Genomic DNA, 72089 nt, shown 5'->3' with positions numbered 1-72089 from the left:
CTTAAAGTAAAATTATTTTTAAAAAAATTATCAAATTAAATTTATTAATTTAAATTTTTTTTAAATATTTAAAAAAAAATTAATTAAATTATTTTTTTTATTTTTGCAAAAAAATATTTTTTTAATAAATATTTTAAAATTTAATAAAAGGAAATTTAAATAAAAATATTTTTTTTAAATTGAATTAATTAAAAAATAAAATTAAATTATTAAAATTTTTTTTCTAAAATTAAATTAAATTATTAAAAATTTATTTTTTTTTACAAAATAAAATTGATTTTTTTAAATTAAAAATAAAAAAAATAATTTAATTAAAAAAAAATAATTTAAAAAAATTAAATAAAAAAAAAAATTAAATTTATTGAAAAAAAAATTATAAAATCTCGCAATTTTTCTACAATTCTCCTAAAACCTTGAATTTCACAAAAAAAAAAAGAAAAAAACTGATAATAATTTATTGATATTCGAATAGTGAACAACACAAATATTAATCACTTGGACCAATCTTCGTCTATCTTTTCTCTCTTTTTTTTCAGTTCAACACCCGTCTCGAGCGCCTGCAACGAATAAAAATGAGTGTTTGTGTCAAAAAAATTAATCCTTCATCAATCATTTTATCGATATAGACCAACATCGATACATTCTCTTTCCTTTTTTTCCCGTATTTCGAAATTTTATTCTCTCTTGCACAAAAGCAAGTGTTAAACTGTTCCGACACAAAAGGGCGCCGATGCCGCCTGCAGGATAATTAATAGTTTGTGATGTCCATATTTTTTGTTGTCTGAAAAGAAGAGAAAAAAAATAATTATCAAAAAAAAAAGATTATTAATTATCTTCACGGCACGCGAAGAGAACAATTAAAGGGTTTAATGATTTTTCGTCGAAAATGACTTTACAGTTTTATTATTTTTTTTTTTCAAAAAGTGTCATTGCGTGACGACAACACCCTTCAGTCACCCGTTGTACGATAAAAATAAAAAAAAAAGTTTTTTGTATGCGAAAGCCAATTAAAAAAAGTTTCTTCATTTTTCTCGACGTCGTCCTTTGTGTCTTTTTATATCAATTTGTCTGAGATTAAAAATTTAATGTATGCAGAAAGTTTTGTCATTCATTTTTATTTTTATAATTTTGCAGTATTTTTTATGATTTTCTGCCAGAAAAAAAAATTAAAATAGAAAGGAAAGGAGAGACAAGAGTGTCGTTAATAAAAAGTGAGTTTGCCGAAAAAAAAAATAATTATTTAAAACTTTTTGCTCTGTCACTAATGGACTTTGCAGGTAAAGTGCCGCGCTACCGTCAACCGCGAGTAGAAACAAATTAATTGCTAAAAAGGAAAGAAATCTCTCAAAATCAATTAAAATCTTTGCGAAAAAGCTTTCTTTTCCGAATCCATTAAAAGTCATCATCTTCCATCGCTTTTCATTAAAATTCAACCGAAAATTCGTGATTCAATAAATTTTGTGCGAATTTTAATGAGTTTAGAAAGCAATTTCCAATAAAATGCCTTAAGTGAAGTCAAAATTGCGTCATCGCGTAATCCATTCGCATTTGACGTCCATACGCGTAATTTAATAACAAAATATCAAATTTCTGTCCAATTATTTCGCTCACTCTCTCCGCACGTCAATTGTTAATAAATTGCGCTGCAGCGACGAACGATGTTTTTCATGTAATTTTCCGCTGCTAGTTGCCGCAGTAATTGATGCAAACATGTCACACACACTCAGCGGAATTCATAATCGATATCGATACAACAACAAACAATGTCAATTAAAACGAATTTAGCGGAGGAATTATTCGATTAAAGGTAATTTTTTTTTTGTTAAAAAAATAATTTTATTTTTTTTTTTTTAAATATTTTTTTACTATTTTTTGTTAAAAAAAAATATTTTTTAATTAAATTAATTTTAAATTTTAATTCAATTTTAAAAAATGTTTTTTTTATTATTAAATTTAATTAAAAATTTTTAAAAAATATTTTTTAAAATTTAAAATAAATCAATAATAATAAAAAATAATATTTATTTTAATTAATTAATTAAAAAAATAAATATTTAATAAAATAAAAATTTTTTTAATATTGAAAAATTTAGATTAATTTTAATTTTAATCAATAATTTAATATAAATTTTCAATTAAATCAAACTTTAAAAAATATTTTTTTTATTGAATTTAAACAAAAATTTTTAACAAATAATTTTTTAATTTAAAAAAATTCAATAATAATTTTAAAAAATATTCATTTTAAAATTTAATAAAAAAAAAAATATTTTTTTTAATATTTAAAAAATTTATTTAAATTTTAATTATATTTTTTTTTGTTTATTTTTTAATTCATGTTAAAATATTTTTATATTCAAATATTTAAAAACATATTTCTTAAAAAAATTAATCAAAAAATTGTAAATATAATTTCAAATTATTTTCAATTTTTTTTTAATTGAAGATAAAAATAAAAAAATTCACAAATCTCATGAAAAATCGTGTAAGAAAAATCGAAAATGCGAAGGATAAGAAAATTTTCAATCAACAATTACTTACGGGTCAGTGCGTTCACATATCGAATTTTGTAAGCAGAGAGAGAGCGAATGAGGAGAGAGACGAAATATGTGTGCCAAGCATGCAGGCATAAGAGTAATGGTATTAATATTAAGTTCATGATGAAATTGATTAAATATATGAATTTTGCATATGAATGTATTTCTGCTGAAATTGCTCCAGATCTGGAGTATTTTGCGAGTATAAGATGGAGGTAGTAGAGGAATATTTTAATAATAATGATGTGTGGGTGAGGATTGAGGAAGGTTTGTGAGCTGAAGAAAATATTTTTGAATTTTAATATTTTTTTATTGATTTTTGTTCAAGTTTTTTATTTAAATTTTAAAAAAATAAATATTTTTTTTTGTATTGAATTTAATTAAAATTTTTTTAATTTTTTTAATATTTAAAAAAAAATAGGAAATATTTATTAAAAAAATTAAATAAAAAAAAAATCATTTATATTTTGAAATTTTTTAAATATAAAAATTTTAAATATTTAAATAATAAATTTTTAAAAATGACGAAAACAATGAAGCTTGAAGAAAAAAAAAAATAATAAAAATTAAAATTTATTTCATTTAATCCAAACCAAGCAAAAAAAAAACTTTAAGAATCTACAAAATTATTTATTTTCTATTTAATTAATTTTTCAATTAATTAATTTTAAAGGAGTCAAAAAAAATTCTTATAGTTTCGGTCGAAAAAAAATTAATATTTTGTAAAAAAAAATTTCAATAAATTTAATAAAAAAATTTTTTTTTAATTTTGCTCTAAAATTATTTTTTTGAATTAAATTTTTTGAAAAATTAGATTTTAATTTTTTTCTTGAATTTTTGTCAAAAATTTATATTTTACATTTTTTTTTTTGAATTTATAATCATAATAAATAAAAAAATAAATTTGATTGAAATTATTTTATTTTATTTTAATGTAAAAAAAATAAATAATTTTTTATAATTTCGCAAAAATTTTATTTTAATTTTTTTATTAAATTTAATTTAAATCCTAAACGACAGAAAATTTTACACATATTTTAAGCAATGACTCGTAAATTCAAATTTTAACGTATCATTGTTCTTTTCTCCCTTTTCTTCACTCAAAAAAAATGCTCAGAATTTATTCCAAGTAGTTGTAACACAAATAATTGAATTATATCTTTTTGACAGTTGTGGTAATCGAAAAAGTTTTAATCTTATGACAAATACAGAGAGATTATTTATATAAATAAATATTTTCCCCGTTTGTTGTTTGTGCACATCATTTTTCAACAACAACAGCAAAAAAAGCATAAACTTTCAACTTTCGCAAAGCATCTTCGTGGCGCAAAAATCTTCCTTCGCAACGTAATGTGCTCTAATTACCGTCAACGCAATTATTCAATGATGACATAAACTTTCCTCCATAAACTTGCGAGCGAGCGCGGCAAACAAGGTAAGGATTTTATATATAAATTAAAATTAACAAGGCGTAACATGATGACGCCCGCACTATGGAGGATGTGTGCAAAAGTTTTTTTTTATGATTATTGTTGTTGAAGTAGCAAAAGTACTTGAGACATGAATTTACATGAGAAATAACAAAATGGGAGAAAAATGTCAAGGTGAGTGACGAGAAATTAAATCAGTGAGTTTTTTTTTGTTTTTTTTTTTAAGTACTTCAGACTTTTTGTAAAGTAATTGCGGTGTCGTCTTCTTAATAAAATCATCAAAGTTTTATTAGGTGAAAATTACTCGAGAGATTTCCCGCGATGATGTTAAGTTTGAGCAGTAAACAGGACGAAAAAAAAAGTTTCCCCTCTTTTTGTGTTTACCTAAAAATAATAAAAAAAAATATATTAATAAAAAACTTTGCAATAAAGTTTAAAAAAAAATTCACCGACAAGAAAAAAAAGAAAGCAAAAAATGATTTAATAATGTCTGACCATTATAAACATTTTAACTTCCTTTTTACAAAACATTATCTATTCATTTTTTTTATTTTTGTATTTTTACATGTTCCGTATTTTTATTTTTTTTGCGTTCCATGTTCCATATTTTGGACATGTTACAGAGCAGTTTTTAATATTTTTTTTTTAATTTTAACTAAAATTTAATTTTATTTATTTAAATTTAATTATTTTTATCTATTTTTTATTTTTTACAATATTTAAATTTTATTTAAATTATTATTAATTAAAAATTTAAAAAAAAAATCAAAAATGTAAAATTAATTAATAAATAAATAATAAAATTATTCAATAATATAAATTTTTATTTAAAATAAATTTACAATTTTTTTTAAAAAATTGATTTGGAATTTTTTTTTTTTATAAAATAATTATTTTAAATTTAAAAATTTTTTAATTTAAATTAATCAAAAATTATTTATAATTTTTTTAAATTATTTTTTAATGTTTTAAAATAATTAAATTTTAATTTTTTTTTAAATAAAAAAATTTAAAATTAATAAAATTATTAAATTTAAAAATAATAAAAAAATCTTTTAATTATTTTTTTGTTAATTTTAAAATTTAATATTTTAAATTAAATTTAATTTTTTCTATAAAATTATTTTAAAAGAAAATTTAATTAATAATTTAATTTAATTAAATTTTTTTATATATTTTTTTTTAATTTTAATAAAAAAAAAATTAATTTTTTAAAACTCACTGTACAAAAAATCCCGCACATTATTTTATGTACAAAATAAAAATGCTGTGCAAGCCCGTAATAATAATGTAACAACTCTATTTATGAGATCTAGACAATTTCCGGAACTATGCTCAAGCTTCTATGGCATGAAATTCATATAATGATGATGATGATCATGATGTTTTTCTTTCCTCTTTTGTTTGTTTGTATTTATTATGATAATAATAATCATCATAATGCAAAATCCGAACAAAGTATATGATAATAATGGGAAATGTTATACTAACAAATAACAAAGAAAAACAATTCAGGGGATCAAAATTGGATGAAAATAAATGAATTAATTGACAAATTACGGTTACATCGCATGAAAAGGTTTTTGAGTTGTTTTTGATGAATAAAATTTAAAGTTTTATTATTTTTTTTTATTTTACTTTTTTATTTATTTTTTTAAATTTTTTTTTATTTTAAAATTTAATTTTTTTATTATTTTTTTTTTAAATATTTTAAACTTTTAATTAAATTATTTTTTTAATTTTAAAACTAATATTTTTAATAATTTAAATTTTCTCTAAAATTATTTTTTAATTTTAAATATATTTTTTAAAATTAATTAATATTTTTAAAATAATTTCTTTATTTTCAATAATTTATTTAAAATTTTTAAAAATATATTTTTTAATAGTTTTTATTTAAAATAATTTTGATTAAAAATAAAAAAGGTTACTTACTTCATATTTGTAAATTTTTTCCCCAACAAAACTTTTCCTATATAACCCTCATGAAAAATGAGAACATAAAACTCGTACAGCAACATTTCCTTGTCAAGTCAAGTAAACAATGATATCCTTGTTTAATTTTTTAAAACAAGCAGATTCCAAGTCACAAGGGCATATGCAGCTAAAAATATAATAATAATAAAAAAAAACAAAAAAATATTCAAATGGGAAAAATGTACAGGATGAAAAGTGCTCCCTTTATGTTATAATCCGTTGTCTCAACATCCAGAACCAGAAACGGGCGAGTGCTAATTTTTCCTTGAACTAAAATTTCATCTCTTAAAACATTTGGCGGGAGAAATAATAATAGCAAACAATATCATAAAATTTGTAGAAAAAAAAATGAAATAAAAAAATTATTGAAGTAATATGCGCGATCGTTGCTTTTTTATCATATTTTTGTATTTTTTTTTGTTATTACAGGAAATATGTGTGTTGTGTACTTAGTGTTTATTACGGAATTGCCGCCTTTCGAAATTTTATTGTTCAATATTTGACACGAGTAAACATCCGACGAATATAATTTTGTATATTTTTTTTTGTTAGCAAATATTGTTATTTTATGTATCTTTTACAAGAAAATGAAAATATGAGATTGTTTATTGGCAATATTAAACTTGTTTCCGTTTTTTTTTGCTTACATGCCAGCGGGAAAATTTACTTAATTAATGTTAGTTCAGGATAAACATGACCTTGAATAATGAATTTTTTACAATCTTTATATTAAAAAAAATATATATAAAATAAAAATTAATTATTTCAAAAATAATTTTTTTAAAAATAAAATAAATTTTAAAAACAATTATTGATGAAATTAAAATTAAATTAATTAAATTAAATTAAATTATTAATTAAATTAAATTAATTTAATTATTATTTAAAAAATAAAAAAATTAATAAAAATTAATTTTACAAAAAATAATTATTAATTAAAAAATTGATTTAAAAATTCTATTTTTTACACAAATAAATTTTTTAAGTTATTTAATTTTTTTTATTATTATTTATTTATTTTTAATTTAATCATTTATTTTATTATTTAATATTTTTTAAATTATTATTTTTAAATTGAATTAAAATTTTTTTTTTTTTGATTTTTAACAATAATCATAAAATTTTAATTTAAAAAAAAATTAAAATAATTTAATTCTGCAAAAATTAATAGATTTTAAAATTATAAAAATTAAAATTTTGGAAATAAAACGTTTTTAAAGTAAAATAAAAATGTAATTAAAAAAATTATAAAATCGTAAAAAATAATTAAAAAAAATAAATAATTAAAATAAATTATTAAATGATTTTTTGTTAATTTTAATTTTTTTTAATTTAATTTAAAAAAATAATAATTAGTAATTAAAATTTAAAAAAATAATAATAAAAATAATAATTATTAAAATAATGATAAAAAATAATTTCTCCAATAAATTTTTAAATATTTTATTTTATTTTATTTGAACATTACTTTGTTGACAAACTAATAATAATAAAACTTTCCCTCCATTTTTGTTAGTTCAGGATTTCGCCGCCAGAGGCCCTTTTCAAGTAGATCTTTAATAAACATAACCTTAAATAAAATGTTGGATTTTCTCGTTTTCATGCAATAAAAAGCGTATTAAAAGCTAAAATGCGGTGAAAATCGTTTCGCATTACTTTTCATTCCAAAGTTTGTTATTCCAAGCAGCAGCAACGATGGCGTCGGAAACGATAATGACGATAATGCATGCAAAATAATTACAAAAGCCGCCACTTTTGCACCGCATTTCTGTGTGTTTAAGTTGAAAATTAAGTGTATAACTTTCGGTAACTCTTCCTGCATGAAAGTCTTCGCAGCAAAAAATAATCATCTCATTTGCTGGGAAAAACGTTGACAAAAGACAAGCGAATGGGATATAAACAAAAATATTATTATTATTATGGCCCAACACTTTTCTCATTCTCTCACACTCAGGCAAACGGGGAAAAAGTTGAGGGTACAAAAAAGTCACAAAATTAAAATAAATATCATTTCCATTATAAACCAAAGTAAAGAAACATGTTTTTCTGATATGGATTACTAATGTCGTGTCGGGTCGTGTTTGTTGTTCTTTTCGTTTCGTTTTTTGTCACTCACTCACTCACTCGACATTTTTCAACATATATGCGAACATGATGATGTCGTGTGTGTGTGCGTGATGTTGTTAGGGTAATGGTGAGGCAAATTAGATTGATGCTCACTTTGTGGGATTTATGTTTCAAGGAATCCGTTTACGCTTCAAAATTTCGTGTGAAAGTCGGGCTGTGACGCTCGCTTGTCTTGTCTTGCCAAACGAATGTTAATTAATGGTTTTCGTCTAAATGACAAATTGAACAAAAGCCCGATAATTAATTTAATTTCAAGTGATTATTAATACCGTCAAGTATCTATCAATCAAAATAATAATGCGCGGACAATTTATGTTTGATTTTAACTAAAAAAAAAATTTTTTGACTTGAGCGCATTTAACAGTTAAAATATTTTTATTTTTAAAATTTTATTATTTTTTTTTAATTTTTTTTTTAATTTTTATTTAATAAATATTTCAAAAATATAAAAATTTACTAAAAATAAAAAAAAAATAAAATTAAAAAAATTTAATTTTAAATTTTTCAATTTTTATAATTAAATTAATTTTTAATTATTTCTAAAATTTATTATTCTTAAATATTATAAAAAATTATTTTTTTAATTTAGTAAAAACAAAGTAGGTACTTACAAAATTATTTTTAAAAAATAAATAAATAAAATAAAATAATTAATTAAAATATAAATAAATTAAAAAATTTAAAACAATTTATTTTTTTAAGATTTTTAAATAAATTTAATTTAATATAAAATTAATTTTTAAAGAATTTATGATTTGAAATTTATTGAAAATTAAGACGAATTTTTTAAATTTTTTTAAATAAAATTAATTTTCAAAAAAAATAATTTTCAAAAAACAAAAAAAAATAATAATAAATTAAATTAAATTAAAAAAAAAATTTTCTAAAAATAAAAATAAATTAAATTTTTTATTAAAAAAATTCCATAAAAATTTTAGAATTTTTAAAATTTAATTTTTTCGGATTTTTTTCTAATTTGAAAATTAAATATATTTTTATAAAATAAATTTTAAAAAATAAAAATTAAATTAATTAAAAAATTAAATTTTTAAATAATTCAAAAAATATATTTTTAGCTTACAAAAAATGTAAAAAAAAATTTTATATTAAAATTTAATTTAATTTTATTTTTAATATAATTTTTTTTTTCAATTTAATGTCTAATGTCAAATTAAAAAAAAATTAATAAAAATTATTTAAAAATTTTTTTTAATAAAAATTATTTAAAAAAAATTTTTTTTTTCTTTTTTCAGACACAAAAGACACAAATTTTTATTTTTTCCTTCGAAATGCATTTCGAAAAAAAAAATGTTAAGAAAACATCATTAAAAGCCCTCTTTAAGAAAACAACCCAAACAAACACAACTTCCCATCAGTTTCTCCCCTCACAACGCGCGAACCAGTCATGAAAGTGACCAAAGTGAAGCCATTCGTTCGCCTAATCGACAAAGACAAGGAACGTTTTGCACGTGAACTCGAATCGACCATCAAGTCTTTCATCTTTTTCTGTCAAATTTTCTGCACGGCGCCTCCGCGTTTGAATTTCACACGAAAAATCTTCCAAATTTGCGACGAAAATCGCTTGTCATGTCGCGAACGAGTCTTCTCGGGACTTCACAACGCTTGGAGTGTCTTTGTCACTGTCGCCATTTGTCTCGCTACTTATTACCAAAACACGCAATTTGACGTCAGCATGGGATTTTTGACGAAAACTTTGTACATTGGCGAATATGTCTTCGCTGCATTCAATGTCGTGCTAATTATCGTCGGTTGTAACTACCAAAGAAAGTGTTATTTTTACTTTTTCGAGCAATTAATTCAAATTGACATGGAGTTGTTGAAATGTGGCGTCAAAACGAAGTACGAGAAGCATCGGAAGCATTTTAATCAAATGATGGCGGGATTTTTTGTCTTTTTTACGCTCGTTCTGTTAGTTGACTTTTTTTACAATAAGATGGAGGCGCCCGGTTTTTTCAGAAGTTCAACAGTTTACACAATTCCGAATATTATTTGGGTTCTCAGTTTGAGCCAATTTTCAACTTTGATGCTTTTTGTGAGGCTAAAGCTCAAAACTATCAACGAAATTTTGTTGGGAATTTGTAAAGATTTGCCTTACGCCGAAGATTCAAAGGCAAGAGAGAAAATTCTCTTGTCTGTCGTCATAAAGTTGGAAAATAATCAACCTCAAAAAAATATTTTGGCGAAAATTGTGGAAATGTTGAGGAAATTACATGCCAAAGTTTGTGCTGTGGGTCATCAAGCAACGAAATGCTTTGGAATTTTGCTGAGTGTGACAATTTTGGCGGGATTTGTCGTCTTAAATATTCAATTTTTTCAATTATATAAGACTTCGGAGAGTTTGGAGGAGTACGATTTGTTCCTTTTTCTCTATACGTTGCTTTGGATCGTCTTGTATGGCGGAAAAGTCGTTGCAATTTTACTTGTAGGACATTTAGTGAGCAGAGAAGTAAGAAAATTTTCATTTTTTGATCATTTCCTGATTTTTATTTTTTTTTATTTTTTTTTAAATTTTTTAAATTTTATTTTTTTTTTTAATTTATTTTATTAATTAAAAAATTTTTTAAAACTTATTTTTAAATATTTCGAATTTTTTTTAAATTTTTTTTTTAATTAATAATATTTTTCAAATTAAATTAAATTAAAAATAATTAAAAAAAATTTTAATTCCGAAATTTTAAATTTTTAAAATTTTTTGGAAATAATTTTATTTTTTTTTAAAAAAAATTTTTTTAAATAATTTTAATTAAAATAAATTTTTTAATTTTTTTTAAAAATGATTTTTAGAATTTAATAATTTAAAAAAAATTAAATTTGAAAATTAAAAATTTAAAATTAATTTTTTTTTAATTTTAATTTTATAATTTTTGAAATTTTATTAATTCTCAAAATAATAAAAATATTACATTTTTAATTTTTGAAAAACAAAAACAAAAATAAAAATAATTTAATAAAGTCTAAATCAAATTAAAATTTATGTTAATTTTTTTTTTCATAGAAACAACGCACTGGCCTAATTTTGTACGATTTGGAGTCTGGTTTCGATGAAAAGCCTGACGAATATTTTCGGAGTGCCGTAAAAATTTAATTTTTTTTTTATTAAATTAACAATTTAAATATTTTTTTTTACTTATAGATCCAAAAATTTTCCATGCAGTTACTGCACGAAGACTCAAGTCACACAGCTTGCGGCGTTGTGAAGCTCGAATTGTCAATCTTGAGTTCCGTAAGTAGATTTTGTGATGAAATTCTGTCTTTTAATGTGATTTTTTTGCAGCTTTTGAACACTTTGACGACATATCTTGTCATTTTGATTCAATTTGATACAGCAAGTCGTTCGAGTAATGTTGCAATTTGCAGGAATTTTACCAACGATGTTCCGAGAAAGCCGTCAGTTGTGTAAAAAATGATGAGAAATTGAAGTTGAAAGGATGTTGGTTGCTGAAATTGAAGAGAAAAGTGCATTTAGGAATATAAGGTTTAAAGAAAAAAAATATTTTAAAGAAATTTACTGAATTTAATTAATATTATTAACTATTTTTTTTTTTAATTATTTAATTATGGTTAAAGATTTAATTTAAATTAATTTATTTTTTTGAAAAAAACTTAAATTTTAATCAAAAATATTTTTTTTAATCAATTTACATAAAATATAAAAAATTTAATTTGAGTTTTAAAATTATTTTTAAAAAATATTAAAATATTAATATTCATAAAATTGAGGTGAAAATAAATAATTTTAAGAAAAAATAAATTTTATATTTAATAAAATTTGGTAAAAAAAATTATTTAAGTTTCAAAAATAAAAAAAAAATTATTATTAAAAAAGTTAAAAAAATAAAAGCTAAATAACAAAAAATTAAAAAAAAACAAAAAATTGATAAAAAATTATTAATTAATAAAAAAAATATTTTTCTTTCGCAAATATTTGCCTGTACCTCAAAACACCCCAAAAACTGACCTTTGCCAACATCAATTTGACTTTTCCTTCCGCATCACTTGACATTTGCCTTTCCAAACCGGCCATTGACCTTCTCTTCTGCATCGCCGCTCAAATCAACTTTTTTTTTTCGAATTTATTGCCGCCTTTGTTTCTCTTTTTCAAGCAAAATACCCATCACGGCATTCATCAACATATTTTTTTCTATGACAAACGATTGAAATTTATTGAAAAATCATCTGAATGCTGCTTACTCGAGTGTCAATTTCCAGTATTTGCTTACATTTCTTATTTCCTCTTATTTTTTTCTCTCATCGGCAAGTCCTGTGAGACAAACGGCATTTATTGCTTTTTTTCGTTCAATTCCTCGTTTCTCGTAGCATGGCGCAATATTGACGCAATAAGTTTAAATATTCCGAATGTAATGCAAGTAAATCAATTTATTGAATCAAATGGAAAATAAATTCTTTTGATGATCAATCATGTGTGTCAGAAATTACGCTAGAAAGCTGTTTTCATGCGTTTTTTGTACGTTTTGCAGGCATTTAAATTACGTTATTTCTGTTCTCTTTCGTTTCCTCATCGTCGTCGCAGGCGTTGTTGTTGTTGATCGAATGACTTGTCTCGACGAGGGAAATTACCTTTAATTGATCATTGATTCAATTAATCCTTCTCTCAGCGTGTTTTGAAGAATTTTTATTTTTTATATTTTGCTTGGTTTGAATTAATTGAAATAATTTTTTTTATATATTAATTTTTATATTTAAAAATTTATTTATAAATTTTTTAATTAAAAATTTTAATAATTATTTAAAATTATTTTTAATTATTTTTTTTTTTATTTAAAAATTTTATTTTTTAAAAAATAATTAAAAAAAAATTGTTAATAAAAATAATAAATTGAAAATAAAATCATTTTTTGATTTTTAATAATTTTTTTTCAATTTTTATTTATTAAAAAAATTATTTTATTTAATTAATTTTTAATAAAATTTTTAAATTTATTTTTTTTTTTAAAAATTCAAATTTTTTTTATTAAAAATTATAAAAAAAATTTTTAATTAATTTTAAATTTTTTTAAAAATAATAAATAAAAAATTTTTTTTTAACCAAGCAAAATTTTTTTAAAAATTTTTTAAAAAATGATTTTAATTGATATTAATCAATTAAAGGTAATTTTGAAAATTAAGTCATTCGATCAACAACAACAATTTGCGACTATTTAGGAAATTTTTTAAAGAAATTAATTTAAATTGCAAAATTTATTATTTTTAAAAATTATGATTGATCATCAAAATTTTTATTTTTTTGATTCAAAAAATTATTTACTTTATTACATTCGGAATATTAAACTTATTTCAATATTGCGCCATTTTTGATTAGAAAAAGCAATAAATGCCGTTTTTACAGGACTTGCCGATGAGAGAAAAAAATAAGAGGAAATAAGAAATGTAAGTAAATACTGGATTTTTGACACTCGAGTAAGCAGCATTAGATGTTTTTTTTTCTTTAAATTATTAATCGTTTGTCATTAGAAAAAAATATGTTGATGACACCGTGATGGGTATTTTGCTTCTACTATAGAGAAACAAACAGACTAATAAAATTTGATTTATGTTTCTTTTTTTTCACAACTCAGAAGAGAAGGTCAATGGCCGGTTTTAAGGCAAAAAAGTGATGACGGAGGAAAAGTGTAATGATGTTGGCAAAGGTCAGTTTATGGGGTGTTTTGAGGTACTGCAAATAAAAAGAAAAATAGATGTTTTTTATTAATTAATAAATTTATTGAAAAATTATTTTTTTTTTTTAATAATATTTTATTAAAAAAATTAATTAAATAAAAGCAGCAATATTACAAATTTAAGCATATTGAACAGCGAAAAATATTTCAAAATAAATTATGATTAGGGTTTCTAAAAAATTATTTATTAATAAAATTTAAAAAAAAATATTTTTTTTATTCGTTTAATTTTTTTATCAATTATGAGAATTTGTTTTTTTGAGAGAATTATATTTTGTTATTAAGTAATTTATTTTGTTTTATTTTTTTTAATTTTTAAAAACATTTTTGAGATTTATTATTTGAAACTTAAATAATTTTTTTACCAAATTTTATTAAATATTTAATGTGAAATTTATTTTTTCTAAAAATTTTTTTCATCTCATTTTAATAAATATTAATATTTTATTTTTTTTTTCAATAATTTTAAATTTAAATAATTTTTTTGTCTATTATTTTTATGTCTATTTAAATTTATTAAAATATAAAAAAAACAAAAATTGCTAAAAATCAGAATTTAATGCGATCACAAAAAATAAATTCAATTAATTAAATGTTTAAAAATAAATATTTTATTGAAGACACATTTTTTTTAGTTAATAAACTTTTTAATTAAATAAATAATTTTTTTTTTCATATTTTGATGTAACAAAAATGTTGATGATTTAAGCAAAAATATATTATTGACGAATTTTATTAATTTATTTATTTTCTTTTAATTTAAATTTATTCATTTTATTTTATTTTTATTTAAATATAAATTTATAATTTTTTTTAAAATATTTTTTTAGCATTTTTTACCTGATTTTTAATTTTTTTTTTATTTTAAATTTTATATCTAAAATATTTAAAAAAAAATATTTCATCAAAATAAAAAAATTGAAAATTGCTAAAAATCAGAATTTAATGCGACGAAAAAAATAAAAAAAAATAAATACTTAAAACGTCTGCAACTTTTTACCATTTCATTGCCGTAAAAACATCATTTTACGAGACAACGAAGACAAAAATAATAATAATAGGATCATTTACTGATGTCTGCATCATCGTTTGTTCGTTCGTTATTACGGAATAAAATTGAAAAATATTGTGCAAATAAAACATATTTTCTACCTTTGTTTTTCGCTCAGTCAAAAAAAAAAAAATGAGGAAAAATGAAAAGTGACTTCTTCAATAATAATATTCTCCTCATCATCATCGTCGTCGTCGTCGTCGAGGCACGCAATATTTCGCCTGTACCTCGCATAAATATGAAAAATTATTTGCAAAATGCATTTTCAGTGTTGTCTTTATAGCAAAAATAATAATAATGCACATCCAGCAGCGGCAAAAGAGTATCATGGAACGAAAGTTCATAAATATGCGAAAATACCTGCCTTTCTAAACTAAATTTGCATATAAATAAATATTTTACCTTTTTCGCAACTCCGCATGCAAAATGCATCTCCGTACGACGACGACTGGAGTTTTAATATTTTTTTTGCAGCTCTTTGTGCAAAAGTTGTTAGAAATGCAGCATTTTATCTCCCAACTGAAACAAACACATCGGAGGCGATATTAGCGATCGTTTTTTACGGAGGCACAAAAAAATAAATAAATATAAAAGCAAATATTAACATAAAAAAGTAAACTCCGATGATGGGTACAGATGTCACGACATCACATTCATATCTCGCCGCACGCTTCATTTGGCGCAAAAATATTGTGACAGAAGGTGTCGCAAAAGTGAACTCAGTTCTGATTAACAGTCCCAACGAGAGAAAAACGAGAGAAATGAGATAAAAACTTGCATTATTGCATAAAATAAGCAAACCGCACAAAGACATGACCAACCAACCCCCCGAAGCACGAAGGCAGCAAAAAAAATAATATCGAACATTACAAAAATGTTGTCGGAACAAGAATATATTGATCCTTTGGCAGAAATTCTGATGCAGCAACGGCAGCAAAAAGAATTTTCTCATTAATCTTACATGTCCATGTTCAACTTTTATGTTGCTCTTCGTCTCGAATCAGGTGCACTGCTCCATAATGTCAGATGGGGAAGTATTTACTGCAAAAATGTCGTTTTTAAAATGAATAATGATAGTTTATCTTGAGGTTCTTTTTGTTTGTCTACGGAATAAAGCTCTCTTTCTCTGTCTGTCGCTGCATTTTTTTCCAAAGTACTGTTTGTTTAAGAAGGTAAAGTGCTTCTTTGAAAGTTATGGCAAGTTTTTGATGGAAGAGAATTTAATAGATGGAAAAATTTATTTTTTTTTTTGAGACGAAATTAGATATTTTTTTGAAAGGAGTTTAAAAAATTATTTTATTATTTTAATTTATTTGAATTATTTTAAATATTTTAATAAAAATAATTTTTAAATTATTATAAAATAAATAATTAATTAAAAATTTAATTTTAAAAAATTGTCAAAATAAAAAATAATTTTTTTTTATAATTTTTGTTTTTTATTAATTATTTTTTTTTTAATTAATTAAAAAAAATATTAAAATATTTTAAACATTTTGTTTTTTTTTTGAATTGTTTATAAATAAATATTTCAATAAATAAAATAAAAAAAATAAAAAATAATAAAAAAAAAAAAAAATAAAAATTAAATTTTAAAAATAATCAAAATTAAAAAAATATTTTTTTATAATTTTTGTTATTTTAATTTAATTATTCAAATATTTTTTTTTAATATTTAAAATAAAATTAATTTAAAAAAATATTTACAGAATTTTTTTTTAATAATTTTTTTTTGTAAATTAATTTATTTAATTTTTCAAATAATTTTTATGTTAATTAAAAAAATTATTTTTAACTAAAATTTATTTTTTTATTTAATTTTTTTGACGAATTGAATAATTTTAATTAAACCAAAATTTAGTTTCCTATTTAATTTAATTATTTTTTTTATAAATCAAAAAAATAAACTAAATTTTGGAATAATTAAAATTATTCAATTCGTTAAAAAAATATTAAATAAAAAAAAATAAATTTCAGTTAAAAATTAATTTATTTAATTCAATAAAAAATTCTTAAATAAAAAAATAAATTAAAATTAATATTTAATTAAATATAAATTTATTTAATTTGATAAGTATATCTATTATAAAATAAAAAAGTGAATTTGTAAATTTAAATTTAAAAAAAAAAATTATTTTATTAAAAAATTAATTTATTAAAAATATTGGAAAGAAATATTTATTAAATAAACTTATTTATTTTTTTTTCATAAAATTCGTTCAAAAAAACTAATATTTTATTATTTATTTTTTTTCTTTTTTCAAAGAGTTTTTCATTAATTTTAAAAAATTAGATTGAATTTTTACAAAAATTGAAAGGAAAATTATTTTGTCTCCAAAAATATCCAAACAAAAGAAAAAAATCATTTCCAAATAATGAGGTGCGAAAGAAACGAAATAAACAGACAAACTTTTAAGAGGCTCAACGATTATTTCCATTTAAGCATAGCACGAAGGTGAAAGTGATAATCGCGCGGGTCGAAATAACACACGAAAAAAAAAACGAAATATTCTCAACAAAGCCAGATTACAATCATTACACGATTATTTTTCCAACTTATTGTTCATTTTCTTTTCTGCTCTTCTACAATTTTTTTTGTGTTGTTGTTCTCCCATCAAACGAGTCTTTTTCTCATTTTCGCCTCAAGTACGTCTCCAGCTGCTGCTCTTGCCATAAATACGCACTAATAACAATAATAATCATTTTATTAACATCACTTTTTTTTTGTCATGATTACTTTGGATAATCGTTCCGTGCGTAAGTGTTCGAAAGCGACGAAAAAAAGAGAAACACAAGAGGAATTAAAGAGACGAGGGATAATCAGCTTTTCACGAAAAAAGTTTTTTTTTTGTATGAAGACAAAGGGAGATTATTACAGGTAATCGAAAGTAATTCCGTTTAAGTGCGCCCACTAAATAATAATTTGCGTAAATGCCTATTAACTGTTCAGAACAAAAAAAAAATGGAAACAATGGAAGCGCCTGATATTTTTTAACATTTTAGCATAATTCCAATTTTTTTTTGTTCGTGCGTAAATTGGACACTTTCGTTTTTTTTTGTTCGCTTCCGTTGCGTTGCTTCGGGTTGCTTCGCTTTCAGGTTTGTTTCCCCCTTATTTATATTTATGAGCTCATCAAATATTTATACGTAATTGATGCGTTTTCATCGAACGAGCCTCGTTCCGAGAAAAGGCAAAAAAAATTCAGTCAATATCAAAAAAGAAGTTGAGAGAAAAAAAAGAAAGGAACAATCAATAAAAGTTTGAGACTAACTCCTGACTGGCAATAAAAAAGAATTATTAGAGGTGACATGAATGAATGAATAATAAAAAAGAGACCACGCTGTTTTATTTTTAATAAAAAAAAAAAAACGGAAAAAAATGTCACCTTCGACCTTTTGACGAGAGAAGAGATTTCATGGAGAGTTTATGACAAGAATTTTTATTATCCCGAATTGAAAGACGACATTAACGAAATTTATGGCGAACAAACAATCAACATCATTAATCAAGTGATTTCTTGCTTGTGGCTATGTTGATTGCGGACAATGAGGATCAAGTACATTCACCTTCCCAAGAAGTAATTATCTGACACAAATAACGTCTTATTTGTCTAAAATCGCTCATAAATGTAGTTGCGCTCTATAAATTTAAACGCTAATCTACTTTATCTCTATCTCTATCGAAATCTGTAGAAATTTGTTGTTCTCCAAAACATCAAGTCACACACGCAAATATAATGTTAATTAATTTAGGGTAATTATAGCATAATCTAAATGCAGTAATTAGGCAGAACACATGCCATGCACTCGAAATTATTATATCTCCTACCAGATACGAAGACAGGTGAGTGAGTCGTTTATCACTCGAAGTTTGTGCTTCATTAAATCACGTTTGGCAAAATGCTGTATGAAATGAACTGAACATAAACTTTCGCATAGAGAATAGAAAAAAAAAGTTTTTAGTGCCTTTTAAGTGGTTATTTTAGAAGCGCTAGACTTTCAAAGTCGCTCATATCATTTGTTGAATCAATAAATCTGTGAAAAGTTTCAAAGTTTTTTTTTCTCGAGTGTGTGTCTGTGTGTTGGTGCAATAAAGAAGTGAAGAAAAAGATTAAAAGTGCTATATCTTTTAAAAAAAGATTTAAAAGCAGGGGATATTGCATTCCATTCCATAAAACTAAGGTTTTGGTGTCGTGTTCGGGAACAGGGATGAGCAGCTTGATGAACTTTGTATTATTTAGCACGTGAAAGTTGCATCAATTTTTATGTTTTATTAAGAAAAGATACTTACCCATTGAGATTTCCGATTTTTTCTTCATAGCTTGATACTAAAGCTTCAGACTTTTTTTAATTAAGGCTTAAAACTTCTCAGTTGATATTTGACTTTATCCAAATTAAAGCTTGAGACTTTTAAAATTGATTCTGAATTAAAATTAAAAATTTTGGTTTTTAAAATTAAAGCTTTAAGAGAATTTCTTACCTCCAACTTTAATATTGATACTTGAAGCCTTTAAACCGATACTTGAGTTTTTTCCAATTAAAGCTTAAAATTTCTGAAATAGAAGCTCGAAATAATTTTTTTTAATTAAAAATTTCAGATAAACTCTTACCTCGACGAGTTTTCTAAAATTTGGCGGGAAATTTTGACATAAGGTACTGTATTCCGCTTAAAAACAAACCCCGTATTTGAATATCTCCGTGTCTTCCTTCAGTAGTCAAACAAATCTCCCTCGTACTCTCCAAAGAGCATTAAGAAATAGTTTACCTTCAACTTTCTTCCATCCACTTAACTATTCTATTTACCAAACAACTTTCACAAGTAGTCTTTTAAAAGGCGAAATTCCTGCAAAATAAAATGGAATTAGAAGTCAATAAAAGCTATTTAACCTGATTTATTTTATTGCACTTTCAATTCGGGGATTTTCGCCTCTTCTTTTCCTTTAGAGATTCGATCGGAACAATCCATTTTTTCGTGACAACTTAATCTATCTTCGCATCATCATCCTCGAACTATTTCCTTCTCGTACATCGGAAAAATGATAGGAAACGAGGAAAATCAACCGCACGACAACTTTATTTCGAATCTGGCTTTTATGTAACTCCGCGCCATTTATCATGTGAGCCAAACATTTTAAGCTTTTTCTCGACGATGTAAAATTTATCTTTTGTTAATAATAATAATAATGAAATACAATAATTCGTTAAACTTAATTATAACATGACATTTTGGAGAAACGCCAAGTGTGTCCCTTTTCTCCGACGACGACGTCTTCGCCTTGTCCTCAACATTTTAATAATAACAAGAGACGAAGCGAAGGAAGGAAGATGAGGACGAAAAATCCATTTATGCCAAAAAAAAATCTCTTTTCATAGAGAGATAATGCGAGATACAAGGATAAATGACATACTTAAATTGAATTAATTGTCATGAAAGCTGCATTTTAAATGAAATAAAATTTGTATGAAAGAAAATTAATGTTGTATCCTCATGTGTGTGTGCGCGCTGTGCGTATATCGCTGAATGCAGTGACAATTTTATGCGCTCCAAATAGAATTTTAATGAGTTTTATGGTTTAAAATGAATTTAAATGGGAAATACAACAATGTCATCACTGTACTTGCAAAGTCTCTTTTTTTTAGTCTGTTGTATTATATTCATAAATATTTTAGTGTAGAAAAGGAAAAAAAATTGAAGAGAAATCAATGCAGTGTGTTTTTTTTTTGTCGGAAAAGATCAAGAAAAAGTTTTAATTAATTTTTTTCTCTACTCATTCTTCTATCTTTCTGTCATTTTGATTCGAAAATTTTTTTAAAAGGAGTTCAATATTGCGGAAAAAAGGATTAAAAGTTGATTGAAAATTTAACAAAAGCGGATTTTTGTTGAAGTTTTAAAAAAATAAAAAAAAATTAATTTAAAAAAAAATTATCAAATTTAATTTAATTAAATTTTTTAATTAATTAAATTAAATTAATTAATTTTGATTTATTTAATTAAATTTAATTTAAAAAAATTAATTAATATTTTTTTTTAAAAAATTGAAAATTAAAATTTATTTATTTTATTAATTAAATTTAATTTAATAAAATTTTTAAAAATTTTTATTTGAATGAATTAAAACTAAATTAAATTTTAAAAAAATAATTTTAATTTTAAAAAAATTATAAATTTAATTAAAAAAATATTTAAATTTATTTTTATTTAATTAAATTTAAAATTAAAATATTAATTTAAATAATAAAAAAATATTTTTTATTTTTATTAATTTAAATCAAATTAAATTAATTAAACAACAAATTTTTAAAAATATAATAAAAATAAATTATTTTTAATTTAATTTAATCAAATAATTAAATAAAATTAAAATTTAATTAAAAAAAATAATTTTATTTTTTTAATTAAATTTAATTAATTAATTTTATTTATTTAATTAAAATGAAAATAATTTTAATTTTTAAAAATAAAAAAATTATTGAAAATAATTTTTCATTAATTTAAAAAATTAATAAAACCATTCAAATATTTAAATTTTAAAGTTTTTAATTTTTTGATAATTTTTTTAAATATAAATTTTTCATTAAAAAATTTAATTTAATAATTTTTTTGTTTTTTTTTTTTTTTAATAAAAAATACTTAAAAACTCCCAAAACCCAATTTTCAACTTTTAAAAATTAAAAAAAAATCACAAACGATGACAAGGAATAAATACGTCGCATCCACACTTCTTCGTGATGCCGAGAAATGGAAAATACCTTGTTGGGGGTAGTTGAAAAAGTTAAATGAAGTGCTAATGAGTGTTCAATAAAGTTGATGAGTGTGAATTTTCCTCCGCCATTATCATGACAATAAACGAAGGAACGAAGAGGAGTGTCACAGAAACTTATCACTGTGCATTAATACACTCGGCACAAGTTAGTAATTGTAAAAGTAAGAGGAAGAGAGAATCGCAACTGCAGCTGTCGCTGCTTTTGTTCAACAAAGTATAGATTGGAAAATTTTCCATTGTTGTAATAAAGTTTGTCATCTCGCTTCTCGTTATTTAACTTAATCGAATCACAAAACTTTTTTTTTAATTTTTATTTTTTTTCTGTAAATCACAAAAAAAGTACTTGACTCGAAAAAAAATCAATTGTTTCCCGGGAAACTATTTTCGGTTCATTAATCAAAAAAACATTGAAATTATTCATTATTTTATGATTCAATCTGAGACGCCCTCAAAAAATTATCAATCCGAAAAAAAATTTTTTTGTAAAATCATCAAAATTAATGCACAAAACGAACGTCGAACAATAGAACTCGAAATGTATATTTTATTATAATAATCATCATCTTTCTCGTAGAAGAAGAAGAAGCAATTCGTTACGTAATAACGAGAATCGAACTGTTTTGGGTCGTGTCATAAATCAATGTTGGCTCAACTTTGGCCGACCACTGATATGAGGGAAGCAGATCTTTCGTAATGTCTTCCTTTCTATCGTAACATTATTGTACCTAACCCGAATTGAGTTGATTTGAATATGAAAATTATCATTTTTAGTCGGATTTTTTTTGCTGCTTCAATTGTTCAATTCAATTGAAAAACCAATTTTTCATAATGACAGTCGGAGGAGCATTATTATGCAAAGTTTGCAAGAAGCATTTTAAAATGAGATTTTCATTGTCGAATGTAGTGATTGCGTTGAGTTCTTGTAATAATAGAAGAAAATTGAATTTCAGGGAATTTTTTCCCGTATTATGTAAGTTTTTTATTGGAATTGTCATTTTTCTATTAGTTTTAGTTACGGGATTTGTAGGTAGATGGCGCTTAAAATTTTATGAAAAGATTTTAACTCGATTCGAAAATTTGTAAAATGACGTTCTCGAATCGATTCATTTTTGAAGATCGTTTTGGCGGGAAATTTTTGGAGGGAAATCATTAAAAAAGTTAAATTAATCATTTTTTTCAAAATTTCTAAAGAATTGATTTTTTCGAAGAATTTAATTTTTTTAAAAAATTTTTGAATCGATTTAATTAAATTAAAAAAAATAATAAGTAATTAATCGAAATAAAAGCAAAGAAAAATTCGAATCGACTTAAAAATTCAAAAAAAAAGTTCGTTAAATATAAAAAAAATTAAGTTAACTTGAAACTTCTTTCGAGTAGAAAAAATTTTTTCTGAAAAATATTTGTAAACAAAAAGTTCAAAAGAATTTCTTTGAGGGTTTCAATAATTAGAAAAGTTTTCAAGAAAATTAAATATTTATGAAAAAACAGAAACAAAAACAAATATGTGCGATATGTAGCGTGTAAATAACGGATAATAAAATATTTTAGAAACAACAAAAAAAAAAATAAAAAAATGAAGAAAAAAGCTTTAGAAGATAATCAAATATTCTTATGATATAATTTTCATCTGTTTGTTATTTAAGTTTTGTGTTCGTGCGTTAACAATGTTTCTGTTTTTTCTGCCTCATTTTACTTTATTTCACATATAAATTTTAGACAAACTCACATTCTCTCGCACAAACAATAGAAAAGTGCCTGCAGAAGTTTTCCAGACGAGGCGAAAGCGAGCGAGCAGGATAAAAAAGTTTTTGTTGCGGCATTATTTACATTTAAATACATGAATTAAGAAAATTTATCTTGTGCTTTCTTCACTGCTGCTGCTGCTTTTCATTTGTGTTGTGAATATTTGACAAAAAAAAAAAAAATGTTTTATGGGCTCGAAAGCGACGAAAATGACAAAAATTCCTCACAGAATCGAGTTAATAACATCGTGAAATATGAAAACATTATTTGAGTTCTCATTTTATGCGTTTTCATTTTTGGAAGAGGCGCGGAAATTGCTTTCCTCAGCGATTTTTATGAGATATGGCGACAATATTACTTTTTATGATTTTTTAATGAAAAAAAGTGATTGAAAAAAAGGTGCAAAAATTTCATCAATATTTCATTCGTCGCCAATTTTTTAAAATAGTTCAAAGGACTGAAATTCAAAATGTGTAAAAAAATTAATAAAGAACGTTTAATTAAAAAAGACGAAAATTCAAACATTTTAAAATTTAATATAAAAGGAAATGTGCTCGCTTGCATGCGTTCCGCTTCTCATGTGCTACGAAAAATATATTAGCTTTTACTTCCTCTAGAAGATCCATGATTTAAAATAATAATCAATTTCCCTCCATTTCCCGCTTTATAAATGAATCTTACGATCTTAAAAATGGAGACGCCTCGTATTTTATAAAAATTGTTTAAAAAATCTCTCATGCTTTTACAAAATCTATCAAAAACCAAATTTTAAAATAATGTGAAAAGGAATCACATATTATTACTTTACTTAAAAACTTTCGCCATGACTTTTGCATGTCATGTCAGTTGCAATGAAAATCTCGACTCGAGCAACGAGTTTCGTGTGTCGTCGACGTGAATTAAAAGATTTTAAATATTTTAAAGGCAAACAAGAAATTAATGGATTGTAAAGTAAATAAATAAAAAATTTCGTTGCCTTTTTATACAAAACACTTAAAACACGACTTTTAACTTGTATCTATTTTCATTACATTTTTCCGTATGCACAAAGTGCATGTTTAATAAAGCTTGTATCTTCTTGCATTACTTAAACTACTTCGTTTTCGTTTTTAAATTATTATTATTTTCAAAATTAATTAAAAATTTTTAAAAAAAGAAAATTTATTAAATTTACAAAGAAACTTTTTAAAATCATAGTCAAATGCATAAAACTTTATTTTTTTTTTGCGTTTGAAATAAATTGAGTTTAAATAAATTTTTAACAAAAATTTTTAAAAATTAATTAAATTTTAATTTTTTAAAAATATTTTTAAAATAAATTAAAAAAATTTTAAAAAAAAATTTTTTAAAAAATATTTTTATTATTTTAATAAAATATTTTTAATTTAATATTTTAATTTATTTCAAAAAAATCTTTTAAAAATTAAACTCATCCCTGTCACTCACGCAAAAAAAGTAAAGTTTTATGCATTTGACTATGATTTTAATGTAGTTTCTTTGTAAATTTAAGTAATTTTCTTTTTTCGTGTACAAATTTTCGGGGAGGAAAAGACAAACACATACGAGAGAAACAACGACGAAACGAAGTGAGTTAAGTAATGCAAGAAGATACAAGCTTTATTAAGACATGCACTTTGTGCAACGGAGCGTGTAGCATGAACTAGATACAAGTTAAAAGTCGTGTTTCGGAGTGTTTTGTATAAAAAGGCAACGAAAATTTTTTATTTATTTACTTTACAATCCATTAATTTCTTGTTTGCCTTTAAAATATTTAAAATCTTTTAATTCACGTCGACGACACACGAAACTCGTTGCTCGAGTCGAGATTTTCATTGCAACTGACATGACATACAAAAGTCATGGCGAAACTTTTTAAGTAAAGTAATAATATGTGATTCCTTTTCACATTATTTTAAAATTTGGTTTTTGATAGATTTTGTAAGAGCATGAAAGATTTTTTTAAACAATTTTTATAAAATACGAGGCGTCTCCATTTTTCGTAGATCGTAAGATCGTTTTGGCGGGAAATTATGAGAAATTGATTTTTTTTAAATTCGGGGAACTCGCAATGCGAAACTTAATATGCCTGAATTTTTAATTTTCGTAAATTTTTTTTAAATTTTAATTTGATTTTTTTTATAATTAATGAATTAATTTTTTAAATCATATAATCATATTGGATTTTTATAAGAATAAGTAAATAATTTAATATTTAATTTAATTATTTAACATTTTTTATTTAAGCGGAAGCATTTTAAGCGAATTTTTCCTTTTCATTTAAATTTTAAAATGTTTGAATTTTCGTCTTTTTTCTCCCGTTCTCATTATTTTTTTTTTTCAACAACGCCTTCAAATAAATCATAAAAAGTAACATTGTCGCCATATCTCATAAAAATCGCTGAGGAAAGCAATTTCCGCGCCTCTTCCAAAAATGTCTCTTAAAACGCATAAAATGAGCGGCGAACTCAAATAATGAAGTATTTCATGCTGGTTTACGATGTCTTTCACTCCATTCTATCGTCATTTTTGTCATTTTCGTCGCTTTCGAGCCCATATAACATTTTTTTTTGTTGGCAAATAGTCACATCACATATGAACAGCAGCAGCAGCAGTGAAGAAAGCACAAGATAAATTTTCTTAATTCATGTATTTAAATGTAAATAATGCCGCAACAAAAACTTTTTTATCCTGTGCTGCTCGCTCGCTTTCGCCTCGTCTGGAAAACTTCTGCAGGCACTTTTCTATTGTTTGTTGTGAGAATGTGAGTTTGTCTAAAATTTATATGTGAAATAAAGTAAAATGAGGCAGAATAAAGGCTTAACTCTTTGAACGCACGAACACAAAACTTAAATAACAAACAGATGAAAATTATATCATAAGAATATTTGATTATCTTCTAAAGCTTTTTTCTTCTTTTTTTTATTTTTTTTTGTTGTTTCTAAAATATTTTATTATCCGTTATTTACACGCTCCATATCGCACATATTTGTTTTTGTTTCTGTTTTTTCTTAAATATTTAATTTTCTTGAAAACTTTTCTAATTATTGAAACCCTCAAAGAAATTCTTTTAAACTTTTTGTTTACAAATATTTTTCAGAAAAAATATTTTTTTGATACTTGAAAGAAGTTTCAAGTTGACTTGAGATTTTTTTTTTAATTTTTCAAATCGATTTGAAATTTTTTTTATTGAACCTCGAGATCGATTCGAAAACTCTTAACTCTTAAAATTTCGAATCGATTCGAAAATTTTTAATGAAACTTCGAATCGATTCGAAAATTTTTAATGAAACTTAAATAACTGATTAAATAAATTAATTAATTAAAATTAAATTCAATAAATTAATTTTTAAAAAAATTAAATTCTTCAAAAAAATACAAATTTTCGAAAATTACAAAATTCTTTAGAAATTTTGAAAAACTGAAATTAATTTAACTATTTTTTATAAAATTATTTAAAAAGATCGATTTCCCTCCAAAAATTTCCCGCCAAAACGATCTAACGATCTACAAAAATGGAGACGCCTCGTATTCTATAAAACCATAAAATTTCAAATCGAAAAAATCCATATTCTTATTAAATAATTAACAAACTTTTTAATCAAAGGTCTCCAATTCGTCACATCACTCAGGTATTCCGCAACAACTTCGTCGAGTGACGAGCGAAGAACAAGAACCTTATCAAAAAATAAACAGTAGTGAAGAAAAATCGTATCTATATTTTAGACTTATATATTCCATTATCTCTTTATATGTTCTTTACACACTTAAAATGAGAACAGATGATGGAAAAACCCACAAACATGCAGCCAGCCTGTCCTCATCATCATCATCGTCATCGCCATTGTCGCTCTTCACAAAACGCCATCCACGAAAGAAGGAAAAGTAAGGAAGAACGAGGATGGATAACAAGAAAAAATATTTATGACTGTTATTTGCATAATTTTATGTGATTGTATTTTCTTTTTTTTTTCGCGCGCGTTCTCAACTTTTGCACGAACGACGAAAATTCTCATCATTTTTTACATTTATCTCACACTTCCATGCAAGACGATTTTTCGCGTTGTACAAAATGTTGTCAAAAAATGTATTTTCGCGTGATTTTTCACGATAAATCTGTGGTAATGTCAACTTTTTTGCTTTTTGTTTCGCCGCAAAGGTGAAATAAATTCGAAATTGATCAAAATTGATTCCGCGCAATATTTTTTTTTGAAAATTGGTTCGTTATTAAATCACGAAAGCAATAAACGAGAAATTACAGGAAAAATATTGACTTGGATGTAATTGAAAACTAAAAATGTGTCGCCTTTGGATAGGTTAACACGAGTAAAAGTGTGACAACTTGAATAAATTTCAAATCAATTTTCGCTCCGTTTTCTCATGAGCATCATTGGGACCTTTTCTTCTCGAGTGTCCTCTTGGCACTAGTTTGCCTTTTCCTTTTTTTTTAAATATCACTTTTAGCTATAAAATGTAAATAAACTTGTTTTTCTGTTCGTTTTGTATGGGCTTTGTTCATGCAGCGAAAGCTATAACGAGAAAGTTGTCGTTAAAAAAATTGAAGAAAATATTAACGGATTTTTATTTCAAATAAAATTTTAGAGAAAATTCAAAAAATGCATTGGTATAAAATTTTAAAATATTTGAATCCCAATGCAAATTTTAAAATTTCTCACATTTTAAAATTTTATCCCAATGCACATTTTTTTCACATTTTTTAATTTTATCCCAATGCAAATTTTTAAATTTTATCCCAATGCAAATTTTATTTTTTCTCACATTTTTAAATTTTATCCCAATGCAAATTTTAAATTTTTTCACATTTTTAAATTTTATCCCAATGCAAATTTTAATTTTTTTCACATTTTAAAATTTTTCCCAATGCAAATTTTAAATTTTCTCACATTTTAAAAATTTGTCCCAATGCAAATTTTAATTTCTTTCACATTTTAAATTTTATCCCAATGCAAATTTTAAATTTTTTCACATTTTTAAATTTTTTCCCAATACAAATTTTAAATTTTCTCACATTTTAAAATTTTATCCCAATGCAAATTTTAAATTTTTTCACATTTTAAAATTTTATCCCAATGCGAATTTTGAATTCAGTTCAATAAAATTTTTATCCCAATGCAAATTTTAAATTTTTTCACATTTTTAAATTTTATCCCAATGCAAATTTTAAAATTTTTTAACCAAACGACACGATATAAAATCAACTTTTCCTTCTTAATGCTTCAAAAAAAAAAAGTTAATAGACTGAAAATTTTTCCATCTCAAAATTGGTTTTTGATGCCTCTTACTCCTCTTTGCACAGTGTTTGATGATTTCTGAAATGAAATAATGTTACTAACTATATAGACACTTACTATAAAAGTTCGTTTTCCATTTTTTTTCATCATCTTCAGTATTCAGAAGCGATGTTTACTTTTGCTTTATTTTCGTACAATAGAGCGCGTTGAGCATAAAACGCTATATAGCTGGCAAAATAATAGAGAAAATGGATATTGACTTTAACATATGCTAAATAAATGACTACTTGAGTTTTCTGTTGTTTGAAAAAAAAAATAAAATAGTTTTGCGAGAAAATTTCTTTTCGCTCTTTCTCAAATATTTACACAGAATTGAAATTTTATTTTTTATTGTGTGTGCTTTTTGTAAAAAAAAATGGACCAATCAAAGAAGAAGACTTTTTATGGCGAAAAAAAAAACTTTGAAAAATCTTACTTACATGAGACTTACTCGACTTGCTAGACAAACACATAAAAAAAAGTAGAACACAAAAAAAATATAAAATATTCAAAGCAGACAAACTGTTAATGGATCATAAAATATGACGAACAATATCTGGGTATTTATCTTCCGAGCGTCATACAAAATATATAAAAAAAAAAATTTTTTTTTCAGTAAAATCATGTTCGGATGCCATATTCGCTTATTATGCAAAGGGGAATTACACGACGTGTTCAAATGAAGATTCCTCCCAATAATTTTATAACTGGCATAGGCTCAAAATACCACTGTTTTATTATCATCTCACTCTCGCTCGCTCGCCTATCGGAACATGTACAGAGAGGAAAATTTACTGACATGCTTGAGCAGTGACGTTTTATATTTTGAGATTATGGGAGGCTTTGAGATGATTTTTTTTTGGGAAGGAAAGCTGAAGTTAATGCTGATTTAAGTGACAGAAGTGAGGATTTTCAAAAGCCTGAAAGCTAAGAGGATTTATCAAAAGCTTTAAAAATTTTTGTTTTTTGATAAATTTTGTTTTAAGAAGATTTTTGGTAAGTTTTAAAATTATTATTTTAATTTTTTAATTTTTTTTTTTAATTTTTTTTATTTTATTTTTTTTTATTAAAAAATCGCGCCAATTAAATTTAAAAAAAAACTTGAGCATTTTTCGTGAAAAAAAAATTTTTTTAATTCAGAAATTATAATTTGAATTAAAAAAAATATAATAAAAAATGAGAATATAGTTTGAATTAAAATTTAAAAAAATAAAAATTAATTAAAATTCAACATGTGTTGATTTTTTTTAAATAATAAAATTAATGAAATTAATTTTAAACTTTCACATTTTGCTTAATGAAAGTTTAATTTTTTTTTTTTAAAATCTTAATTTTTAATAATGTATTTCAGTTATTAACTGTATTTATTTAATTTTTAATTTATTTTTAATTGAATTTTATTCTTTCATATTTTTTCTTTTATAAAAATATTAATTTTTATTTTAATTTAAATTAAAATTTTTATTTTATTTTATTGTAATTTAAAATTTTTTTAATGAATCTTAGTTTTAATATTTTTTATTTAATTCAAATAATTTAATTATTTATTTAATAATTAATTTAATTTTTTTATAAATAATTTTGATTTCTTTACACGTTTTTAATAATTTATTTTTCGGAAAATTCTTTAAAATATTTTTTTTTTAAATAAAATTAAATTAAATTATTCGAAAAAAATTTTTTTTTTAAATTTTAGAATAAAAGAAAAATTTAAATAAATTAAATATACTTTAAAAAAATAATTTTTATTTTTTTTTAAATTATTTTTTTTATTATTTTTATAGTATTATTTTTTATTATTTTAATTTAAAAAAATATTTACAATATTTTTGTTTTAAAAAAAATAATTCAAATAATTTTTGTTTAAAAAAATTAAAAAATATTTTTCTTTTACCAAAAAATCCTTTAAAAATTTTTTTTGCCTTTTTTCACAAATTTAAATATTTTCAGGCACAGTAATATACAACAACAATAAAAAACGATCGCTGTGTGTAAATTTTTTTTACAGATATGATATAACACATTATTATTATGGCATGCAGGAGACAAGCTACGAACATGTTAAGTATATTAATACAATAATGATTCGGGTCTGCTCGCTGTTTTATTTTTATTTTATTATTTTTGGAAATATTTTTTATGAGATTTTTTTTCGTCGTTGTCGTCGACCATTATTCGCACTATCAATCTGGGTCACATTTTTTATTGCCCGTAATTGACTGCTTGCTATGGAAATTAGCTTTTATCTTCGAAAGAGGAAAAAGTTTTCTGCTTTGTGAAACACTAACCAGTCGTTTGTGTAAAAGAAAACTATCGGTTACACAAAACTTTTGCTGTTTACAAACTTTTGGATTTTTGCATGGGAGTAAAAAAGTTCAAGTGTTTGTCAATTACAGTCCATTATGCGACACAAAATCGAAAAATTGACATGAAAAATTGATTTAAAGTGCATTTTTGTAAATTCACGAAACACACACAATTAAAATGAAAAATGATAGAAATGCGGATGACGATGACACAAAGTGCAGTGCGGTGTTTCGGTTGTCACAGAAAGAAGTCGCATAATGGCTTTTTGAAATATATATGAAGAAGACGATCAATAAAAAAAAATATCTAACGAACCATCCTTTTGTGATGACTTACAAAACTATCGTCTTTGTCGCATTCGGCACGCCATGTAAGTAAAACGGTAAAAATTTTCATCCATTATTTATTTATTTATTCAGCTTCTCGTTGTCGTCATCAGTATTTTATACCATCATAGTTCATTTTATATTCGTTATGTTAATTTTTTCTGCAGTTTTTTTTTCATGCAGTTTAGGATTTTGCACGTGTCGCAAGGATTTTTTGAGCTATGAGACAAAATGCGAGGTAAGAGATTAATTTTTTTTAAGAATTTCAGTAATTAAAAATTTTAAAAAATATTTTTCAGATGATTTTTAAAAAAATTTAAAGTTTTCAGGTAAGTTTTAATTTTTTTTATAAAATATTATTTCCAATTAATTCAAACCAAGCAAATGAATTTTTAAAAAAATTAAAAGCCACAAATTTTTCTAAAATTAGAAGACGAAAAAAAAAATATGAGAAATTTTTGTCAATCAACTCTTGGACTGAAAAAGTTCTAAATTGTCTTGAGTTTCAATAATATTTATCAAAAAAAATAAAATTAAACTAAAAAAGAACTATTTAATGACTTATATTAAAACTTATGGTTAAAATTTTTCGTAAATTTGGATTTTGGACTTATTAAAAATTTTAAAAAATTAAAAACGTTTAATTCAATTTTTTTAAATTAAAATTTAATTTAATTTATTTTTAAAACATTAATTATAATAAAAAAAATATTTTAAATAAAATTTTTTTTTTATCCTTCAAATGATAATTGACAAAAAAGAATCAAAAGTTTCAGGTAAGTTTTATTTTTTCCATTAAAAATTTTTTTCACTTAATCCAAACCAAGCAAATAACATAAATCGAGAACATCTGAACAATATTACCTGATGATTTTTTTTAAAAAAATTGCCCTATGAACAATTTGATTTAGATTTTTACGCTAAACGTCACAAAAATTAAGAAAAACCTCACTCTGAAAGAATAAGCGAATGAAGAAACATGTAATTTTATTCTTTTAGGAAAAATTTAAGAAAGAGAATCATTTGTGACTTTGAAAATCATCAATTAAAACATTAATTTTTGTTATCAGACCATCTTGGATCCAGTGTGGCATCCATATCATCCCCCTCCAACATCGTTCAGAACATAAATGATCAAAGGTTTCAGGTAAGTTTTATTTTTTCATGAAAAAAAATTTTCAATTAATCCAAACCAAGCAAATTACCTGAAGCTCCTTTTTTCTTCGACTCAAAGCTCAGTTTCACAGAATTTCGTATCAAATCTTAAAATGTCCTTCAAATGACCTTGAACTTTAAAATTTAAAAAATCGGAAAAGAAAAAAATTAAATTCAAATCTCGCAAAAATTTTTACTTACCAAACCACAAATTTCTCACAGTACATCCATTTTACTCTAAAACAACTAAAAAAAATTCTACACGTTCATTCAAAATTTATTTTTCCGTGTTTTTTCTCCCGCCGCCAACTTCAAAGCATCTACGAAGCGCATTTCTATGTGGTTTACAGTCACGTAAATTTTTACATATTTTTATCCAACTGTGAATTGCATGTAACGCACTGTTTCCTCCTCTTTACCGTAAACGACATGTAGCAAAAAGAAAAATGTAAAAATAGAAAACCAACAAAGGAAATGGCAAAACTGCAACAATTACGTTCCAAACTGCAATTTTCTTCAATCACGATAGGAGCAAAAGGGAGAGAAAAATCAGTTCGATCACTCAAAGACATGCCAAAGAAGAAAAAAATCTCGTATATTAAAGAAAATACTCTTTGGTCATGTGTCACACATATTTTAACTGAGAAAACGTTATTATTGCCTTTCAGTGTTCAAATAAAAACATTATTACTTCCTTATGACCATTCACTCACATCCTCGACGACGACGACGAGTTCTGTGCCCGCATAATAAACGCGCTCGACAAAGGAGACAAAGAGATAGAAAGTATATTATTACAAAAATATGCTTTCAGAAAGCCAAACGAACGAACGAAGTGAATGGAAACTGAACACAGAGAGTAAAAGGAAGAGGATGTGATAATGGAGTTCTCTATTCCCATCCTTGAGGAATATATAAAATAACAGCAGTAATGTCTCTCTTTTGCTCTCTGTGGACTTTTGTGTGTGTGAAAGGAATGACAATAACATAAACATTTGGTAAATGTCTCAAATTATGAGGTGTATCCGTTTATTTTTAGAAATGAACTGAAAAAAGGGCCCAATGTTTATACAGGTTTTAATCCGTTTTTCTGTGTTGCAAAAGTGTGCGGTTGTTTTCCGAAAGCCATAGAGATGATGATTAGAATGGGCATGGAGATAGAGAAAGGTCGAGGTGACCAAACATACAAAAAGTAGTAACACGAACACAGATGATAACCAGACACTTCCATTAGTTGGTCAGAATTTGATATATGTGGATATTTTTTTTGTGTTTGGAAAGTTGCTGAGTGAGTGTTTTATTTTTTATGAAGATGAAAATTGCTTTTAGTAGCAAATTTTTCGTATCAAAGCTCTCGTATCGTTTGTATTTGTTGATTTTTGATGATGGTGCCAATTTTCGAAAAGAGTTTTTATTACAAATTAACTTCAAAGGAATATATTAAGTTAATTTTTTTTAATTTAAAACATTTTTGGAAGCTAAATTATTACCAATTTTTTTTTTTATTTTAAATAATTTTCCAAAAATTTTTTTCAGATGCTATGATTTTTTTTTATAAATAAAAAAATAAAATATTTAAAACTTAAAAAAAAAAATAAAACAAAAATTAAAATTAATTTAAAAATCAAATTCATTATTAAATTTAAAATTAAATAATTTAATACTTTTTAAAATTTTGAATAATTTTATTAAATTAATTTAATTATTTAATTTTACTTATTAAATAAAAATCAAAAATGTTTTACCTAATATTTTTATTTAATTTCTTAAAAATTAAATATTTTTTTTTTAATTATTTAATTTAATTGAAAATAATTTTAAAAATAAGTAGATTTTATAACAAAAAAATTTTTACTTTTTTAGACTCTTTTTGATGTAAAAAATTGAAAAAATATCCCTTAAAAATTATTTTAATTTTTTTTTATAAAATCATACAAAAATTTTCAAAAACTTGAACCTTTAGAATAAAACAAGAAAAAAATAAATAAAAAAAAATTTTAAATAAGTTTTATTAATTTTTAATTTATATTTTGAAGCAAAATATTATCATAAATTTTTTTTTTTAGAATTTAATAAATTTTTTAATAATTGATTTTCTCATGCCATTAAATTAAAACTTAAATATTTTTAAAATTTTAGATTAGATGAACTTAAAAAAATTATTATTTAATATTTTATTATTATGAATTTGTGAAGAATCAAATCAGTAATAAACGACGCCTTTGACGTTGACGTCGGATTCTTTCTTTCTGGCGGACAACGTGGTACGACGCACACCCAAAATATTAAAAAGTGAAAAAATAATTAAAATTAAAGTTAAAAAGAAGAAGAGGAAAGGGAAAAAGTTGACAGGGAAACACGAAGTAAGCTAGATAATTTAAGAAAAGACAAAAAAAACAGAAAAATAATGAAATAATGTAATTTTTAGGTTTAAAACTATCGATAACAAATAAAGTAGTTCACAACTTCCTTCCCAAAAACATCCGATTCTTCACATTTTAAACTTCATTTTAAACTTCAATTTTCATAGAATTATTTATTTTAATTTTAATTAAACAAATAAAAATTTGACTTTTGATTTAAATTTTGATTAAAAAATATCTTTCAAAAATTATTTTTATTTTTTTTTATAGAAAAAGAAAAACATAAAAAAACTTCAAACTTAAATTTAAAAAATTTTAGAATAAAAATGTAAAAAAATTAAAATAAAATAACAAAATTTTAATTAAATGAAAAATTTAATACTTAAATAAGTTTCATTATATTTTTTTATTTAAATTTTTGTCAAATTTTAATTATTTAAAATTTAAATTTTAATTTATTATTAAACAAATATAAATTTAATTTTTTTTTCAAACTCATAACTAAATTTATTTAAATCTTATCGAAAATTTAATTAAATTAAAAAAATAATTAATAGAATTTTTTTAATTTTTTCAATTAATTAACTTCTCAAATTTCCTTCTTCTGAAATTGATCAAAATCTCCATATAAAAGCTTCTAATTCGCTAAACATTTCCATCTCCAACTTTTTCCGCAAAACTTTCCCACACAAAAGCGGTTTCCCAGCTAATTTAGTTGCGGCAAAGCAAAAGCACTTCTGTCCATTTCAACCGCTACAACTTTTTCATAATATTCTCGCCAAAGGGCACTTTTACAAAGAAAATACTATTATGAAAACAATACCGGATAAAAGATGTTGATAAAAAGATAATAGCTGTTCTGCACAAAGCAATATTTTTTTCTCTGCACGAAAACGAACCAAAAAGAGACAAATTCACTTTTTTCCCTGCACTATCTGTCTCTTTCAACTTTTGATACAAAAATTTCCTTTCTTCAATATTTCTGAATTTCCCCTCGTTTTTCCTTCTCCTCATGGATTTTCCCTGACTTACATCCATTGGAATCTGTACCAAAAAAAAAATATCTCTCCCCTCGTTCATCTTCTGTCTACTATTGTTACACATACACATGATAACACACTTTTCCGTTTCACGTAGCATCTGGCAACTGGAAATTTATACAAATCAGTTGGTATTTGAACTTTGCTACGGTTAGACTGTTCACGACGCGACGTACACGTGCGATGTAAAAATTTTCCGCTGTAGCAAAAAAAAAAGTTGTAAATCCTGCAACTTTTCGGTTGAAAAAAAAAATTACGAAGAATTTCCAAAAATAGCACAGCGAGTGAATGAAAAGGATGCACCACGCCCACGAATGAAATTTCTCGAAATAAATCCTCAAAAAATTTATCATAAATAATGAGAGAGAAAGGAACGAGCAAAGTAGGGTAGTGAAAAATTTGACGTTTTTTTGTGTTGTTTCTCTCTCCATTGATAAATGATTAAAAATTTTTCGAAGAAATGCGAGGAAAAGGCGGGCTGACGATCAAAACAAAAACTTGAATGACATTGAATTTTTTTTAAATAGGTCAAGATTCTGTCCGAAACGAAAAAACCACCAAAATAAAAAAAAATAATTTTATAAAAAATTAAAAAAAAATTAATTAATTAAAAAATTAAAAAATAATTTTTAAAAATTAAAAAAAAAATAAATTATTTAATTAAAAAAATTAAAAAATAAATAAAAAAAAAATTCAAAAAAAAAATTAAAAAAATAAAAATGTCGAAAAAATTGAAAAACATAAATCTAAAGGATTAAAGTCAAATAAATTGAACAAAAAATCAAATAAAAAATGTCTCCAATTTAAATTTCTTTTAAATCCGGAAAACGGCAAAATATAGATAGATAGAGAGAGACATTTATTACTTCTAACTGCTTTACAAAAAAAAAAAAAACGATGAACGAAATCCTGAAAAAATACCTAAACTTCATCGTTTGTTTATTACTATCTGGTAAGTTCATAATTTTTTGTGCCAAAATTTTTTTTCTTTTCTGAATTTTTTAATGATAAAATATGAAAAAAAAAAAATTATTGTCCTTGGATGTCGTCGCCAACAACGAACCAAAGGAGATACCTTGAGATGATTGATGATGAGGAATTAGTTGGACGATGCGCGCGCGAAAATTGAATGCAAGACGTTCTCGATGTAATCAAGCAATTAATCATCGAAACATGTCACGAGGATTAATTCTGATTACAGATAACAATTTAATGTGAATTATTTTTTTTTTTATTTTGTGAGGGTGTTTTTTTTTATGTCGTTCGATGGATTTATGGATGTTTTTGAGGAGTGTCAATGATGTTTTGTGGTTATCGGAGATTAGATCGTTAGTATTATTTTGATGGTTTTGCGGGAAATTATCGTGATAAGTGTGATTATTTGAGGAATTATTCAATGAGAAATAATTTTAGCATTAAGCTTTTTTTATTAGAGTAAAAAAAATTAAAGAAAATAAAATATAAAAAAAATTGCAATTTTTTCGAGATCGAGTAAAATTCCGATCTCGAAGTTTTTTTTTTGTTTGTTTAATTTTTAATTTTTTTTTTAAATTAAATTAATTCAAAAATGATTTTTAAAAATATTTAGAGCCTCAGTTTTGATTAAAATCGAAAATTTTTTACATTTTAGCATTTTAGGAAAAAAAATTAACTGAGTCGAGATCGGAATTAATTTCGATCTATTTTTTTTCATTTTATCATAATTATAAATTTCTCACAACATAATTTTTATTTCTGTTCACTATCAGAGCCTCAAAAAATAACTTAAAATATAAATGGAAAAAAATAAAAAAAATAATTCCGATCTCGACAAATTTGAAAATTTTTCAATGTTTTTCATATATTTATCAATTTTAATTTTTTTTATTCATATTTAATTTATTTAATTAAATCAATTTTTAATTAAAAAAAATTGTCAGATATTAAAATTATTTAAAAAAATAAATTAAAAAATAATCAATTAAAATTAAATAAATAAATTAATAAAATTAATTTTAAAAATGAAAATAAAAATTAATTAATTAAAAATAAATAAAAATAATTAGTTAATTAAAAAATAATTAAAATAAAATTTATAAAATTATTAATTATTAAAAAATTAAATAAAAAGTTAAATAAAATTAATTTAAAAAAAATAAAAATTAATTAATTAAAATTCAATAAAAAGATTAAATTAAATTAATTAATTAAAAAAATTAAATTAAATTAAAATTTTATTAATAAAATTAAATAACAAATAAGTTAAATAAATTAAAAAAAAAAATTTTAAAAAATTAATTAAAAAATAATTAAAATAAAATTTATAAAATTATGAATTATTAATTTTTTAATAAAATAATAAAAATAAATAAATTTAATAAATAAAATAATAAATTTTTAATAATAAAATTTAATTAATTAAAATTAAATAAAAACAAATAATTATTTAAAAAATAATTTAAAAAAATTTATAAAATTATTTTTGACATTTAAAACCAAAATTAACTTACCACAAAACATCTTTTAAAAACATTTTTGAGTAACGTCTTGTAATTTCCTCGCCAAACTAATCGATTGATCGAACTACTGTTGACAAAACTTCCTATCGTCGTCACTAAACTAACAACAGATTAAAACTTTTTCCTCCAATAGAGCAGCACGAACAACGAAAACTGGCACCAAAAACTTTGCAACATGCCTCAAACTATTGCAAAACTAACACACAAACGCAGAGAGAGCGACAGAAAAAAAGTCCAATGGCAATAATCGAATCATTCCTGTCATAGTTAGTAATAATTTTTTATAAAAGATATTTCTGCTGAACTTTGCCCTGATTCGCAATACATTTTTGTATTATTTTTATTTTTTTTTGAACAAAATTCAAACCGACAGACAGAAAAATTCCCATTTGTGTCGTCGTCGTCGCACAGTTCCTGAATTAAACATCTCAGCAGCTGCTTCGTCGTCGTCGTCGTCATCGTTGAACAAATTCACAGAAAAAAGTTTTTTTTTCGTTGCTCCTTTCCGCATATTTTATGGTTGGCTGTATGATGTGGCTGGAATATATTAACAATTCAATAAAATTTGTGTCTGTGTGGAAAACTATGTGCGATCGAAACTAATGTACTACTCAACTCGTTCTTCGTTTTTCTGACTTTTCTTCTTTTTCGTCTTCGGAAGAAAATCAATATTTTTCTTATTTTTTTCTGCTTGCAACGAGGAAAAAGTGTAAATATGATAATAATAGTGGTGACGGTTTTTGTGCAATAAAATATCCGAGATTGTTGAATAATTTATTGGGAACGGAATTTTGCTTTTTCCTTTTATCTCAACAATTTTTTCTTTTTTGCTGTTTGTAAATTTTCAGAGAAAATGGAGAAATTCTATTTTATTTACCTTTGGAGGGAATAATTTATTTATAATCATCTTGAGATGAGATGAGTTGAGTTGAAATGTGGGCGAAAACTTTCTTTACTCGTTTCTCGTTAATCCACTTGAATTTCATTAAAACGTGAAATTTTAAATTAAATTCTTTGTAAAAACTTTCTTTTCTTGTTTTAAATAAATTTTGAAGATAAAAAAATGATTTTTTGGCAGAAAAAGTCTGTTTGTTAGGTCACGTGGTTAAAAATTTTAAAATATGCTCAATTACAGCTAAAATGTTAAAATATGCATTAAGTCGAAAATTCAGATACTTTATTAAAGGCAAAAACTTAAGAAAATTTTCAAAATTTTTCATTGGGAAACATTTAAAATGCCTCTCAGCTCAACATATGGTCACGTGGTTTGAAATTTGAAAATGTGCATTGGAAAAATTTTCTAATTGGAAAATTTTCATTGAAATTAATTGAATTGTGCAAAGGCATCAATTTTTAAAATGTTAATTGGTTCAAAAATATCAATTTCGAGTTTTATTAAATAATTTAATGAAAAAAGTCACGTGGTTTGAAATTTTTAAAATAAGCTTAAAAGCTCAAAATGTATCAAAATATGCATAAGGTCAAATTTATAGACTCTGGATTAGGCAAAAACTTTTGAAAAAAAATTCAAAATGTGCATTGGGAAACGTTTAAAATGCCTCTCAGCTCAAAATATGGTCACGTGGTTTGAAATTTGAAAAGCGATTCTATTTAAAATCCTTTTTCAAACGACTTTTTTTTACTTTTAAAGCGCGCCCAAACTCCGCATTGTTGAGGTAGGTTCTGTTATTGACAACTCGTTCCAAAAATCGTTTCCTCCATTCAATTTATTAGATTCATGATTCGAATTTAAAGTAATTTTCACTTCATCATCATCATCACACACATTGGCGTCGCGGAAACATTCGCTGATCAATAAATTTTTTGTATTTGGCACATTTCCTCACATACCCGTACGTACGTGTTCGTATGCTGTACGAGGCTCTGTAGCAAGGATGATATTTTCAATTGAAATTCTTCGCTTGTTCAGCGATGATGACATGTAACGATTTATTTAGAGAGAGACGACATTCACGACTAAAAACGAGGTAGGAAAAAACGTATAAATAAATATGGAATGTAAATTTTTAAAGTGTTTGATGAATGGCGGTATATGTGATACACATTGCATATACCTTTCGTGCGAAAAACATTGACGGAAGCGAATTTGATTTTGTTTATGTGTGTCATGTCAATTTTTACGAGATTTTTTTTGTAAAGTTTTAAAGTAGAATGGATTGAAAGAGGATTTTCGACTGAAAAAGGATTTTGTGAAGAGATTTTTCGAGAATTTCAAGGAATTTTCACTTATGAGAAATATATTTATAGTTTTTAAAAGCAAAATTTTTATCAAAATAATTTTAATATAATTTAAATAAAATTAAAATTTTATTTGATTCCTAAATAATTATATCATTAAATATTTTTACTTTTTTTTTGAATTAAAAAAATTATTTAGCAAAAAAAATTAATAAAAAAAATTATCATTATTTTTAATAAATTTTAATTAAAGTTTTCAAAATAAAAATAAAATTAATTTAAATTAAAATATAAAAACAATTTTGAGTTTTTTAAAATAAATTAAAAATTTTTTAAAATTATTGAAAAATATTTTAAAAAAATTTAAAAAAAATAATTCAAATTAAAAAAAAAATGTTTAAAATTTAATTTAAAAAATTTATTTAAATTTTAAGAAATATTCATTAAAAATATTTAAACTTTAAAATAAATTAAAAAATTTAATAAAAAATAAAAATTATTTAAATAAAAAATATTTAAAAATAAAAAAAATTAATTGCTCTTTATCAACTACCTCAATTACTCCTCATTAAAAAAAAATTTCAAACTTATTAAAAGCATTTTTACACTTTTTAATCACACATTCACCCCTTTTTTCATGCACATCACACTCACTTACCTTTTCCTTTGTTTTCAGTCCTTCTTTTTCAAACACTTTTCTCTCTCCTTGTTGCCTATTTGCACAACAAAACACGAGGAAAAAGGCACAAAGAATCATAATTGTTGTTAAAAGAGTGACGTTTGTGCTGCGAAATGGGGATTAAGTTGTTGTCCTTGTTGTCGTTATGTGCACTCTGAGAGGCACTTTGCATCATTGACACACAAAAGAAGTCGTCAGTTGAAAAATTGAGTTAAGTCGGAAAATCCCCGCAAAAATTTTCTGCAACATTTTCATGTTTTTTTTTTTACAAAAAGAGAAACTTACACAGACCTAAAATTACACGTAAAATAAATGTTGTCAGAGCAAAATTGCAAACGCGAGACTCTGGAACAATAAAATTATCATAATAGAGCCAGAAAAGTCGTTGCAAAGACAAAAAGATAAAATTTGTGTTATTTTAAATTTTACTATTTAGTCTCTTTGTACCGACGTGATATTATTGTTATAATAATATGATAACAAATTTTAACTAAAAAAGAGGAGACGCAGACACAAAACGAACGCCAAAAATAATGATCTTGTTGTTCGTCGGGGAGATAAATGTTGTGAAAATGTGAAAGGAATCGTGTAAAAGTAAAATTTTTGCTAAAATGTTGCCTTTTTTGTTCCAAAAAGTTTCATTGTCTGCGATTTCTCGGATAAATATGAGATGTTTGTGAGAGTGACGGTTGAATGGAATGGAAGTTTGAAGTGAAAGAAAGGGCAAAAGTGCATTGAGCAAGAGATTTTGTACTCAGTTGTCATAGAAATATGAACAAAAGCTTGAATTTATGGAGAATGGAGACGACTGGTTATGTCAAAAAAAATATTTTTTAATTAAATTAATAAATAAAAATTAAATTATTATTTATAAATTTAAAATAAATTAAATTATATCAAATAAAATAATTTTAAATCTAAAAATTTAATTATATTAAATTTATTTTAAATTTAAAAATAATTATTAAATTTAAAAAAAATATTTAATTTTTATTTATTAAATAAATTCAAAAATATATTTTTTTAGAATTAAAATTAATTAATTAATAATAAATTTTTTGATTATTAATTTGAATAAATATTTTTTAATTTAATTAAATAATTTAAATATTTTTTTAAAAATTTAATTTAATAATTTATATAATTAAATGAATAAATAATTAAAATATTTTTTTTAAATACAAAATTAAGTTTCAAAAACGTAAAAATTTAATTAAAAAAAAAAAATTGTTTAATTTTTATTTATTAATTTAATTCAAACATAATTTTTTTAAAATAAATAAATGAAAAAAATTATTTAAAGTTTATTAATTTAAATATTTTTTTGAATTTTATCAAATTAAAATTAAAAAATTTATTTAAAAATATTTTTAATATTAACATTTTTTTTAATCTACCTAATTTAAATAAAATTTTCAATTTAATTAACAAAGTCAAAGAATTTTTTTAAATTTAATTAAATTGAAGTTAAACATTTTTTTAAATTATTTAAATGAAATAATTATTTTTAATTAAATTAAATTATTTTTAAAAAAAAACTTTTTTCTTAATACAAAATTAAATTTGAAAAAAAAATTTAAAAATTTTAAATGAACAAAATTCCATTTTATGAATTTAAAGAAAATTTATAAAAAATTAATATAAAAAAAATCGAACAAGTAATCAATCATCTTTTCAGAACCCAAAACATTGAACGAAAAAAAAAATCAATCAAATTTAATAACTTTCTATGAAAACAAGCCTTTTTTGATATGCAAAAAAAAAGTGCGTAAAAAATTACAAAAAATTCTAAGGGAAAAATCTGTTAAACATACATTTTCCCCTTTTTTTTATGAGCAAATTTTTTGTCTACCTTTCAAATTTTTTTTTATTATCCATTCCATTGAATTTTTGCACACTACTAACTAAGCCCATGTTGCAAAGGTCTCTCTTTCTCTACTATCAATATGTGAACAAACAAACGTAAAAAAAAATATTTTCGGAAGCTATTCTATTAAAATTTTTTTTTACAGCCAGCTACTTTTTTGTTTTACTTCCGTTGAGCTTTTTTTGTGAACTTTTCTCTGTAGCAACATTCATAAATATGTTCATAACCCTTTTCCTTTATGTTATTATTATTATTATGAATTTTTTGTTGTTGCCCAAAGTTTTTTTTTGTGTCATTGTTGTTTTGGATGAAAATGGGAGAGAAAAAAATCACATGAGATGGGATATATGATGACATTGGAACACGATAACTGTTTGTTCGGAGTGACAGGAATCGGACTAAATAAATATTTTTTTGCTCCTTCTGTGGGTTGTGTTCCTTTTTTTAGAAGAAAATCGAAGATTTTTAAGTTTTTATGCTTGGTTTGGAGTCGATTTTTAACTTAAAGTTGAAAAATTTTCCTCCAATGAACTGCTTGAACATCTTCTTGATGAATTTTTTTCTTGCCAGGTCCGAAAAATCATCAAACTAACGTCAATAGTTCGATAAATGCTGCAAAAAACGTAAATGACTGTCATTTCCCACACATTTCCTCGTCAATTTGTTCGAATTTGTTGTTTATGTAAAATACCTAAAACGAGAGAAAAAAAACTTAAGGGACTCGTATTATGATTATGTTTATCGAAAATGGGACTAATAACGATGATAATAACGATTCGCCCTTTTTTTGCCTCGTCGCCAAGTGTTTCCTCTGCCATAACAAGCTTTTGATGATATTTTCCGTCTCTCTTTCGGGCAAATCTGAAGTTAATGAACGTTCGCTCGCCTTGACAAATAAGCAATTTTAGCAAATTTATTGCTCTATTTCGGGTTTGATTTCAATCGCATGCACCAAATATGACGGAATTTATCGATAATTTATTGCTTTTTTGTCAAATATTCATGATAAAAGTCAGACATGTTGCACTCGTGCATTTTGCACCGAAACATTCGAATCTCGAACGGAGGAGATACAAAGAGAGTTGTGTTCAAAAATTTATTGGTGTGCTTAAAAAATCATGAGGACCGATGTTTGTTGTGTGTTTGTTGCTTCAAAAGTGCCTCTCCGTTCGTATCAATGCGAGATTTATGGCGGATGATCTTTGAAAAATGTCATGAAAGAGGAAGCAATTCGTCGTACTTGAAAGCATTCGATTTTTAGAGAAGATCTGTATAAAGAAAGGCGGGATATAGGAGACGATTTATGACTTGAATGCTTTAATGTTTGATTTTTTGTTTAAATTTGGAAGAAAACTTTGCTTTAAAACTTTTTTATGCCTTTGAAACAATTTGAAAATTTAAAAACAATATTTAAATGAATTTAAAAAAAAATAATTAAATTAATTAAAATAATAAAAGAATTAATTAAATAATTAATTTAAATTAAAAATTTAAGAAAATTAAAAATTTGAGAAAAATTATTTTTTTTTTCTAATGTTAAACTAAATTTTTTATTATATTTTTGACTATTAAAAATTTTACAAATTTTTAAATTTTTTAAATTGAATTCAAGATATTAATAAAATTAGTTTTACATTATTAATAAAAAATTTAAATATTAAAATTTATTTATTTAAAATAATTAATTATATTTGAATTATTTATCAAAAAATATAAAAAAAAATTAAAATTTTTAAAAAATTAATTATAAAATTTATTAAAAATTAATTATTTAAAAATTAAATTAAACAAATTAATTAATAAATGACTTAAATAATTTATATTAAAAATTTAAGAAAATTAATAATTTTTTTAATATTTTTGATTTTTAAAAACTTAACAATTTTTTTTTATTTTTTGTCAAACTTCGAATTTTACGAAATTTTTTAAATTTAAATCAAAATTTTATTAACATTATTAATAAGAAAATATAATTTCTTAAAATTTATTAATAAATTTATTTATTTAAAATAATTAATTAAATTTGAATTTTATTTATCAAAAAAAAAATAATAATAATAATTTAAATTTATTGAATTAATAAAAATATTTTAATGTATTAACTTTAATAAATTATTTAATGAAACTTAATTAAAAAATTATAAAAAAAATTAAAATTAAAAAAAAAATTGATCAAATCAATTAAATAAATAAATTAAATTAAAATAAAGTTCAAAAATTTAATCAAATTAATTTTTTTATTAATTAATTTAAATTATTTATTAATTTAATTAAATTAATTAAAAAAAAAAATTTAAAAAATAAAAAAAAAGTGAAAAATTTTAATTTAAAAAAATTAATTTAGATAAATTAAATTTAATTTCATTCTAAATGTAAAAATTATTATTTCAAAAAAAAAAAATATCGATATTAAAAATCTAAAAGTTTTTATCTCTCTCGAAACCATAAATAATCTTTAAAATTGCCTTCAAATTTAAAAATCTTCAATTTTTACCATTATTTGAAATTTTTTAACCTAAAACTAATTTTAAAACATTTTTTAACATTTCTTACCAACAATGACTCCAATAAATCCGCTTTCCTCCCAACAATCGATCCCTCAAAGCCCGGATTACGGTCACTTTAACCTGTTTTGATCCATCGATAAAAGCGTTATAATTAATATTAAATCACGTTTCCTCCCTTTTTTCGTTCAATTTTTCCTCCTTCCTTCAATGGACAGCTTACAACAAAGCCCATTATTCTCTGCCGCAGCATCATCACGTCTCGTCTTGTCGTCTCTTTTGTTACTTTTTCCATTCATGTACTTCTCCCAAAAAAAAAAATCCATTCAGATTGACAGTTGCGTCGGAAGAATATTAAAAAAAAGTGACTAAAAATCGTCGAATTTTTCGCAAACTCAGGTGTTTCTCCCCGGATTTCTTCATAAATTCATAAATATTCGCTCCTATAAAAAATGAGAAAAAAGAAAGAAAATGAAACAAACGTGCCTCGCAAATGCAGAGGGAAAGCGACGCGGCAGTGTTACATTGAATGATAACAATAAACTGAAATTGTTTGAATATTATGTAAGAATAGAAGATGGGAAGTGAACGTTTATTATTATTGGCAGCTATACAAAAAAAAAAACGAAAACGAGAAAAAAACATGAAACATGTAACACATGAAAATAGATGAAAAATTATGAGATGCGGAGGGTGATGAAATTTTTTTTTGTTCGTCGTCGTCGTCGTCGGGTGAGTGCAAAAAAAAGTATCTAAATAATATGCGAATAAGGCGATTCGAGTCTATTGAAAATGAAGGAAACGCTGAAAAAAAGGCAATATCACAACATCCGGTATATTATATCATTTTTTTTCTTCCCTCGATTTCTTCGATGTTGCTTTGTCAATTTGTTCGTTTCAATATTTGAGGAGCAAAAAATAAAAGCTTGAACGTATTTTTGGTTATAAGATTTTTCCAAATTTTTGCATGATTTTTTTCCAATTTGAAAAAAAAAATTTTTATTTTAATTTTTTATTTATTATAATTTTTTTTTATTTTTTATAAGTTTTGATACCTATTCACAATTTTTTATTATTCACAATTTTCAATTTTTTTCATATTTTTCTTTAATTTTTTTTAATTTTCACAAGTTTTAAATTTTTTATATTTTTTCTTAAATCCACAAGTTGCATTTTTTTTAATTTTTTCATTTTTTTTTTAATTTTCTAAATTGTTCGTATGGTTACAGGTTTTATTTTTTTTAAATTCACAATTTTATTTTTTTCCTTATTTTTTTATTTTTACAAATTTTATATTTTTCATAATTTTTCACAAATTTTAATATTTTTTTCTTATTTTTTTTATTTTCATCAATTTTTAATTTTTTAGAAATTTTATATTTGAAATAACTTTATTTTTTTTTAGAATAAGAATTTATTTTTTTTTAATTCTTTATAAATTTTTTAATATTTTTCATTTTTAAAAAATTTATATTTTTGAAAAAATTTTAATTCTTATCACAAAAAAAATTTTCATAATTTTTCTAAAATTTACAAATTTCACTTTTATTAATTTTTAATTTTTTTTTTAATTTTCACAAAATTTAATTTTTAATTAAATTTTATTTTTTTAAATTTTCATTTTTTTATATTTGTTTTTTAAATTTTAAACTTTTTAAATTTGCGCAATTTTTATATTTTTTTTTGTTAATCTTTAATTCTTGAAATAATTTGAATTTTAATCACAAAAGTGAAAACTTTAAATTTTTCATGATCTTTCGAAAATTCACAAATTTTTATTTTTTTTCCTAATTTCAAATTTTTTTCTTAATTTTTTCAAATTCTTATTACATTTATTTTATTTTTCTTAATTTTCACAAACTTAAAATTTATTTTTTTTTAAATTAAATTTTATTTTTTTTTATTTATTTTTTTATTTTTTAATTTTAGATTTTTTTTTCTAAAAGACAGACAACTCCAACTCACCAATATCGAAAATTTTCCCAAAATCAATTCAAAATGCGTTAAAAGAAAACTTTTGGAGGTTTTTTCTACCAATCGTTGGACCGTCGCCGCCACCTGCAAAAGATGAACAAGAAAGTATAAAATATGTAGTTCGTCCGTGATAAAAATGGCACGTAGCTTGTAAGATACTTTGAATTAGTTATGTTTTTATTCTTTTTTACTCTTATTTTTCGCCCCGTGTCGTTGTTGTCGTTCCTTATCCGCCGTACATCGCGCTGCTGTCTCGTGAAACGAGTAATTCAGGTAGATTTTTGTTTTGCCATTGGGAACAATATTGCGAATGTACTGAAAAAAAAATAGAAGAAGGCAAAAAAAAAATTACGTAAAAAAAGGCAGGAACTCATTTTGTCATTTTCTTTGCAAGTTTATTATGTTGTTCAGTTGAGTTCAGTTCAGTTCATACGAAAAGAAGAAAAAATACAAAAAAAAATGTAGCAGAGAGCAAATTGTATGCGATGCGATGGTAAATAAAGCAGAAGGAATGCGAAGATAGGAATACAAATGAAGGTGAACAAAAAGCACATGGAACAAGGTGCATGAAACACGATGCGGATGACGAGGGAGCAACTTGCAAATGAATCGAAAACAAAAAAAAACATACGGCGAAAAAAGTGACAGAAAAAAGATTTTTCGAGTTAGATTGGGATTTGTTGGAAGAAAATGTAGCGATTTTTGATCAAAGCTTATTTATCGCTAAATTGATGAAAATTTTGTAAGGTCAGGAAAGAATTTTTTATAAAACTTATTTTTAATTTTTTTTTAAAGTTCTTCTCAGATCTTAAATGTTTCATAAAAAAAATAATTTTTTTTTTCATAATTTTGATATTTTTATTAATTTTTTATTTAATTATATTAATTTTTTTTACTTTTCTAATTTTTTTTATAATTCAATAAATAACAATAAATTTCTCAAAAAAATTCATTCACTCTAATATTTCAATTTTAATGCTATTGAATTAATTTTTGAGCTAAAAATCGCTTAAAATAGAAAAATTTAATCAAAAATTATTTTTTTAAATTTTTTTCTACATTTTTCTGAATTAAAATTAATTAATTACACATAAAAAATTAAAAAATAAATTAAATTATTTTGATAATTTTTGAAAAATTTAAGATTTTACTGAAAATCAAAAAATTTCATTAAAATTAAAAATTAATACAAAAAATTTAAATAAAGTTAAAATAATTTATTAAATTAATAATATTCAAAAAAATTAAAATTAACCATAAAGTTTTTAAAAAAATCACAAATATAAGGAAATTCAATAAAAAATAAAAAAAAAAATTAAATTAAAATTAATAAAATTGAAAGTTTTCATTTAGGTAAACAAAAAATTATTTAATATTTTTTTAAAATTATTTTTTTTTAGAATTTCTGAATTTAATTCAAAAAATTAATTAGATATTTTTTTGAAAAAAAAATTTTTTTGAGAAAAAATTCGTAAAACAAAATGAAAATTTTATTTAAAATAAAAATTAAAAAAAAAATAAATATCAAAGTTTAGTTATTAAAATGATTAAAATTATTAATTTTATCAAAAATTAATTAAAAATAAATAATTTTCATTTAAATTAAAATTAAAAAAAAAATAAATAAATAAAGAATTTTTTAATGAAAATCTATAAAAATTTGAATAAAAAATTAAATATAATTAAAATTTAAATCTAAAAAAAATTATTCAAGAATAAAACGGAATGATAATAAAATAAAATTAAAAATAATTTAAATAAAAATAAAAAAAAAATCGAATTTTAGTATAAATTTTTATATCATTCAAAAAAAAACAATAAAATCAACTTCTATCACAAATTTCAACCAAAGACCTTGCCCAAAAGTGTTAAAAAAGCAATTTAACGATTTTCTAACCAAGTAAACATCAAAATAAAACATTACAGGACAATCTCCCAAGGACACTCCCACACAACTTCTGATAATTCCTTCACGTACTTGCTTACAGATGCTCCCCGATAGAGTAAAAAGTATCACAAAAGAATCATATTCTCGTTATTTCGTCTTACAAACACGTTTTATTGCTTTTATTATTTTTTTTTTATTACGAACGAACTCACACACACGACTCTATCGAGAAAAAATGCTAATATTTCTACCCTTTTTAACTCACACGCCATCATCAAGGGTACTTTTTTGGTCATAAAAGCTCATCCTTCTCCGCCTCCGTCCTCGTATTGCTCCGAAAAACACATCAAAATTATTATTACGGATTTTTTTTTGTTCTTTATCTATGAGCTTTGTTTTGTTTACCTTTTTTTGCGCTGCTGTTTGTCGGTTGATGCGTGTGACCAAGTCCATTCCCCATACATTAAACAAACGACACTTTTATGGCTTTTGTGACACTCGTTCGTGGTGTAAAGCGGAAAGTGTGCCGTGAAATATCGCCCGAAAAATAACAAAAGTCATGTGTGTGCGATGCGACAATGAAAATTGTATTGTTTATTAAAGCTTCTTGATCCTCTTGTCGTTCGGCGATAAAAATTGTGTTTTACTACCGATGTTTTTTTAGTCCATCGATCGCGATAAGAGACCTAAAAAAGGGTTCGATGTCATAAATTTTTTGCTGTGGGTTAAAACTTAATTACACGAACTGACCATCGTGCCTCGAAATGGCGACGAGGAACAAAAAAAACCATAAAATTGCGGTGCATGTGTTAATCGGTGCGAACGACAGATAAAAATCCCCCGCAACCCGTTATCGCATTAACATTAACCATTTAATTTTTTTTTTCAGAATTTTCCGTCGCACTTCATCTCACAGCGATAGCGGTACCGACAATTGCCGACGTTCGAGATTCCATTTCGATTTCGTGTAGTTACAACTTGGGCAGCGATAAACTCCATTCCGTCAAGTGGTACAAGGATGACAGGGAATTTTTTCGGTAAGTCGACGGCGAAGCAGCAGAATTAGTATTTAAAATGGAAGAAAAAGCAAATATAAACACTGTCCTATTTTCTGCTTTGTTGCACTCGAGGACGATTTTGTAGCGAGGACGAGAAAGTATTTGCTGCAAACTTTCCTTCGATATGTGAAAGCAAATTGCTTTTTCGTCGTTTTATATTTTTTTTTTTGTCTGGGTCTGGACATTAAAGCTGAACTACACTGAGAGAGATAATAAAATTAATTTTAAAGTATTTGAATGGAATGCAGAGTTCAGAGACATTAAAATTGATGATTTTCTTAGATTGAAGTTTTTTTAAAGAAAATCATCAATTTTGTGTCTTAAATATTTTAAAAATTCCATTTAAATACTTTAAAAATTATTTTTTTTACGTTAAGACTTTAATTAAAATTTAAAATTTTTAAAATTTGATATTTTTTGTAAAGAATTTTTATTTTTTTTTGCTTGGTTTGGATTTATTTAAAATATCAAAAGTATTTTTAATTAATATTTTTTTTCGTTAAGAATTTAAATTATTTTTTTTATTTTTTGTTAAGAATTTAAATTAATTTTTTTTTTTCGTTAAGAATTTAATTAAATTTATTTTTTGTAAAGATTTTAAATTAATTTTTTTTTGTTGCGAATTTAAATTAATTTTTTTTTTTCGTTAAGAATTTAAATTAATTTTTTTTTTCGTTAAGAATTTAAATTAATTTTTTTTTTTCGTTAAGAATTTAAATTATTTTTTTTTTTTGCTAAAAATTTAATTAATTTTTTTTGCGAAGAATTTAATTTAATTTTTTTTCGTTAAGAATTTAATTATATTTATTTTTCGTTAAGAATTTAAATTTATAATTTTTTTTTTCGTTAAGAATTTAAATTTATTTTTTTTTCGTTAAGAATTTAATTAAATTTATTTTTTGTAAAGAATTTAAATTATTTTTTTTTTCGTTAAAAATTTAATTAAATTTATTTTTTGTAAAGAATTTAAATTATTTTTTTTTTCGTTAAGAATTTAATTAAATTTTTTTTTCGTTAAGAATTTAAATTATTTTTTTTTCTTTAAGAATTTTAAACAAAAAAAAATGGTTGAGATTTTTCCCAAAAATGTCAAATCCGTAACCTTAAATCTTAACTTTGACTCAAAATCCGTCAAAACAACCAAAAAACTTTTTAAATTCCTGCAACATCATCAATCTTGTCACACATCGCCACAAATGTTTGAAAAATGAACCTGCCATGTTATCAATATCTCGAAGATATTTTTTTTACAATGTCATAACAATCGAAATTCCTGACATTATCGATTATCATCACATTTGCTCTCTCTCTCTGCACTTGACAAAAATCATCAGATTTCAACTTTTTTATGATTTTGCTTCATTTTTTTCTGAGGAATGAGAATTCGAGTCTGTCTGTCAGAAAAAGCATCTTTTTCCATTAAGCAAAATCCACTTTTCATGAGAAAAAAAAAACATTTCCCATTGAGAGATGCCAAGCAATGCATTAACTTTATTATATTTTCCATCTTCTTCATTTCTCGCTTTTCTCGCTTTTCTCTCCGAGTCTGTCTCAGAGACCTTTTGTGGCGCATCGCATGTCAAGACAAAGCATTGGAGATATGATTTTGCTCGTCTGTCATAAGAAGGCGAAGAGTAGGAGTAATACAAAAATGATCCAAAAAAGCTTGTAATGTAATCCTTTTTATTGTCCCTTGAGTGACATTCATATTTATTTTGTTTTGTTGAAGACGGAGAAGAAGACCAAAAGTGAGCAAAAATCTTCTTCGTATTTTTTTTTTAAGTAGAAATAATCTTCCCAATGGTGCCTGTTGTTGCAAGACGTGCGTTACTTTCGTAAATTTTTCGTATTTTCAAATATTTTTCCCCTTCTTTTTATTTTATGCAAAGTGAACGTTCATGCATAATAAAGACATGTAGGAAGGCAATAAGACGCACCGAACAACATTTGTAAGCAAGGATTTAGTACATCATCATAATTTTTCCGTGTGTACCAAAATGCCGTGAAAATCAGAAGAAATTATTTAATGTGCACCCTGCTTCGTGTTTTTTTTTATTGCGGATGATTTACGTGAGCTCATAGAGAGTTTTTGCTTTTTTTACATGGCGTTGGCATGTTACGCATCAGGCAATAATTTTTATTGCTTTATTTTTTTATGCAAAATGTCTTGAAAATGCATCCTGCTCCCTTTTTGGGAGGAAATAAGGGACGTTCATACGAAATTTTTAATTTTATCGACTCAAGTTTTTAAATTTTTAACAAAAAAAAATTAATTTAATAAATTCTTAACGAAAAGAAAATAATTTAAATTTTTAACGAAAAAAAAAATTATTTTAAATTTTTAAAGAAAAAATTAATTTAAATTTTTAACGAAAAAAATAATTTAAAATTCTTAACGAAAAAAAAATAATTTAAATTTTTAAAGAAAAAATTAATTTAAAATTCTTAACGAAAAAAAAAAAAATTAAAATTTTTAACGAAAAAAAAATAATTTAAAATTTTTAACGAAAAAAAAAATAATTTAAAATTCTTAATGAAAAAAAAATTTAAATTTTTAAAGAAAAAATTAATTTAAAATTCTTAACGAAAAAAAAATAATTTAAAATTTTTAAAGAAAAAAAAATTATTTAAAATTCTTAACGAAAAAAAAATTATTTAAAATTCTTAACGAAAAAAAATAATTTAAATTTTTAAAGAAAAAGTTATTTTAAATTTTTAACGAAAAAATTATTTTAAATTTTTAAAGAAAAAAATAATTTAAAATTCTTAACGAAAAAAAAAATAATTTAAAATTCTTAACGAAAAGAAAATTATTAAAAATTCTTAACGAAAAAAAATAATTTAAATTTGTGAAGAAAAAAATTAATTAAAATTTTTAATGAAAAAATTAATTTAAATTCTTAACAACAAAAATTAACGAAAATATTTTAAAAATTTGAGCTAAAATTTTCGTTAAGTTTAAAAATTTCGTGAAAATCAATTTAAGATAGAAAATCTTAAATTTCTTAAATTTTCATGCTTGATTTGGATTAATTGAAACATCTTGAAGACAAAATCTTTGGATCCTCGTTAACTTGAACTTCAACTCCTTCACTTTACAGCATCTCATGCGAAATTTCCATCCGCATGACATTTCTCGAAGACGACGGGAAGCGAATCGACCATCTAATTTCCTTTTCGCACCATTCCGTTCGCCTTGCATGAAAACACTTCCTTTCGATATCGCTTGTCATCAATTCAATTGATTCTCGCTGAACCAGAAACGTAAAACATCGTGTTCATTGCGGGGCAAGGCATGAAAAATTACGACACTTCCTTCACAAATCACAACATTTTTTTTTTGCGGAGAACTGAAAAAAACATAAAAAAGGGATAAATCAGAAAACGAAAAAAAAATCTCGTGTAAATCAAAAAATTTCATTTTGTACCCTTTCGTGTCAATGTCATTAACTTTACACAAAATTCCTCGTCGTCGTCGTTCAACTGCCTCCTTCCTCAATTAGCCCTCATTTTTTATTCCATCAACTTGTCACTCGTCGTCATGCGATATTTTCGGGTGACTGTTTGTTGTTGTTGTAATCAACATCCGACATCTTCTTGAATGGTGATGCCGACAGATCGACAACAATGCCCCCAACTCGCACACAACATTTTAATAAATGACGGCAATACAAATGATGACACACACACAAAAGCCAACACCGAGAGAAAATATACTTGATGATGCGAGTTGATGAAGTGGAAATTTGTTGATTATTGATTGTTGTGTCCCAAAAAAAACGATTTTTTTTTCACTAACTAGATAACACAGAAGTACATAAATGATGCCTATTTGCCAGATGCTTACAGGAAAATATTTCATATTTTTTTTTTCACAAGTATCATCCATATCATGGCACTTAAGAGTTTTCTGTACGACGAGTCGTGGGTTCTATGGGTGTTGAGGAAAATAATATCAATAATAAACGAGCCAACAAAAAATATTGAGCCAATAATGTAAACTTTGGCGAACGACGTTAACGAGGGATATGAAATTTTACCACATTTCAAAAAAAAAATTACAGAAAAAAATCGATATTTGTCATTTTAAAGAAAAAAAAATAATATTAAATAGTAAAGTGCTTTTAAAAAATTCATAAAACTTTGTGAATAAAAAAAATATAAAAAATAAAAGAATATTAAGTTTAAGAAAAAACGTAAAATATTTTTTAAAAAATTTTAAGAGCAGAATTTTTATTTTATTTTTTAATTTATAATTAATTAATTTTACTTTTAATTAAATTTATTAATTTTTTTAAAATTAAATTTGAATTAATTAATTAAATATTTTAGTAATTAATAAAATATATTTTTTATAATAAAAACTATGTCAAAGAAAAAATTTTTTTTTTCAGTTTCAATTTTTTGGCAGTTTTGAGTTAGAAAATGATTAAAAATGATAAATTAGAGCCCTCTGACAAATTTTTATCCATTTGGAGCAAAATTTGACAAAAATTGCTTTGACACAGTTTTTGACACAGTTTTTTTGCTCTTGATTTAGTTTTTAAAACAAAACTATGTCAAAGGAAAAAAATTTTTTCAGTTTCAATTTTTTGGCAGTTTTGAGTTAGAAAATGATTAAAAATGATAAATTAGAGCCCTCTGACAAATTTTTATCCATTTGGAGCAAAATTTGACAAAAATTTCTTTGACACAGTTTTTGACACAGTTTTTTTGCTCTTGATTTAGTTTTTAAAACAAAACTATGTCAAAGGAAAAAAATTTTTTCAGTTTCAATTTTTTGGCAGTTTTGAGTTAGAAAATGAAAAAGATAAATTAGAGCCCTTAAAAATGATAAATTGGAGCCTCTGACAAATTTTTATCCATTTGGAGCAAAATTTGACAAAAATTGCTTTGACACAGTTTTTGACACAGTTTTTTTGCTCTTGATTTAGTTTTTAAAACAAAACTATGTCAAAGGAAACATTTTTTTTCAGTTTGAATTTTTTGGCAGTTTTGAGTTAGAAAATGATTAAAAATGATAAATTATAGCCCTCTGACAAATTTTTATCCATTTGGAGCAATATTTGACAAAAATTGCTTTGCTTTGACACAGTTTTTGACATAGTTTTTCTCTTGATTTAGTTTTCAAAACAAAACTATGTCAAAGGAAAAAAAATTTTTTCAGTTTCAATTTTTTGGCAGTTTTGAGTTAGAAAATGATTAAAAATGATAAATTAGAGCCCTCTGACAAATTTTTATCCATTTGGAGCAAAATTTGACAAAAATTGCTTTGACACAGTTTTTGACACAGTTTTTTTGCTCTTGATTTAGTTTTTAAAACAAAACTATGTCAAAGGAAAAAAATTTTTTCAGTTTCAATTTTTTGGCAGTTTTGAGTTAGAAAATGATTAAAAATGATAAATTAGAGCCCTCTGACAAATTTTTATCCATTTGGAGCAATATTTGACAAAAATTGCTTTGACACAGTTTTTGACACAGTTTTTTTGCTCTTGATTTAGTTTTTAAAACAAAACTATGTCAAAGAAAAAAATTTTTTTTCAGTTTCAATTTTTTGGCAGTTTTGAGTTAGAAAATGATTAAAAATGATAAATTAGAGCCCTCTGACAAATTTTTATCCATTTGGAGCAAAATTTGACAAAAATTTTTGCTTTGACACAGTTTTTGACACAGTTTTTTTGCTCTTGATTTAGTTTTTAAAACAAAACTATGTCAAAGGAAAAAAATTTTTTCAGTTTCAATTTTTTGGCAGTTTTGAGTTAGAAAATGATTAAAAATGATAAATTAGAGCCCTCTGACAAATTTTTATCCATTTGGAGCAAAATTTGACAAAAATTGCTTTGACACAGTTTTTGACACAGTTTTTTTGCTCTTGATTTAGTTTTTAAAACAAAACTATGTCAAAGAAAAAAATTTTTTCAGTTTCAATTTTTTGGCAGTTTTGAGTTAGAAAATGATTAAAAATGATAAATTAGAGCCCTCTGACAAATTTTTATCCATTTGGAGCAAAATTTGACAAAAATTGCTTTGACACAGTTTTTGACACAGTTTTTTTGCTCTTGATTTAGTTTTTAAAACAAAACTATGTCAAAGGAAAAATTTTTTTTCAGTTTCAATTTTTTCAGCCCTCTGACAAATTTTTATCCATTTCAATTTTTTGGCAGTTTTGAGTTAGAAAATGATTAAAAATGATAAATTAGAGCCCTCTGACAAATTTTTATCCATTTGGAGCAAAATTTGACAAAAATTGCTTTGACACAGTTTTTGACACAGTTTTTTTGCTCTTGATTTAGTTTTTAAAACAAAACTATGTCAAAGGAAAAAAATTTTTTCAGTTTCAATTTTTTGGCAGTTTTGAGTTAGAAAATGATTAAAAATGATAAATTAGAGCCCTCTGACAAATTTTTATCCATTTGGAGCAAAATTTGACAAAAATTGCTTTGACACAGTTTTTGACACAGTTTTTTTGCTCTTGATTTAGTTTTTAAAACAAAACTATGTCAAAGGAAAAAAATTTTTTCAGTTTCAATTTTTTGGCAGTTTTGAGTTAGAAAATGATTAAAAATGATAAATTAGAGCCCTCTGACAAATTTTTATCCATTTGGAGCAAAATTTGACAAAAATTGCTTTGACACAGTTTTTGACACAGTTTTTTTGCTCTTGATTTAGTTTTTAAAACAAAACTATGTCAAAGGAAAAAAATTTTTTCAGTTTCAATTTTTTGGCAGTTTTGAGTTAGAAAATGATTAAAAATGATAAATTAGAGCCCTCTGACAAATTTTTATCCATTTGGAGCAAAATTTGACAAAAATTGCTTTGACACAGTTTTTGACACAGTTTTTTTGCTCTTGATTTAGTTTTTAAAACAAAACTATGTCAAAGGAAAAAAATTTTTTCAGTTTCAATTTTTTGGCAGTTTTGAGTTAGAAAATGATTAAAAATGATAAATTAGAGCCCTCTGACAAATTTTTATCCATTTGGAGCAAAATTTGACAAAAATTGCTTTGACACAGTTTTTGACACAGTTTTTTTGCTCTTGATTTAGTTTTTAAAACAAAACTATGTCAAAGGAAAAAAATTTTTTCAGTTTCAATTTTTTGGCAGTTTTGAGTTAGAAAATGATTAAAAATGATAAATTAGAGCCCTCTGACAAATTTTTATCCATTTGGAGCAAGTTTTGACAAAAATTGCTTTGACACAGTTTTTGACACAGTTTTTTTGCTCTTGATTTAGTTTTTAAAACAAAACTATGTCAAAGGAAAAAAATTTTTTCAAAGGAAAAAAATTTTTTCAGTTTCAATTTTTTGGCAGTTTTGAGTTAGAAAATGATTAAAAATGATAAATTAGAGCCCTCTGACAAATTTTTATCCATTTGGAGCAAAATTTGACAAAAATTGCTTTGACACAGTTTTTGACACAGTTTTTTTGCTCTTGATTTAGTTTTTAAAACAAAACTATGTCAAAGGAAAAAAATTTTTTCAGTTTCAATTTTTTGGCAGTTTTGAGTTAGAAAATGATTAAAAATGATAAATTAGAGCCCTCTGACAAATTTTTATCCATTTGGAGCAAAATTTGACAAAAATTGCTTTGACACAGTTTTTGACACAGTTTTTTTGCTCTTGATTTAGTTTTTAAAACAAAACTATGTCAAAGGAAATTTTTTTTTCAGTTTCAATTTTTTGGCAGTTTTGAGTTAGAAAATGATTAAAAATGATAAATTAGAGCCCTCTGACAAATTTTTATCCATTTGGAGCAAAATTTGACAAAAATTGCTTTGACACAGTTTTTGACACAGTTTTTTTGCTCTTGATTTAGTTTTTAAAACAAAACTATGTCAAAGTAAAAAAATTTTTTCAGTTTCAATTTTTTGGCAGTTTTGAGTTAGAAAATGATTAAAAATGATAAATTAGAGCCCTCTGACAAATTTTTATCCATTTGGAGCAAAATTTGACAAAAATTGCTTTGACACAGTTTTTGACACAGTTTTTTTGCTCTTGATTTAGTTTTTAAAACAAAACTATGTCAAAGGAAAAAAATTTTTTCAGTTTCAATTTTTTGGCAGTTTTGAGTTAGAAAATGATTAAAAATGATAAATTAGAGCCCTCTGACAAATTTTTATCCATTTGGAGCAAAATTTGACAAAAATTGCTTTGACACAGTTTTTGACACAGTTTTTTTGCTCTTGATTTAGTTTTTAAAACAAAACTATGTCAAAGGAAAAAAAATTTTTTCAGTTTCAATTTTTTGGCAGTTTTGAGTTAGAAAATGATTAAAAATGATAAATTAGAGCCCTCTGACAAATTTTTATCCATTTGGAGCAAGATTTGACAAAAATTGCTTTGACACAGTTTTTGACACAGTTTTTTTGCTCTTGATTTAGTTTTTAAAACAAAACTATGTCAAAGGAAAAAAATTTTTTCAGTTTCAATTTTTTGGCAGTTTTGAGTTAGAAAATGATTAAAAATGATAAATTAGAGCCCTCTGACAAATTTTTATCCATTTGGAGCAAAATTTGACAAAAATTGCTTTGACACAGTTTTTGACACAGTTTTTTTGCTCTTGATTTAGTTTTTAAAACAAAACTATGTCAAAGGAAAAAATTTTTTCAGTTTCAATTTTTTGGCAGTTTTGAGTTAGAAAATGATTAAAAATGATAAATTAGAGACCCTTTGATAAATTTTTATCCATTTTGAGCAAGAAATTTTAAAATAATTTCTGAAGAAATTTAATTTAAATGAATTAATTATAATAAAAATTTAAAAAAAAAATTACAAAAATTACAGAAATGCGGTTATATCTTTTGCATTACATAACCTAAAAAAACTAGAAACACAAAAAACAACACAATTTAATGTTAAAATAAGTCAAGTGATAACAAAAATATGGTTTTAAGCCCATAAAATGCGATGCACTTCAAATCCATTAAAATCATTTCATAAAAAATTGAAATTATATTTTGTATACAGTTATTAATAATTTATGCGCAATAATGAACTAAATATCGTTAAAATATAGTGATGACATAATTTTTGCGACAAAATATTTAGTAATGGGAAATGTGTTTTCACATGAATTTGAATGAGGAAATATTGACGATAATACGATTAAAATTGTCAATTAAATGTTTACTTCCTCATAAAATGAGATTTAATTAGAAATTTCAGTTTTATGTAAAAAGGGGAATTATTTACAAGTAACCTTTTATCATCATCATCGAGTAGTAACCATAGAAATAATTGATTAAAATTTATGAATGATTAAAAATAATTTCATTAGAGAGTAGTTTGTGGAACAATTTTAAGCTTGTTATATTGTCTAGACGAAATTTTGACCCAAATAATCAGCTTTTGTTTCTTTGGAATTATTTTTCTCGAGAAATTTGTTTTTTGAGTTTTTTTTTTGTAAAATTTTTCATTTTTATTGTTGTTGTTTTTCTTTCCATCATTTACGATGATATTGCGATGGTTTTTTGGCTAGTTCGTTTAATATCAATTTTTCATATTCTTATTTCGTTTATCACATATTGCTTTGCCTTAACTTTAAAAATCTCCAAACTATCATAGTCTTTAATATCACATATCAAAGTAAAAACTTACCAATTTCGGTCCAAATTTCGCTCTTCGAATCGAATCCCAACTAATTATCTCTCCAATTGGCTCCCTCCCGTTTCATGCATCGCCCCGCACTAACCGCTTCATTTCAGTTCGACAAACCAATTTGCCAAAGCCACACGAAATTTTCTCTCCATGGATCTGAATAATTGACTATCATCCCAATTATTTTCTATTAACCCCGCAAAAAAAAACCCACAAAAACTCGACGATTTTTTTCAAATTCATTGACCAGCTGTTCTGTTCAGAAATTATTTGCTCACCTAATGTTTGCGCAACGAGAAAAAAATCCAATAAAACTATCCAATGAATACATTCACGAAAAAAATATAGAAAAAAAACATCGACGAGGAAGCGAGATGAGATGAATGCACGTTATTTGAATTGAAACCTAGATAATCGATTACTCGTTTGCAGACAATAATAATGATGTGGGTTTTTTTTTCATTGCTTCATGAACAAACATTGATCTCCGGGAGAGAAGCAGAGAGGTAAAATGTGTGTTTTATGAAGTGAAAAATGTGTTTCATTTGTGGATGATTATTGTTCGTGTTTGTGTTTGATAGAAATCATGGCAGAGAGAAATGAAGTTCGATTGTTATTCCGATAATTAATAAACTGAAATGGATGGACTGAAATTCAAAAGGGAAATTAATTAAATTGATGGTTTTATGGACTTACTGTGGTTATTTACGAGTTTCTTTAATTACTTTTGACGTGATTTGTGACATTAAAAGGGAAAAAATGCTTTTAACGAGCTTGATGAGGGACTTTAATTAGTCTTGAAGAGCTAAATTTTGAGATATATTGATGAAAAATTTGTTACTTTTCGATTTTATAAGTAAATTTTTGTTTAAAAATTACCTTTCTAAAATTTCTTTTAACCAAATTGGCTAAATTTTTTTTTTCATCTCTAAAATTTTCATTTTAAAAGTTGTTTTTGATAAATTTCTTACTTATTTGTGATTTTTTTTAAAGATTTAATGAAAAAATCTCATATATATACTAATTGCATTCATTTTGGCGCCAAAATTTGAAAATGCTCACCTGGATCTTGTGATCTGCTGATTTTCTCATAATATCCAAGTTTTCTTCGAAATATTCACTTTTTTGACTTACTTGAGGCTTTTTCTAACAATTTTGGCTTATGTATACTTTTTATAATTCTAAAATTCTTCAAAAATCTCTTATATACTACATTTGGTAATTTTGATCAAAAACACGTGTTCAAGTGCCAAAATTGGCTCTTTATGTCTAAAATTTTCATATAAAAAGTTATTTTTTATTAAATTTCTTACTTTTGTGTGATTTTCTTAAAGATTTGATGAAAAAATCTCATATATATACCAATTGTATCATTTTTGGCGCCAAAACTTATCTGAGTCGCTATTTGCTATTTTTCTTCAAAATTTTCAATTTTTAACTTATTTTTGGCTTTTTCTAACAATTTTGGATTATGTATACTTTTTGTTATCTTAAAATTCCTCAAAAGTCTCTTATATACTAATTTTTGTTATTTCTGATCAAAAACACGTGTTACTTCCATTTCTCGCCGCAAGAGGTCGTCTTTCTTAATTCAAAAGTTCAAATGATCAAAATCAAACGTCAAATTCATGAAAACCCATTTTAACACTTTTTTTCTTTTCTCTCTTCTTTTCAGATACGCTCCAAACATGGAACACGAACAAAGCATCATGACATTTCCCGTGAATGGCGTTCACCTGACAAAGGAGCCATACGATCCCTATGATTGCGGCAAAACAAAGTGTCGCGTTACATTAGACAACTTGAGTGTGCGTTCGAGTGGCGCATACAAATGCGAAGTATCGGGCGATGCACCTGCTTTTCCGCTCGTCTATGAGGCGTCAAATATGACGGTAATAGGTAAGATTCTTTTTTCGCGCCAAAAAAAAAGTGACGTCAAATGATAAATGATGTTTCTTCTTTTTTTAGCGCTGCCGAGACAAGATCCCGTGATTAGCGGTTTGGGGTATCGATACGAGATAGGAGAGTTTGTGGTAGCAAATTGTACATCGGATATCTCATTTCCGCCGGCGGTTGTTAATTGGTACATTAATGACATGAAGGTGAGTTTTTTGTTCGTGGGAAATTTGACTTCTGTCGAGAAATTGTAATTAAGAAAAAAAATAATTAAGAAAATGACGTTGAAAGAAAAGGAAAATTTGTGAAAGATCTACGTTTAACGAATAAATTAAATGTTTGAAAGAGACCTCTAACGGCAAAAATTGAATTAAAAATGACGTTTCTGTCAATTTAACAAGAATTTTTTGAATTAAAAAAAAATAATAATTTAAATTTTTTAATAAAAACTTTTAATTTTTAAATATTAAAAAAAAATTTAAAAATAAAAAAAAATAAAAAAAATTGAAAAAAAATTTAAATTATTTTTTTTTTAATTTAAAAAATTTTTTTCAAGATTTTTAAAAATTTTTAAAAAATTAAAAAAAATAATAAAAAATTTAATTTAAAAATTTTTTAAATATTTTAATTTAATTTAATTTTAATTTAAATTTTAAAAAATTAAAAAAAAAATAAAAAAAAATTAATTTTAAAAATTTAATTAAATTTTTTAATAATTTTTTTAATTTTTTTATTGAAATTTTGAAAAATAATTTTAAAAAAATATTAAAAAGCTTCAAACGAATATTTTAAAATTAATTTTTAATTTTTTAATTTAATTTTTGAATTTAGAAACGATATTATTTTTTTTAAAAAAAATTTTATTTAATTTCACTTATTTAAATTTCCAACAATTTAATTCCATTTTAAGCAAATTTCAAAAAATTTAAAAAAATAAAAAATTTAAAAAATTTAATTAAATTTCTGAAAAATTTAATTTTTTTAAATAAAAATAAATATTTTTAATTTAATTTAATTTAAAAAATAAAAAATAATTTTAAAATTTAATTAAATTTTAAAATTTTTTTAATAATAATTATAAGGAAAAAATATAAAAAAATTACCAAAGATCATAATTTTAAAAGAAAATTTCAAAAATTAAGCCTCAACCTTTTTAAATTTCATGCAAAATAGTTTCAAATTACCTCAAAATACTCATAAAACGACTCGATAATTTCAATATTTAACTAAAATCAACTCCAATATCTCCGACTCAATGATCCAGAAGCCAATTTAAGGCAATTTTCTTACATTTTTTCTCGTCTCATCCACTTTTGAATCCAAAATGATCCCTAATTGAGTAATACACTGGATAAATATTACAAAATTAAATCAAAAAGGGATAACTTCCGTCTGTCAAATGCAAAAAATTGTAATATATCGTTCGTTTTTTTCCTATTTACCCTCGGCACGAACGTCTTTATCTCGTCTATTTGGCAAAAAAAGAGAAAAATGAGAAAAGGAAAACACTTTTTTCTCGCAATACCTTCATTATCATCCAATTCTGCTCCTTTTTTGTTCGTCTTTGTACGAAAGAAAAGCACAAAGAGCCGGATTTAAGGTACAAATTGTCTCAAATCGGCGGCAGACGAACACACTTTGAATACACTTCTGATTATCGAGTGAAATTCGAGAGATAAATTGCATGAAATTGTTGTGTCGATACAGATTTTGACAAATTTGAATCAATTTATTTTTGGTTCTCCTTTGAGAATGACGCCGTCTGGCACGCAATAAATTTCGATAAATCTTTTTCGTTTTTTTTTTTCGTAGGTTCCCAACGACTGGGTGCAAGCGCAACGCGAACAAATCACCGAAACTGACGGCTTTCGTCTCTATTCGCGCAGCGTCGAGCTCCGCTTCAGACTTTACAAGAACATCTTCGGCGAAAATAATTCGCGCGTGAAATTAAAATGTGTCGCGCACATTCGCGAAGTGCCGAAAGCAATAAAAGAATCCGTGGCGACGATTCACGTGCCATCGATGGATGAGCTGACGAACCAGAAGTTGATTACGTGGCGTTCGGGCGGAGCAGGTAAGATTTTTTTTATGACTCTCAATGGACTTTTTTTTTTGAAAATTTCTTAGCAACGTCGTTCACTTGACTGAAAATTCCACATTTTCCATGAGTTTGAGCGTCAAAAGAGGCAAAAACCAGTTTCAAGCATCATAAAATGGGCAATTACGCAATCTGAATGCCGCTTGCTCGTTTGCTTGAGTCGACCAAAAAGCATTTGTAAACATTTCCAACAAATTTTCTTTCATAACACAAGTTTTGTTGCAAGAAATGGGAATGTAGAAATGCAAAAATCAGACGTACATTAGGCAAGTTTCTTATGAATATAATAATAAAAGTTGTGACGGCGGGTTGGAAAGTTCACAATTTGTGACAAATTTAAAAATTTGTTTGTAAAAATCTCAAAATTTCAAATAAATTTGTCCAAAGCTTAAAAAAATTTACTAAAAATTTCAAATAAATTCGTCAAAAGCTTCAAATAAATTTGTTAAAAATTTCAAATAAATTTGTCAAAAGCTTCAAACAAATTTGTTAAAAATTTCAAATAAATTGTTAAATGCTTCAAATAAATTTGTTTGTCAAATTCAAATAAATTTGTTAAAAGCTTCAAATAAATTTGTTAAAAGCTTCAAACAAATTTGTTGAAAGCTTTAAATAAATTTGTTAAAAATTTCAAAATAATTTGTTAAAAAATTCAAATAAATTTGTTAAAAGCTTCAAATAAATTTGTCAAAAGCTTCAAATAAATTTACTAAAAATTTCAAATAAATTTGTTAAAATCTTTAAATAAATTTGTCAAAAGCTTCAAATAAATTTGTTAAAAATTTCAAATAAATTTGTCAAAAGCTTCAAATAAATTTGTTAAAAATTTCAAATAAATTTGCTTCAAATAAATTTGTTAAAAGCTTAAAATAATTTTTTTAAAAGCTTCAAATAAATTTGTTAAAAGCTTCAAATAAATTTCGAAAAACCTCAAATAAATTTGATAGCAGCTTCAAATAAATTTGTTAAAAATTTCAAATAAATTTGTTAAAAATTTCAAATAAATTTGTTAAAAGCTTCAAATAAATTTGTCAAAAGCTTCAAATAAATTTGTTAAAAATTTCAAATAAATTTGTTAAAAGCTTCAAATAAATTTGTCAAAAGCTTCAAATAAATTTGTCAAACACTTCAAATAAATTTGTCAAAATCTAAAAAGCTAATTTTGAAAAATTTTAAAAACCTAAAATTTTCTTGTCAGACCGCAAAAACTTACATTTCATGTGCTTTGTTGCATCTTCTCATCCCACGAATTTTCCGCCCATTTTCTCGTGTGTGTAACAAGCAAACCGAAAAACATTCAGCAAAGCCTCATAATAATATTATGTAAATGAATGGAAACCTCATCATATGCTTTTTTGTTACATATTTGCTTGGCATTTGTGCCAGACAACAAACTACAGTCGACTCTCTCGCAGACTAATGCAAATACACAAAAATATAAAATAGTTGTTTGCCTCCAGCGAAACTCACATGACGACGTTGCCTCGGCAAAAGTTGCTCGTCGTCGTCGTGTGTCTTTAATTCTGTTTATATATTCATTGGCCATAATGCACTCCGTGGGTTTCGGTGTTTGTGTTTGTCGTGAAAATAGCAGGCAGCTAGTTTGGAGAGTATTTACTGAAACCAATGAAGGGAAAAGTTTCGTTTGCTTGAAAGGAGATCAAAATGCAAAGATGTTGTTGCGAGAATTTTCGCGTGATGTAAATGAATGTTATGCGAGAAGTTTATGAGAAAAGTTGGACAAATGAAGATTATTAAAATTTTTGGCGTAAATGAGGCAATAAACTGTTAAGATTAGGTTTAAAAGGTCTCGTAATGTGATATGAAGAAAATTTCGAAGATTTTAATTTTTTTTAGATGAAAATGGAAATTTAATTATTTTATATGGAAGGATTTTTTTTTTTGAAAAATTACTTTTTATAAGTTTAAAAGTTTAAATTATTAAAATTAATAACTTTTAAAAAATTTCTGCAAAAATTTTTTTTTTTATTATTTTATTAAATTATTTTTTTTTTATTTTATGTAAAAATTTTAAATCTCAAGAGTAAAGCTCAAAATTCAGAAAGATTTAAATAAAATTTTAAAAATTATAAATTTTAATAAAAAAAAAAGTTTTAAAATTTTTCTTTAAAAAAAACAATTTATTACCTTTTTTTATTTAATTTGATATTTTTTATTAATTAAATTAAATTAATAATTTTTTAAAATTTTATAAATTTATTTTTTATTTAATTATTTTTTTTAAGCAGAATATTACATTTAAAAATAATTAATATTTTTTTATTATTTAAAATTAATTATCAAAATTAATTTTTATCAAAATTAATATTGAACTAAAAAAAAATAATTAAATTTATTAATTTTAATTTAATTAATTTTTTTTCTTTTATTAAAAAAATTATTTTCAAGCAAAATTAATATAAAACTAAAAAAATTAAATAATTTTATAAATTAAATAAAAATTAAAAATAAAATTATTTTAAAAATATTTTTTCAAAAAATATAAAAAATTTTTTAAAAAATTAAAATTCTAATAATAATTTTTTTTTATTTTTCAGCTTCATCAAAAAGTAACAACCCGATCGTTACATTCCTGTTCCTCATATTATCAATTTTTCTATCATCATCATCGTTACTAATATCAAGGCAATCTCTTCTAAGAACCTCAAATCTATGATAAAAACATCATTCCTCTTAAATTTAAGTATTTAATTTAAAAAACATTTAAAAATTAATTAATTATTATTAATGTTAAATAATTACTACAAAAAAATTGTGAATAGTCTAAAAGGTAGGTAAAGGCATTAAAATTGTTGTATTTTATATTAACATTTATTAAAACTGAGAATTATAATAAAAATTTATCGTAGGCTAGTAAAAAATTTAAATCCTTTTTTTCAGTTAAAAAAAAAATAAAATTAAATTTAAAAGGAAATATTTTTTTTAAATATTAATTATTCTTCCCAAAAATTCAACGAAACGAAAAACAAAAAAAAATCTACGGTAATTGATGCTCACCCGATTTTCTGATGGTCATTTGAGTAAATACTTCATTAAAATAATAATTTTATGCGGATATAAGCATTTTTGTATGGCCAATGAACAAAAATATGTTTTCGAACGAAAAAAAATGAGTAATATTTATTTTTTTAATTAATGACAAATATCAAGCAGAAACTGATATTTTTCAACATTAATATTATTTTTACAGTTGAGCGATGCATTTCATTGAATTAAAATCCTTTATTTTTATTATTCATTATAATTATTAATATTAAATTTTTAAAAAATTTTTTATTGTTAAAAGAAAGAGGCCTTAATGTTGATAACTCACAAAAAAAATAAAAATAAATAAAAAATAGAGAGAATGGAGGTTTTTTAATAAATATTTTATAAAAAGGTCATTATAGCAATTATTATTGTCATTATTCTCATTTTGGAACAGACGCTTATACAACACATAAAATACAAAATAATAATGTTTACATTTAAATTAATCATAAATAATATTTTCGAGGGACGAGAATCCCATTGTAAATTGTAAATATATCGAATTATAGAATATAAATTACAATTTTGATGAAAACTAAATGTGCACCGCTACATATGAGTTTCAGAGAAAAATCAATTATTATTATTATAATGTTAAATAAACAATAAAATTATGTTTGAAACAATATTCAATTATTACATAAATCCCTAATTGTTTGAATTTCGTGTAAAATATTTGTTCTCGAGATGAATTTCGCGCGAAAAACCAAAAATTAAACATTATTTTTGATGAAACATATCAAAAAATAACATTATTTGTTTACTTCTTGCCAATTTAAAAAAAAATAACATATTGAATTTTGTTATTCCGGAAAAATATATAACCTACTAAAGTAATGTTTAAAAAAAATGTGGAAAAAAACAAGCACATTGTTGATCAACAATATCATCATCATCATTGTACAAGAGAGAAAAAAATTAATTTAAATATAATTATAAAAATTAATTAAAATTGTTGTTTGCTTGTAAAAATACAATACAAGACGATTTCACCGTATCGCATCGCGCCATTCAATAATGTACACTTTAAATTAATCAAAAAAAACGAGAAAACTGAGAAATTTTTAATAAAAAAAAATATTAATATAATAATGATAAAGAATAATGAAAAAAATGTAATAAATTGTATCATATATAAAAATATATATAAAACAAAAGTAAACAAAAAAAAATGATGATGATTAATAAGATAAATTTTGAAAAGTAGTAAAAATAAGAGAAATGGGAAGCGCGTAATTGATTTATATATCGCGCGAAGGAAAATAACGAAGAAACTTTTTTTTATAATGCTACTTGTTTGTTATGTTTTATTATAAATATTATGACAATTTATTTGTAATGAATGAAAAAAAATAAGAGAAAGAAAAAAATGATGGAAAAAAAAATAATAAAAATGAGAAAATCAATATTTTTATTTAAAAAAAATGTATGGGAGTTTTTTTAAATATTTCAGATTTAATGAGCTTTAAACGACTCAAATTTAAGGTAAATATTTTTTTTTATTTTTTTTTTCATTTTTTTAACATATATAAATTTTTTGATGGTTTTATATTCCTTAGCTTTAAAAAAAAATAATTGGCTTATTAACTTTGACATTTTTTTGCTTCCTTTCTTTATAAAATCTTTAGATAAAAATAATGCAAAAATGTAAAATATATTTTAATGAAATTTTTTTTATACAAAATTTTAATTTTAACTTTTTATGAAAAATTAATTTATTTTAATTTAAGTTTATTTAATAAGTTTTAATTATTTGAAATAATATTTTTAAATAAATAATCTTAAAATTAAAAAATAAATTAAAATAATTTTTAGTTAAATTAAATTTTTTCCTTGTATTTAATAAGAAAAAAAAATTAGAAAATTAAAAAAAAATTAAATTTAAAATAAAATTTATTATTCTTTTAATATTTTTTTTAAATTTTTTAAAATTGTCGATGCAAATAAATAATTAAAATTAAAAAAATAATCCTAACATTTGAGAAAACAAATATTTTTTTTTAATTATTAATAATTTTAATAAAAGTTATAATTAATTTTTTAATTTTAAAATATTAAATTTTAAAAGTTATTACAAAAAAAAAATTTTTTGAATAAAAAAAAATATTAAAAATATAATTAAAATATATTTTTAATTAAATTTATTTTTTTCTTATTCTTATATTTTAAAAAAATCTTAAAAAAATATATTTTAAAAATTATTAATTATTTTAAAAAAAGTTATAAACAATTTTTTTTTATTTTAAAATTTTAAAAGATTTAAATAAAAATAAATTTAATTAAAAAATAATAAATTAATTTTTTTTTTAATCAAATTATTTTTTTTTTTGCATTTTATTTATTAAAAAAAAATTAATTATTCATGAATTAAATAATAATTATTTATTTATGTAAATTTAAAAATATTAAATCTAAAAATTTTTTAAAATATTTTGTCTTTTTTAAATCAGCAAAAAATCATCTTTAATCAAAAAATTAACTTCAAAATTAATTTTGTAAAAAATATTAATATTAAAAAACTTCTAAACAAATTTTAACAAAAGTATCAAAAATCATGGTAAGTAAATCTGTATCTTCTTTATGCGATGCAACTCCTAAACTAATTCAAAAACGTCAAAAGTTATCAACAAATTACTAACACAAATAATATTTCATCGTCAAAAGTTGCCAAAAACTAGCAAGCCGAAACTTAAGTGAATTTAATTTCAAACACATGCAACGTCTAATACTTATCTTTAGAAAATTACAAAATTTCATACACACAACATTACATTTATTTACATTATTTGTGCAAAATTTATTTTGTTTTACACTTTTGTACAATCACACACACTGAAAACGCCTCTAACTCATTCAATATTTAGGGTACGTCGAGAGAGTGAGAGAGAGATAAAACAATAGAGAATACATCCAATTACAAAAGTTTTATGCATTGCCTAGCTATTATGATATCTAAATATTATATTAACTTATTCATTTTATTAATGGACTTTATCTTGTTCTCAAAACTTTTGTAGCTTTTTTTTGCTGCTGCTTCTGCTCCATTGTGGCTGCTGGCATACATTTTCAGGGATGCATTTGTCTCTACGTGAAAATCCTATTATTATTTGCCGATGCTCTGGGTGTAATGCTTTAAAGTTTAAAATGATTCAATGTACATTGTGTGATCATTACCCCCAATATCCTCCTCCGTTTTTCGATTGTTTCTCTACCCAATTTCTGTGAAAAGTTTTGTTGAACTTTATTTCAGGTATGTGACTGTAGAGGGCGCTGTGAAAATTTTAAGGGGAGGATGCTACGTACAGAATATACGAGTTCTATAGATACAGAAAATGGAGGAGAGGAATTTAAAATATTTTTATTTCAAGATAGATGGCGCTGTTAAAAAATTCTCTATTTCCGAAAATTCGATGAAAAGAGAAAATTCTCTAAAACAATACTTTTGATAAAAAAAAAATCTAAAAATCTCCATAGATGGAGCTTTTGAGTTTTCTTCAAAATTCTTCATAGATTCAAAGATAGATGGCGCTGTTAAAAAAAATTCTGTTGCTAAAATTTGACGAAGGGAGAAAATTGTCAGCTGATATCTAAAATAAATACTTTTGATAAAAAACTTTAAAATTCTACATAGATGGCGCTTTTGAAAATAATTCAAAATACTTCATAGATGGCGCTGTTATTAATTTTTAAAACTTGACAAGGAAAATTATTTCAAAAAATATATCATAAAGTCACATCCCTGTCTCCTTCTGATGAAACTAGATAAAATTCAGTAAACATAATTTTTACAATTTTTTTTTGTGCATGTTCAAGCTGGAAGGAGAAAATGTTTGAGAATTGGATTATTTTATGATGGGCGAAAATAGATAGAAAATGAAAAAGCAATTTAACAAATTATTAAAACATTTTCAGATATTGCAAAAATTGCTGCAAACTAAACTAAACTGTTCAATATTCATACAAAGTACGACTTTTACAAGAGACCTTCATTCCTCGTGTACGGAGAGAAAACTGAAGAAGAGGAATAAAAACATATTTACCTATTAAATAAAACGTTCGGAGATGCAATGATGTTGATTATTTATAGAGCAACTGTTTCAAAAACACTTTTGTTGGACTTTTATTGAATTGTAAATATTTAGACATTGATGCCTTGGCTTGGATTTAGATTGGAATTGATTTTGTTGTTTTGGCTTATGTAACTTTTGTTTGTTGCTGATAAATTGATGAATTGGATTTTTTCCTCATAATTAAATGAATTTTAATTTGCTGGATTGGATTTTAATGTTGAATTGAAATTGGTTTAGAATTTCAATTTGATTGTAATGAATTGAAATAATTTTGATCAGAAATTAATTTTGGGAATTATTCATCAAATTTATTTTAAATTGATGGAATTGAACAAATATTGTTGATAAGTGAGCTAATGAAATGTTGTAAATATTAAATTGAAATTCAAATATTTCAAGTTTCTTCTTGGATATAAAAAATAAATACATCTTTAAATTAAAAATCTTTTAAAATATAAAATTTTAATTAAATTTAATTAATTAATTTTTTTTTTCATAAATTTAATAATTTTATTTTTTTATAAATTAATTAATTCAATTAAAATTTTTAATTTTTGAAATGGATTTTATTTTGAATTCGCATTGGCAAAAAATTAAAATTTTGACATTTTTAGTTTATTTTATAAAAAAAAACATTAATAAAAAAATTAATTAATTAATTTTTAATAATTTTATAAAAAATTAAAATAAAATTTTAAATTAATTAAATTATTTAATTTATGAAAAAAAAATTAAATTAATTAATTTATGAAAAAAAAACAATTAAATTAATTATTTAAAAAAAAAATAAAATTAAATAATTAATTAATTAATTATATTGTAGAAATGTCAAAATTTTAATTTTATGAATTTTTCCCAATGCAAATTTCTATTGCACTTTCACGTTTTTATCAAATTTTTATAG

At 23.4% G+C, this 72089-nt stretch overlaps 1 protein-coding gene across 1 annotated transcript; it reads left to right on the top strand.

Moving 5' to 3' along the window:
* Positions 1–36704: 36704 nt before the first annotated feature.
* Positions 36705–66741, top strand: LOC134833697 (uncharacterized). The gene is made up of 6 exons (XM_063848113.1): positions 36705–36759; positions 50306–50453; positions 61746–61969; positions 62039–62172; positions 63779–64040; positions 66623–66741. The coding sequence occupies exons 1-6, from the start codon at positions 36705–36707 to the stop codon at positions 66739–66741; spliced, it is 942 nt and encodes a 313-aa protein (XP_063704183.1).
* Positions 66742–72089: the final 5348 nt, after the last annotated feature.

This window comes from Culicoides brevitarsis, chromosome 3 (assembly GCF_036172545.1).
Source record: "Culicoides brevitarsis isolate CSIRO-B50_1 chromosome 3, AGI_CSIRO_Cbre_v1, whole genome shotgun sequence".
NCBI lineage: Eukaryota > Metazoa > Arthropoda > Insecta > Diptera > Ceratopogonidae > Culicoides > Culicoides brevitarsis.
Note: the sequence above shows the minus strand (reverse complement) of the source record. Positions and strands in the feature narration are given on the sequence as shown.

Coding starts and splice junctions, on each gene's coding strand:
- LOC134833697 (XM_063848113.1), top strand. CDS start 36,705: ATGAACGAAATCCTGAAAAAATACCTAAACTTCATCGTTTGTTTATTA. Junction 61,970..62,038: donor GTCAAATATGACGGTAATAG/GTAAGATTCTTT, acceptor TTCTTTTTTTAG/CGCTGCCGAGACAAGATCCC. Junction 62,173..63,778: donor GGTACATTAATGACATGAAG/GTGAGTTTTTTG, acceptor TTTTTTTCGTAG/GTTCCCAACGACTGGGTGCA.